The 72,089-nt window shown below is 43.4% G+C and overlaps 1 protein-coding gene across 2 annotated transcripts; it reads right to left on the bottom strand.

The window, feature by feature from the left end:
* Nucleotides 1-14,120: 14,120 nt before the first annotated feature.
* Nucleotides 14,121-64,551, bottom strand: ACTR2 (actin related protein 2). Of its 2 annotated transcripts, XM_058667889.1 has the most exons (10): nt 64,389-64,551; nt 53,307-53,417; nt 50,491-50,505; nt 46,367-46,582; nt 42,696-42,768; nt 34,078-34,214; nt 29,374-29,523; nt 24,183-24,328; nt 18,233-18,365; nt 14,121-14,619 (listed from the first exon to the last, which is right to left on the bottom strand). In XM_058667889.1, the coding sequence occupies exons 1-10, from the start codon at nt 64,434-64,436 to the stop codon at nt 14,449-14,451; spliced, it is 1,200 nt and encodes a 399-aa protein (XP_058523872.1). In that variant the 5' UTR covers nt 64,437-64,551; the 3' UTR covers nt 14,121-14,448. The 2 variants fall into 2 exon arrangements, with proteins under 2 accessions (XP_058523872.1, XP_058523873.1); XM_058667890.1 differs by lacking the exon at nt 50,491-50,505 and having other exon boundaries at nt 64,389-64,549.
* Nucleotides 64,552-72,089: the final 7,538 nt, after the last annotated feature.

Below are 72,089 nucleotides of genomic sequence, written 5' to 3'. Positions count from 1 at the left end.
GTTGGTGGGCCAGAGAGAACAAGGGAGGAACAGGGGGAAGAGTGGGAGGTAGAGAGGACAGAAAAACAGAGCTGCCCTTGCACTGAATGAAGTCAGCTCACTTTCCATCCTGTAGGACTCTGATAAGCCCAAGAGATTTGTGCAGCATTGCTAGTACTCTCTGATGTAAGGCATCTTGCTGAATCCTCCTGGGGCTGTGTTGTGTTAGGCTGTGCTGCCTCCAGGTTGTGTTAGCACCCTGCACAAAGCACATCTTCCGATTTGAAACCCGGCGAATTCATGCAAGTACAAGCGATGGCATGTCACTGGCTTCAGACCCATTTTTGAGGGCCACTTTAAAAACAGTGAGGGAACACTCGGCAGGCTTTTCCAGCTCTCTGGCTAGAGGACAGAATGTGTTGGGAAAACACTTCATTCCTTCACTGCTTGACCATGGAAGTGCAACTTGAGATTCCTAAACAATAGGGCCCCTGATCTTACAGGAAGGCTTTGTGGTCAAGTGCCTGACTAATGCAGGATACCATATGTTATCGGCTGAAGAGAAAGACTGGTTTCCTACAAAATCAATTTAATACAAACAGAATTCTCAAAGTACATTTTGTATGAACTGAAACTAACATTGCCATGAGCTGATTTTCGGTTTTTGTGTCTTCTGTGTTTTGTTCACTGCCAAGTTTAACTTGACAGATCTTCTTCAAACTCATTTAGCACAAATAACTGCACAAAACCTGCAAAAACCTGGCTCCAGTGCAAGTTGGGCCCCCAGCCCCCCACCATTACAGCTGCACCCAACAGCATTTCCACCCCAGGGCATACCATTTGGTTTAGTAATCCCTGGCGCACTTGACCTTGAGGCAGTTTAGCAGCTTATTTAAAATGTCCCCAACACTCCTTCTTTTTTAAAGGTGTTTGTTTGGTTTCATTTAAAAGGCCATTTGATGTTGAAAGCAAAAACCAACCATGTCCATGTTGTGCCAAACCCTGATGGGTCTCCCTGTTTATGCCATGGAAGTTCTGACTGGCGCATGCGCCAAGCATGGCAGCTCATCTCTAACACAGCCTTCTCCAGAAACCCATTTCTGACTTCCTATCTGGGCAGTCACTGCTTTCAAACCAGTTTTTTTTTTTTTTTTTTTTAAAGTGATGAACTGTTTTCAACAAGATCATAAAACCTATTTAATCCTGCCATGGAAAACAAAGGGCATATTGGCAACATGAATGGTCTTATGGTAAAACTTGCTGGATATATTTTTAAACAATTTACTTATAGGGCCTTGGTGAGTCCAAACATCCCAAAACAGAAGATGAATCTGTTTCCAGAACCACTTTAACAATCAAGCCAGGCACCCCAAATCCCACCCCTTGGTTGCTTTTTTCTTCCTATTCCCATCTCATGTGAAAACATTTAATCCAGGTCCTAACCCTCAGCTATCCCATGAGTGTATGAGTTACAGATTCTTGCACATCTGCACGACTTTCTTGCGGCTTCTTGGGGGCTGGTTTTGTTTTGTTTATGCTACACAACTTCCTTCCTTCCTTCCTACCCTTTGCTCCCCAGGGCTTTCAGAGATAGGCTAACCACTAATCATGTCCTCCTGTAGCAGGAGACTAGGCCCAGCGCCCCCATCCCCCTCCACTTCCCGGCCAGAGGAAGACGGAGGCAACAACCCCCATCTTCAGCAACACTGCTAGCCACAGCAAGGCTGTCTGCAATACATCCTTGAATTCGGATGGTGTAATTAGCTGCCGCTGCAAAGAGCAGCAGCGACCTCTGAGTGTGGCCGCCAGGCTTCTGTCTGGGAGGGCACCGTCCGCGTGCACGCCACAGCCTGTGTGGACGAATTTCCTCTGAGTTCACGAGTGCATGTGCCACTGTCAGGGCAAGTTCTTAGGAGAGTCAGGCTGTTCAAGAGCTTCCCTTCCGCAAGTGTTCTCAAGGGCCGTTTGGATTCCATGGGCTCCTGCTAACCTTAATAACTGACATTCTTTCCATTTCTTGCCTTCCTGTTGTGAGTGGAGACTTTGAAAACTCCTCTGACTCATTTGTCAAGTTCTGATCTAAATCCAGGGCTTTGGACTACAGTGAACACCTGCTAGGACCAAACCAAGCCTACTAGGGGAAAAAATGTCCCAACTTGAGAAACCTTAATTGTGACAGATTGCTTTGGAACTAAATGCCTGTAGCTTTCAGGCCATTCACTTGGTCACTCCGTGAGCTTCCACTTGATTTTCCTCATAGGAATGGTTTGCTGTAAACAGAAGAGCCAGCTTTTGCGGGGCACTTCATATCAAAGCACTGTTCGAATGGCACTTGGGACACCAACCACTCTAGGCTGGGGCACTCAACTCTGAGTTACATTAAGGCACATAAAAGACAAGTGCTTTTCCCAAGTCCCTGAGTGAGCAGCAGGGTCGCAGAGCTGATCACAGCTCTGTGGGGCAGGGGCTGGGAGATGGCCTGAAAAGGCCACCATAGAGAGCCGTCCTCCACGGTGAGGGAGCAAGGCTCATGGAGCCAGAGAGAAGTGTGGGGGCAGCGCTGGCTCTAGTTGCCTAACTCTTCAGTCCTGTACCTGTTGCTTTGCCTTTGAAGTCTCAATTTTCTTCTATACAGTAGAAGGTGGCAGGTGTTAGCCCTACTGTTTAAATTGTTATTTGAGATGCCAGATCCCCTACCATAGATTTTAGGATTCAGTCCTAACCTCACTTTTTGTTTTTAAAGATTTGTTTGTTTTTATTTGGGAAGGCAAATTTACAGAGAAAGGGAGATGAAGATCTTCCATCTGCTGATTGGCTCCCCAAGTAGCTACAACAGCTGGAGCTGAGCCGATCCAAAGCCAGGTGCTTCTTCCAAGTCTCCCATGTGGGTGCAGAGTCCCAAGGCGTTAGGCCATTCTCTATTGCTTTCCCAGGCCACAATCGGGGAGCTGGGACAAGCGGCAGATGCAAAGTGAGAATTTAGCCACTGAGCCATCGTGCCAGGTCCACGTAGCTCCATTTCGGAGCTTCCTGTTAATGCACATCTTGGGAATCAGTAGCTGGATGGCTCAAGCGCTTGGATCCTGCCAATACCCATGGGAGACCCAGCTGAGGCTCCTTACCCCTGGCTTTAACACTGGCTATGCCTCAGCTTTGCTGGCATTTAGGAAGTAAATAGTCCCTCTTTTTTTTTTTTTCTTTCCTTCAAAGATTTGATTTATTTGACAGGCAAAATGATAGAGACAGACAGCAGGAAGCAGCCAGAGCGGTCACCGTCCCATTTCCCCTAACAGAAGTTAGGGTTACTTTTCTGGGGAACGGAATGTGAGAGGAGTTAGATTGGGTAGTAGGCAGTTAGGGTATTCTGGGTCCCCAAGTCATGTTTTCTTCCCAAATATAAAAGGGAATTTCCCCACCATGTCTTGGATTCACCAGAGCACGTCTCTCCCCAGACAAGTGCATATCTTAACTTATCAGGAATGCTTCCCAGGAGACAAGGGTGACATTAACATATCTATTCCCCACCTGAAGCTTCAGCCCAGTTCTGTCCCCAGCCATTGCCAAGGGGGAGGCCTTCAGACTGGCCTCTTTATCATTAGAAAGGGACCAAGGAAGTTGGCCAGTGACACCTTTCTGGCCTTTTGTCCCAAGGCCAGGTACCATGGAAACCAGGAATTTTCTTAGTTTATGGAGAAACATCGTTGAGGGGAGTCTTTAAAAGATACTTTCCCCACCTTTAATACGGGTTTTTCTCTCTTGCCTTTCCCCCTGGCACTATGGCAGAGGATCTCGAGGCCCCCTCCCATTACTAGGATGGGAGTCTACTTTCTCAACTTTTTCTAATAAATCTTGCTTTAAAACTAAAAAAAAAAAAAGAGACAGAAAGAAATCTTCCATGCACTGGGTCACTCTCCAAATGGCTACAATAGCCAGGGTTAGTCCAGACTGAAGGCAAGAGCCTGGTTCAAGCCAGGTCTCCTACACACTTGGGCCATCCTCTTGCCCTCCCAGGCATAGTAGCAGGAAGCTGGATGGGAAGTGTAGTAGTCAGGACCTGAACTGGCACTCACTTGGGATGCCAGCTTAACATATACCCTTAACATATGCCCTCTAGCCCTCACTTTCTTCCTTCTGCTTTTCAAATAAGCAAATGAAGTAATTAAAAAAAAGTGGAGGTCACAATTCCTATTTATGTCAAATGAGAATATTGGTAAAATGCTTAAGGTACAGTGCCTGGCACTGAGTGGGCGCTCGATAAATGGTGACCATTGCAGCTTTATATGGTGGCCCCACTGCTGCTACTCTGTCTGGTGTGACTTTTTTTTTTTTTTAAAAGATTTATTTTATTTTTATTACAAAGTCAGATATACTGAGAGGAGGAGAGACAGAGAGGAAGTGGAGCCGCCGGGATTAGAACCAGCGGCCATATGGGATCAAGGCGAGGACCTTAGCCACTAGGCCAAGCTGCCGAGCCTGTGACTTTTAATTAATGTAGAGCCTGAAAGACCTCTTTGTTGTCTCTCAGAAAAATCAAAGAACCTTAACACAGAGGAGCAGAGGCCATATTTGTAAAATATTTTTATTTGAAAGGCAGAGAAAGAGCTTGAGATCTCCCATTCAGTGTTCACTCGCCAAATTCTCTCAAGGACTGGCTGGGCCAGGGTGAAGCCAGGATCCAGGAACTCCAAGCAGGCCTAACCCATGGATGAGAGCAGGCATTCACCTGGGCCTTCACCTGCAGCTTCCCAGCGTGCACATGAGCAGGATGCTGGGATTGGGAGAGCTGCTGGGATTCGAAGCTAGGCATTCTGACGGCACCTTACCTGCTAGGCCAAACACCTGCCCCAGTCAAGGAACTTTCAAAACGTTCAATACATGCTTATTAAGATGCAGTCATGTTCTCCGAAAGGCAGTAAAGTAAATCAAGGCAAGAACGTAACACTTCCTCCAGAAAGCAATCTGAAAAAAGCCCTTTAAAACAGACACCAGTGGCGGTATATTAAGGCACAATCAAGAAGGAAGCTGGGCCCGGCGGTGTGACCTAGCGGCTAAAGTCCTCACCTTGAACGCCCCGGGAGCCCATATAGGCGCCAGTTCTAATCCCGGCAGCTCCACTTCCCATCCAGCTCCCTGCTTGTGGCCTGGGAAAGCAGTGGAGGACGGCCCAATGCATTGGGACCCTGCACCCGTGTGGGAGACCTGGAAGAGGTTCCAGGTTCCTGGCTTCGGATCGGTGCGCACCAGCCGTTACGGCTCACTTGGGGAGTGAATCATCGGACGGAAGATCTTCCTCTCTGTATATCTGACTTTGTAATAAAAATAAAATAATAATAATAATAATAATAATAATAATAATAATAATAATAAAAAAGAAGGAAGCCGACTTTCCAGAGGCACACAGTAGGAGTGGAGTCAAACAGGGAGTCCCAAGGCTGGGGGCTACAACTGAGACAGACAAGCCTCTGCCCTCATTGTAGAAAACCCTAATTAAGTAAAACTGGTGTCCTTTTGTCTGTACCTTCTGCCAGCAGTTCCCTACTTTATTTTGTCTTCGAAGTGTCAAGAACCCCTTTTCAGCATGTACCTTTGGATTTTAAGAGTGCAGCCAGGCATCTGTGCTGTAATCCCCAAGAAATTCTCAGGCACCCCAAAGTTTCAGAATCGCTGTCTGATCACTGCTGCCATCACCAGGACCAGAGGGGCATAGGCACGGGGACGGGGAACAGCACAGACTTGGAATTCTCAGCCTAAGTGGAAATTGTTTACACCGATACTATCACACATCCAGTGTATCTGACCTGAATAGTTTCCTCATTTTTCCTCCATAAATCAGTGTGGATATTCTTGGCCAGCTCTGTTCCTCCGCAGGGTGGGCAGCTGTGAGTCAAGCGAGTTTTATCTCCTCTCCTCCTTGACCTCATCTTCCTGCCTTGTGCACATGCAGTTCTTTCCCTGTCTGCCTCACAGCTAAGTATTTTACCAGACAAGCTCAGAGCCCAAAGAAAATGGTGAGTCCGTGCAAGTAGCAGCTGCCATGAAAGTTGGTGTAAAAGGTCCCTGCTTCTGAACAGTCAGTGGGTGGCCGAGCTGCCATTTGGTTTTGTTTGCCAGCCAGCCAAGTTGTGCCTGCTAGGAGTAGAAGGTGCTCCTGGATGTCACTTTATCCTAACTGGTTGGGGCACTTGGGAATAGCACTGGTTCCTGTGGTCTGGGACATATTCAGAAGTTTGCCCATCACAGCGATTCAGCCATGGGGTTGGGGGGTGGGAGCACCCAAAATCTAAACTTCTTTATATTCTTAAAAGCATTTCATTACAAAACGCTTTCCCCTCACATATTTATTCCCCAAACCCACAAATACAACAAAACACAAAGCTCTTTCACATTGTGCAAGGAAGCCTCTGCCTTGGATGTAAATGCCTGTTGGCTGCCAACGCAAATCTTTTTTTTTTTTTTAAAGATTTATTTATTTTTATTACAAAGCCAGATATATAGAGAGGAGGAGAGACAGAGAGGAAGATCTTCCGTCCGATGATTCACTCCCTAAGTGAGTCGCAACAGCCAGTGCTGCGCCGATCCTGAGCCAGCAGCCAGGAACCTCTTCCAGGTCTCCCATGCGGGTGCAGGGTCCCAAGGCTTTGGGCCGTCCTCCACTGCTTTCCCAGGCCACAAGCAGGGAGCTGGACGGGAAGTGGAGCTGCTGGGATTAGAACTGGCACCCATATGGGATCCCAGCACGTTCAAGGTGAGGACTTTAGCCACTAGGCCATGGCGCCGGGCCTGCCAACTCAAATCTTAGTTTTTTCCCGATGACATGAACACAAGGCAGTTTGAGAGTGTTATGTGTCAGAAAGGGGGATCCAGGGCATTGTCGTTCACTTTGCTTTTTTTCTGCAACTGGTAGGACTGAGCTAAACATGAAAAAGAATGGTAGCTTGAAGTCTGAAGATCATTGTCCTATATATACCTTGTGTATTGGAGAAAAGCAATCTGGAAATCCCAGCACCCCTCAAAGCCGTGTCATGAGCTGCAGTCTACTCCAGAGCCCTTGTCAGTTTTGACGTAGTTAAGAAATGTGCATGCAGAGCTCCTTCAAGTGGGTCAGCAGGAAGCGTCATGCTTCACTGGTGCACAGCTTTCAGAGCAGTGCCCAGAACAGAGGCATCTGAGCATCTGATACTGCAGTTAGACAATGGAAAACTGGAGGGAGGCTTTCACTGTGAAAACGGCAGATACACAGGCAAAGAAATTGCATCCAGTTTCAGCTACTTACTCTGTCTAGACGGCACTCTGAAGCCACTTGGAGGGGCTGCCCAGGCAGGTTGAGGATGCTGTTCTGGCTCACCTCAAGGAACCATTTAACTGCTCTGTAGAAAGGGTGCCCCTGCTGGGAACAGTGGGTCCATTCATGTTCTCACCTGCAGCTGGTTACAGCATTGAAGTACAGATTTACCATTTGTACTCACTGCAGGCGTAACCCTCCTCCACCTCTTCAGATCTCTGGCTAAAAATCATCCTTGCCTAAAAAGCAGGGGTGAGGTTTTTTCCTTCTACCAATTGTCAACTATAACAATTCCACATAACCCCTAATTTTGGAACTGGAATGACTTGAAGGAAGTAACTGTATGGGTAGTGTCCCTAAGCTGCTTCCGACACTCCCTCAGGCAACTGGATGCTTCCCTTTCAGAAGCATTCTGTCAGATGGCAGTTCAGTTTCCTTTGTGGAGGGCAGACCTAGATGCACTGGCAGTACCAGCTGCAGGGCAGGGACTGGGTGGGAGCTCAGCCGGTCACCTCCCAAAGGGAGGCAGAAAACGGCAGCTGGCTTGAGTCTTCCAGTGCTGCCCAGGAGCCAACTCCCTTTCACTCAAGCCCCCAACAAGGCAGGCTTGCTCTAAAAAATGCACCCCCAGGAGTCTGCGCAATGTCTCTAATGCACACCTTAGGCCAAAACCAGTTACAGACCTTCCTATCACTTAAATTACAAAGAGCTGCTAATCTTCCTGAAGTGTCCCTGTGAGTTGCAACATTTCCTTTTAATCCAAATGGTAGAAGCTGTTGGTGTGTTTTGTCTTTGCCAGAATCTACATTCTGAATAAAGGATGTTTGTCATCAACTTGAAGGTTTGTTTTTGGTGAGGTGGGGTGGAGGTTAGCACTTTGGGAACCGGCCACAGGAATAGTACCAGAGCTTCAGTTTCTCTCCTCAGTCTATCTGCCGAAAGTTCCATGTCAATTTACAAGGACCAAGGCAGGAAGGATGCACAGGTGTAGCACCCTGTTTCAGGAGTGGCAGGCTCTGGATAGAGCTGGGATTAGGCAAACAGCTCCATACAGGGAGATCCAGAGTGGGGCCCAAGAACCTGCTTTAAGAGAAAGTCATGGGGCCTGGCACAGTAGCCTAGGGGCTAAAGTCTTTGCCTTGCATGTGCCAGGATCCCATATAGGCACTAATTCTAATACTGGCAGCCCCGCTTCCTAGCCAGCTTCCTTCTTTGGCCTGGGAAAGTAGTCGAGGACAGCCCAAAGCCTTGGGACCTGCACCCATGTGGGAGACTCGGAGGAGGCGCCTGGCTGCTGGCTTCAGATCAGCTCAGCTCCAGCCGTTGTGGCCACTTGGAGTGAATCATTGGACGGAAGATCTTCCTTTCTTTCTCTATTTCCGACTTTCCATCACCACCAACAAAAAGTATACATAACCGCTTTCAAAGAGGTCACGTGATTCTAATAATTTTGAAAACTGAGGGGTAAAGAGTTTTCAAGGTTTAGATAATTATACTCTAGCTACAGCATTTCCCATGAGGTATTATTTCTTATGGGTTATGTTTCCCAGTGTTTGAAACCAGAATTCCCTATTGGATTGCCTAGTCTTGAGGTTCCAGCTCTGCTCCCAACGACTTCAGCTTCTGGGTCTGCTCAGCTGGGTACCTGCCACCCACGTGCAAGGCTGTGCCTGAATTCCCTGTCCCTGGCTTCAGTTTGGTACAGTCCTGACTGGTCACTGGGGGAGTGAACCAGTAGAGGAAAAATATCTACCTGCCTTTAAGTACATTTTTTTAAAAAGATTTATTTATTTCATTACAAAGTCAGATATACAGAGAGGAGGAGAGACAGAGAGGAAGATCTTCTGTCCGATGATTCACTCCCCAAGTGAGCTGCAACGGGCCGATGCGCGCCGATCCGAAGCCGGGAACCTGGAACCTCTTCCGGGTCTCCCATGCGGGTGCAGTGTCCCAAAGCATTGGGCCATCCTCAACTGCTTTCCCAGGCCACAAGCAGGGAGCTGGATGGGAAGCAGGGCTGCCGGGATTAGAACTGGCGCCCATATGGGATCCCTGCGCATGCAAGGCGAGGACTTTAACCGCTAGGCCATTGCGCCAGGCCCTAATTTGAGCATTTAAAGTTCTCTGCTTGTACTACTTGGAATTCTAAAGGGAAGCTTAAAATGAAATCACCTGTTAATACATTCAAGTAAAGTATCCATATTAAATGTAGTTAAAGGTTGGGCCCGGCGGCGTGGCCTAGCAGCTAAAGTCCTCACCTTGAACGCCCTGGGATTCCATATGGGCGCCAGTTCTAATCCCAGCAGCTCTGCTTCCCGTCCAGCTCCCTGCTTGTGGCCTGGGAAAGCAGTGGAGGACAGCCCGAAGCCTTGGGACCCTGCACCCACGTGTGGGAGACCTGGAGGAAGCTCCTGGCTTTGAATTGGCCTATCACTGGCCCTTGTGGTCACTTGGGGAGTGAATCATCACACGGAAGACCTTCCTCTCTGTCTCTCCTCCTCTGTGTATATCTGACTTTGCAATAAAAAAATGTAAAAAAATGCTCAAATTATGCTTAAAACCCACCTAATTGTAATCACCATTGTCAAAAGGTTCTAGAATTGAGGTTCCACTCATTTTTAACAGTTCTCCAGTCACACTGAAGTAGTAACACTGTTTTGGGGTTAGTGAGCTAGCACAGGGACCTCTGTCCTGCAGATGTAATGAAAAGATAGGGGTGGGTGTGGCTGTGTGTGTAGCAAAGTCCTTTAAAGACATAGACCTCAGGTCCAGCGCGAAGACCTAGAGGCTAAATCCTCATCTTGCATCTGCTGGAATCCCAAATGGGTGTCGTCTGTGTCCTGGCTGCTCCACTTCCCATCCAGCTCCCTGCTATTGGTCTGGGAAAGCAGTAGAGCATGGTACAAGGGTTTGGGACCTTTCATCCATACTGGAAACCCGGAAAAAAGCTCCTAGTTTTGGATTGGCTCAGGTCTGCCTGATTAGGGAGTGGCCACTAGGGAGTGAACCAGCAGATGGAAGATTTTTCTCACTCCTCCCTGTAAATCTTCCTTTCCAATAATAAAAAGGAATACAGACCTTGCAATTTCCTTGTGCCTATTTTAAACATACCTGCCAAAAAAAAAAAAAGCCTCTACAAGAACATCAAAGTACTAATTTAACAAAATGATCAAATGAATTCATAGCAGTTGTTCAGAATCCCCAAACTAATTGCGTAAAATGCCAACTTTTATTTGATGTTAATATTTACAATTTCTCACATTCGAGTTAGGGCTCTTTTGCAAATTCCTATTCAAGAAAACGCAGCTCACTAGAGGTTTTTTAAAGACACTTATAATAAGGCAGAATCTTCTGATGATAAGGTAATTCTTTTTTTTTTTTTTTTAAAGATTTTATTTTTTATTACAAAGTCAGATATACAGAGAAGAGGAGAGACAGAGGGGAAGATCCTCCATCCAATGATTCACTCCCTAAGTGAGCCGCAACGGGCCGGTAGGCGCCGATCCGAAGCCGGGAACCAGGAACCTCCTCCAGGTCCCCCACGCGGGTGCAGTGTCCCAATGCCCTGGGCCGTCCCCGACTGCCTTCCCAGGCCACAAGCAGGGAGCCGGACGGGAAGTGGAGCTGCCGGGACCAGAACAGGCGCCCACATGGGACCCCGGGGCGTTCAAGGCGAGGACTTTAGCCGCTAGGCCACGCCACCGGGCCCCCATGATAAGGTAATTCTTGAGAACTGTACTCTTTAAGTTTTAAAGCCACAATTGTGATTACTTTCCACATGTCCCACACCCAAACTTTGTCACTTAAAAAAAATTTTTTATTGTAAAGTCAGAGAGAAGGAGAAACAGAGGAAGATCTTCGTCCAATATAGCTGGATGGGAAGTGGAGCAGTAGGGAAAGAAACTGGTGCCCATATGGGATGCCAGTGCTTGCAAAGGGAAGATTAGATAACTGAGCCACTGGGCTGTGCCCCCAAGCCCTTCAACAGGCCCATGCCACCCTAAGTTAAAATATTCTCCAGTTCTCCTGTGCCCGCTTCAGGTATATGTACTCCTCACTTTTTCCTCTGATGGAGTTATCTGCACATAACACAGACTGACATACGTATGGCAGGTAGAAGCCTTCTGAGATTTTTACTTTAGCTTGCCTTAGTTTCATCTCCCCTTACCTTCTATGATTAAGGTTATTCGCAATAGAGTGATTAAAACATCACTTAAGGCTAGTATAAAAACAACAAAGGGTCAGTAAAATACACTTTCAACCTGGGTGGGTGTGTAACAGTGGTTAGGTTGCCATTTTCCCATTTCCCACATCAGAGTCCTGGCTTCTGACCTTGCTCTTACTAATGCCAACTGGGAGGTGGCTGATGATGGCTCAAAGTGCTTGGATCCCTGTTACCACCTGGGAGGCCTGGTCCACTTCTGAATGTAGTGGGGGAGGAAGCCAGGGGATGCAAGATTGCTCTTTTAAATACAATTTTGTGAATACATATTTGATTATACTTTATTGTGTTGAAAATAAGATGCTTAAAACTCTGCTCCATGAGCTAAAAATTCCCTGAAGAGGTCTATATAGCATCTAATTCAGTCTCTTGGGAAACAAAATACTCTGGTTATAATAAGGATCCTTATAACTGTAATTTGTTATTCTTATTTAAAACCAAACCAGAAATGTTTCATATTTTTTGGTCATTAACAGAACAGGTCAATTAAACTGAACTTGGCCTAACAACTACCATAAAGTTCTCACTCCATCTTGCAATAGCAAGGTAGAAGTATAAGAAATAGAAATTAAACAGAATTATTACAAGCAAAAACAAAGATAACACTAATTTACTTTGAAAAATCATTTATTTTTTGAATCAAAAAGTATATATGTTCCACTTAGAATGTCTAGCTTTCCATTGATCTTTCAAAACCCTTTTCCAGATAATAACAGTGCTCAGAACTATGTAAAGTTCACATCCAATACCACATGTAAGAGAAGGTTTAAATGTAGAACCTATTTCTAAGACATTATTCTAAAAGGTCAAGGCATTGGCAATTCCAATTTAAAGATGAAAGAATTACATTACTGAAAATTTAAATGACAGTGAGTCTCAAGAGCTTAAAGACCATTAAAAAATATGAGGGAAACATGCTGAACAACTTCAACTAAAAATACTCCACCCACCCCAACTCAACTCCCATATTATTAAATGCATTATTTTACCTTAGAACAGGAAAATTATAAAATGGAGTTTCTAAATTACTTTATATAAATACACCATTTTAATTGCCATGTTTGCTAGCAGAATCATAAAATAAAAGTTATACATTCATGGGGCCAATGCTCTGAGTCTATCCCACTCTGCTGTTTCCTGCTCCTGTTTTAAAATCATGACCAAAGGGCAACACTTACCCCAACTGAACAGCCAGCAGGTGGGGGCCTGCTCACAGCAGGTCCTTTAACAAGGCCAGCCCTAGCAGAGAACGATTCTGGAAGCCTTCTGAATTCCACTGTGACTGGGAGGAGGGCTCCACAATCCAGATGTTTCTTAGGGGCTACTCCTCTCAGTAAGCATGGCCAGCATGCAAACCTCGCCAATTCGTTCCAATTGAGGTAAAACAGATCAACAAGATTTACAGAAGCTGCATAATGAAGCTAACCTTTTGCTAATTTCAAATAAAGTGATGTTTAAAGTTTTCTCAAAGTTCTCAAGCCAGGGTTTTCTGTCTTTAGTCACTTCTTTCAAACCCATTGTTGGTAGACAATGTTTTCAAGGAAGGAAATCCTTTTCCTAGAATCAGCATTTCATACTCAGCATAGTCACAGCCTCTCATTATTTTATCTTTCAAATTTATCAAGAACTCACGACTGGGCACTGATTTTTCCCACCCCTAGGTACCAAGCAACACCAATAGGACCCATAAATAGGACTTTTTTGATACAGGCACAAAAGTGTGCTAGTATTTTTACAATATGCTGTACTTTTTTTTTCAAACATGAAAGATGGCTGAGAGTTAGTAGCAGTTGTGATTAATTCCAGTACAAGCACTAATTTAAACCCTGATTCTTTTGGGGGGGGGGCAGCCTCACTTAAAATTAATAGTCAAATTTTACTCCACTTCCAGGTTTCAAATCAAAACAAATGAACACCACCACAAAAAGCCACTCAACTGGCACCAAGTCTCATATTCCAATGTTATTTTTAACCCAACAATCATAACCTACTGCCAGCAATTATTTATATGTATCTCCTTTCTTATTACATAAGGACTGGTCAGTTATACATAAAAATTTCCAGGAATGGTACTTGGCACTGGGTTACCTTAATAATTCTGTAATAAATAGAAGCATTTGGAAAACACCAACTCCTAAGTGTTTCTTTTACATCTGTAGTTAGAATTAATACAAGTATTTTTACGTGTTGTTTTTCCACTAATGCAGTCTAGGAAGGCTAGTCCTAGCTAACACGGTTGTTTTAAACAAATCCCTAAGCCACATGGTGATGGAATACTATACTTGCTTCTTATATCATAGGGTAAACAGTTCCAGGCAGACCAGAGGTAAACTAGCCAAATCAAAGTACTGTAAATAAAGTTCATCTTTTGTACCTCAGCAGAAAACCTCAAATTTCTTAAATCAAGGCAACCCACCCCCCCCCAATGCAAAAACCCACCCCAAACACTTGTGTTTTGAGTTCAACATTCCCTAAGATGTTAACAGGAGAAGCTTGCCGGCACTCAAAGGCTGCAGGAGTCACTGTTGAAAGAACCACACTACAAAGGAAACGCCCTCGAAGGTTCAGGGCTGCCCACCCACCCCTTCCACCCCCACCCCAAGAACAGGGAAAAGCTCCTGGTAAAGTTGCCTCTTATGCTAATAAATGCAGACCACCTAGTGTGCTAAAGACTAAAACAAGCAGCATTAGAGCAGTAAAGGGAAAACAGGAAGCCTACAGGAGATCTAAATGCCTATCTAGAAGAAAAAAAGAGAAAGACAGAACCTTTGCCCTTTCGTTGTGTTTGTACCCACATTAACAAAAATTTAACAAAGCTTTCCCAAGACACCAGAATAAAACTTGACCTTTCTTGTTAAAGGGCAGAGAAGCCTCTTCCATGTCCAGGAGTTAAATGAATTCAAAGATTGGCAATCAAGGAAAAAAAAGAAAGCATTAGGGGTGTGATGGGAACAAGCTGGAGAGTTTATCGCACAGTCACACCGAGTTTCTCTAGCACACGAACACCCTTTTCTTGATACTCTTGTCGGGTCATCCAAAAGTTGTCTTTGTCTTTCATGATATCTGCTAGAACTGCACCACCCAAGAACACCATGTGCTTTCTGCGAGGTGGGTCTTCAATGCGGATCTTGAATTTCTAAAGGAGAAAAAGGATAAATCATCAGGCATGCAGGATACTTTCTGCGTTCTGTGAAAATGACTTGCACATATTCTCTTGTTGGACCTCAGCTGTGCAATGTATGTGAAAGTTGGCAGCTGAGATACATGGATACTGACTGGCCCAGAGTTCACAGGAGACAGCCCAACTAGCCCACTGTGCTTACAGTCCTTTCTACACTTAGCGTCTGGCCTCATTACTAACAGCACTCAATTTTCTCTCTGAAGTGTCCTGTTTTGAACAATATATTTCACATCACTCTGAAAGCCCAAGTAAAGAGGCAGGACTAACTAGGTTTTCCAATCAGCTGGTGGACAACCACAGGTACAGGTCACTTCATTGTCCAATAGAGCCTTGATGAGGGGACTTGGAGGTCTAACAGCATCAGGCTGTGGTCCAGAGCAAAACAGTTCTTTCCTTAAAGCAAATCTGACTTTATTTTGTCTCAAATTCAAATGAAATGTTCTCAAAATAAACAAAACCAAATATGGTCAAAATGGGACCCAGTAACCAAAATTAGAGACACTTGGAAGCTGCTCTCTACTCTGCAGCTCCTCTTAACTGTCTAGAAAGGACACACCCTGATGTGTACGGTCAACCAACATCTGGAAGGAAAACCTTCAAAACTCTATTTACCAGTGTCAGTCACAAAGGCTTCAAAGACGACTCAAAGTACCTCATTTGAAATTGCACTCATTTCATAAGGAGAACTGCAGGGGACAGGTGTTTGATGTGAAGGGGTAGATCCTGCTTGGGGGTCCCCATGTAAGGCAATGGTGACAGCTCAAGTACATGGAGACCAAGTTTTAATTGCTCACTCCTGTTTTGGCCTGGTCCAGCCCAGATTGGGCAGTGATCTGATACAGAAATATATCCATTTACTTACTAATCACATCTGAGATCAACCACTGCTTAAATTAGTAACTTTATTTCTGAATAGGGGGTCAACACTACACCTCCCCCACCCCTTTTGTATGAAGGGTAGACTGTAAGAGTTGGTTTTCCCAATCTTTTTTGGTGAACTACCTTATGGATCCCAAGTACTGCTAAAAAGTAGCCCTATATAGCAATCAGTAACACTATGTAAACAGTTTGGTATGACAAATAAGCTTTTCTTTAAATTTATTTTTATTTGAAAGGTAAAGTTAAAGGAGAGACAATTTTCTACTTGCTGGTTTACTCCCCAGATGTCCACAAAGGCCAGAAAAGAGTTGTTCTGAAGCCAGGAGCCTCCCGAGGTCTCCCATGTAGGTGCAGGACCCAAGGATAGAATCATCCCTCTGCTGCTCTCCCGGCCAGAGGCAGCCAAGATTTGAACGAGCACCCACATGGGACAGTGGTGCCGCAAGTGGAAGCTTGGGCTACTACACCATGGTGCCATTACTTCCCAACAGACTGTTTCAGTCCTAAGAGTGTGGTTGCTCACACCGGCTCAGAGGCTTTGACTCAGTCCTTGAAGGTGCCGCCTCCCCAGTGGCTTTGTCGACTGTTTTCTCAACACCACCTCTCCTAACCCTGGAGACTGTTAAGATTTCTCGCTCTTCATCGCTGTTTCTATCTCCTTTCTCCAGAATACTCCACAGCTCCTCTGGGCCCCCTCCTATCAGGCTCTCCGACCCTCCATTTCTCCTTGGTCAAGTCCTCCACAGGATCCTTGCCCACTCCTGCACATCTCCAGGTTACTTCTCACACCTGCTCAATGTCTGTAAGGTCACGTGTTCACCACCACATCCTGACATCATCTTTAGTGACTCTGGCCTTTTTTCCCTCATTCTCTTGCCATTACTTCAACTCAGGTTATTAACTCTACTTTGTACCTGCTCTAAAGCAGTTGAATAAGAGGAAAGAAACTCAGTATCTTGCTTAACTGATCATTTAGTGCTGGCTGGCAATCCCGTTACATTCCTTCATCCTCTGAAATGATTAACAGTTTACTGTATTCATTAACTGAGAGGCATCCATCTACTAGTTCATTCCTCAAATGCCCATTACAGCCCACAGTTGGGAAGCAGCAAAAACCAGGCGGGGACTCAATCCGTGTGGCAGGCAGGAAGTGAGCTAACTGAGGCAAACTACTGCTGCTTAGGATTTGCAGGTCGGCAGGATCAGGAACACAGCCAGGTATAAACCTAGCACTGCACCAGCCCCTCCTCCATTTCAAACTCTGTTTCTGCATCCTAACTCATGTGTCACACCGGACTTTCTGATCAAGTGACCTCATCATGGAAACCTTGTTCATTAGCGCACACACCACCTTCCTAACCTTAGTCCTCTTCATAGTTCTATTTCTGAGAAAGTAGGGATTTCACTTCTGTTCACCACCTTTTGTTACCAGCACCGAGACCAGTGTTTTTGCACTTAGACGGAGTTCAAGAAATGTCTGCTAAATAAATGATTAGGTAAGACTGACTTTGACATCAACATTGTAATAATGATTAAATGGTTTTGTTTGATGCATAGCATAGAGTATACATCACAGCACAGTGTTTTGGGACCAGCATTATGGCACAGCAGGTAAGCTGCCACGGGGGCTGGCTGGAGTCCTAGCTACTCTGCTTCTTCTTCAGCTCCCCGTTACTACATCTAGGAAACCCTCAGGGGATGGTCCAGGAACTCGTGTCCTTGCCATCATGTGGGAAACCCAGATGGAGTTCTGGCTGGCTTGGGTGTGGCCCAGCCCTTACTGTTGCCAGTCATTTGGGAAATGAACAATAACACGGAAAATTTCTGCCACTTTGCCTTTCCAAGTTTTATTTATTTGAAAGGCAAAGTTAGAGAAGAGAAACAGATCTTCCAGCTGCTGGTTCATTCCCAGTTGGCAGCAATGGCCAGGTGTGCTAGGCCGTAGGCAGGAGCCTGGGGCTTCTTGCAGGTCTCTCTCTTGAGTGCAGGGCCCAGAGTACATAAGTCATCCTTTGCTGAGCTCACGTGCCATTAGCAGGGAGCTGGACTGGAAATGGTGTAGCTGGGGATTAAACAGGTGCCCATAAAGGACACTGGCACTGCAGCAGCAGTTTAGCTCACTGCACCACAACGCTGGTACCATCACTTAGCCTTTCAAATAAAAAACACAAAAAGCAGGCCAAAGAAACATCAACTGCCATATACTAAGTTAAAAATTACTATTTTATACTTTGGCAACCATCAAATCTGCAGGAATAGGTTAACGTTAATGCAGAAGAGTAGGCCTGATGCTTTACAATCTGATCAGAGATAAGAAATACTCAACAAATCACCAGAAAATCTAAAATCAGACCCATGAAACAAGCTAAGAATAGTGCTAAGAAATCCCAAACAGGATTTTTCTTTGTCATATTGCACGTTTTTCTCATGTATTTTCAAGCTCTGATTCGAAGTGGTGGTTATAAACCAGAAAATTTGGCCCCGGGCTTAGCTGCCTCCATCCACTAAACACAGAGGTGACAGGTATGTACTGCCACCTTGAACCAGTTCTTCCTAACTCCTGCAGGCTGTACTTGACTGAAGCAGGCATTTGTTTGGGAAGATTTCCAGCGCCCTCTGGTGGTTGTTGCACCCACAAGCTACTTCACAGGGTTATTTTTTTTCTTAAAGAATGTTAACAGATACTTACAGAAAGCTTTTCCACATCTCCCTTTAAAACTCGTTCCAAGTAAAGTTGTTTCAGTTCTCTTTCCAATCGTGATGGCAGGCCAGGGTACATAGTAGACCCTCCAGAAAGCACGATGTGTTTATAGAATTCAGATCTAGAAAGACAAAATGGAGAATTTGTGCTTACAGATTAGAAAGAGTACTGCAGGGATACTGAAATCAGCCTGAAGGAGCTGCTGGAAGAATTAAATAAAATTGAACATGTAAACTTCATGTAATAATGTTCACTATTGTAACAACCTCTGTCTACACAAAATCTACTAAACTTTAAACATGACCTCTTGACAGAGATGTAATTGAGTCTCTAACGATCCTGGCTGATGCTGTTATCAGGTGCTTCCCTGCAGCTGCAGAAGTCGTTCACTGTTAGCCATATTCGGATTACTGCTTCTCAATTTCTCACCTGCCTTCTGCAGTAGACCCTTTTTTCCTTTGAGGCTACCTGTGTTATTTTTGGGTAGGCTGATACAGTCACTTTTTGTTGTTGCTGAAGATTCATTTTTATTTGAAAGGCAAAAGGAGGCAGCAAGATCTTCCATCTGCTCTAAGGGCTGGTTCAAAACCAGGCACCTGGTGCTTCATCCAGGTCTCCCACATGGTGCAGGGGTCCAAGGACTGTCTTCCCTACTTGCGTAAGTGGAACAGCTGCGTCTTGAACTGGTGCCCATATGGGATGCTGGCACTGCAGACAGCAGTCTAATGTGCAGCACAATAGCACCGGCCCCCTCACATATGCCTTCAATGAGCAGCACACACAAATTAAATTTGTACTGTATCACCCTGATACTAAATCAGACTCCTGTAATGTAGGAATGTTAAACAATTTCAATTTTTGTTGAAAATGTATTCTTTGAAAGGCAAAGAGAATCTTTGCTCTGCTGGTTCATTTATCTTATCCTTTCATTTGTCCACAACAGCCAGCTGTGGGCCAGGTTGGAATCCGTAGCCCAGAATTCACTGTGTCTCCCCCATGGGTGGTAGGGACCCAAACACTAGGGCATGCACAAGTAGGAAGCTGCGACTGGAAGCAGCATCAGAAATTACACCCAAGACCTGGCATGGTAGCCTAGTGGTTAAAAGTCCTCGTCTTGCACACCAAAGATCCCATATGGGCGCCCATTCATACCCCAGATGCGCCACTTCCCTTCTAGCTCCTGGCTCCAAATCCACTCAGCTCCGGCCATTCTGGCTACTTGGATGTGAACAGCAGATGAAGATCCTTTTCTGTCTCTCTTCCTATCTGTAAATCTGACTTTGACATAAATAAATGTTAAAAAAAAAAAAAAAAAAAACTGATCCCAGGCACTCCAATAAGGGCTATTCCATCCCAAGCAGTGCCAGATATTGTTATCGGATATATTTCTTTGGCAGCCAGTACTGTGGCAAAGCAAGCAAAGTCGCTGGCTGCTCCACTTCTGCTCCAGCTCTCTGCAAATGTGCCTGGGAAAGAAGATGGCCCAATTCCTTAAGGCCCCTTCACCCACAAACTGGTTTCAGACCTGCCTATCTCCCACCATTGCAGCCATCTGGGGATAATCTCTGTCTCTCCTTCTCTATCTTTGCTTTTCTAATTTTTTTCTTAAAAGATTTCTTATTTGAAAGGCAAATTTTATGTAGAGAGGAGAGATAGAGAGGTCTTTCATCTGCTGCTACTACCCAAATGGCCACAACAGCCAGAGCTGAGCTAACCAAAGCCAGGAGCCAGGAGCTTCTTCCAGCTCCCACGTGAGTACAGTGACCCGAACAGCCACCCTCCACTGCTTTCCCAGTCCATAAGCACAGAGCTGGTTCAGAAGTGGAACAGTTACGACAAAGTGATACTCGTATGGGATGCTGGCAGCACAAGGCAGAGAATTTGTCTGCCACTGTGCCAGGGTGCCCCCACCCTTCTCCAAGGCAGAGTTAGAGACAGATCTTTCTGCTGGCTCACTCTTTGAGACACTGGCCTCCCCTATGAGCACCTGATCTACTTCCTGATCCAAGTTCCCCCCCATACTGGCATCAAACTGAAAAGGTGCACAGGAAAGCAGACAATCAGTGAAGAGACAACCTATGGAATGGAAGAAAATACCTGTAAACTCTACATGTAACTGAAAAATAATCTCAAATATGTAACTAACAATTCAGCATAAAAACAAGCCGATTAATAAACCAGCAAAGGATCCGAGCAGACATCTCAAATGACAACACAGAAAAGACCAACAGGCATATGAGAAAAATGCAACCGCCTACACCATCATGGAAACGCACATGGAAGTGCTGTTGCCCCATGACATAAGGTAAGTGTTTGTGAGGACCTGGACACAGGGCAGCAGCACACACCCTTGGTGGGCAAGTAAAGTAGTACAGCCACCATGCAAAACACTGGGAACTTGCTTACAAGTTACATAAAGCTACCAAGGGATCCAGCCATCCCACTATGGGGCCACTGTGAATAGTGCTGCAAGGAACCTGGGGGTACAGATCTCTGCTCTCTTCAACCCAGTGCTTTCAAAGCCTTTGCAAAGTGGGCTGACCTTGGAGATGTTGGTCAAAAGATACAAAATGTCATCACAGGAAAAAGTTCAAGAGATGTATAGGATGGTGACTACAGATTTTTAAGGATTTGAGAAATCACCTGTTGTTTCCCAAGGTTTGAATTAGCAGAAAGCTGGAGTAGGAGCTAAAGCTAAAAAATAAATTCAGGTACTCCGAAGCAGGAGCCAGGCATCTTAACTAAAGCCAAATACCTATTCTCTGGTGATTACAATTATATCACAGTATACCTAAAAACTATGAAAATGTTATCATAAAAGGCCTATTGAGAATGCATATTATCTCAATTTAGCCACTTCACATGGCAAATACATTTCAGAACATGTATACCATAATGTTCAATTTTTTTTGTCAAAAAACTTAACCGCGCGATAGCATAGTGTTTGAAGTCCTCGCCTTGCACGCCCGGGATCCCATATGGGTGCTGGTTCTAATCCCAGCAGCCCCACTTCCCATCCAGCTCCCTGCTTGTGGCCTGGGAAAGCAGCTGAGGACGGCCCAAAGCCTTGGGACCCTGGACCCACATGGGAAACCCACAAAAAGCTCCTGGCTCCTGGCTTCGGATTGGCTGAGCTCCAGCTGTTGCAGCTGCTTGGGGAGTGAATCATCAGATGGAAGATCTTCCTCTCTCTCTCTTCCTCTGTATATCCGGCTTTCCAATAAAAATAAATCTTAATTTTTTTTTTTTAGCATGCAGCTTAAGGTGAAAATGCCTGTTTCCCACATTAGAACACGGGCCCACACAGGCTCCTCCTGCAGCTTCATGCAACGCAGTCTGGGAGACAGTGGTGACAGGTAAGTGGCTGGGCTCCAGCCACCCACAAGGACCCAGCCTTGGCCTCCATGTCATTTTGGTATTTGGGTAGTGCTGAACCAGAAGATGAGATCTCATTCTCTTACCTTTGCTCTCCCTCCCAACCAGACATCTAAAATTTCAGAAAACAAATGTATGCATTTATATTGTCCCAGAAATTCCTCACATAGAATACTAACATTACATTACAGTGCCTGCAATGCCAGCATCTCAGTGGACATGGGTTTGAGTCCTGCTTTTTGTTTGTTTGTTTTTTTTTTTGTTGTTTTTGGAAAGGCAGACTTACAGAGAGAAGGAGAAACAGAAAAATCTTCTGTTCACTGGTTCACTCCCCAAGTGGCTCCCAGAGCTGAGTTGATCTGAAGCCAGGAGCTTCTTCCAAGTCTCCCACACGGGTGCAGAGTCTCAAGGCTTTGGGCCGTCCTCTACTGCTTTTCCAGGCCATAAACGGGCACCCTCATGGGGTCCTGGCACATGCAAGGTGAGGACTTAGCTGCTGAGTCACTGTGCCGAGCCTGCTGTTCTACTTTGATCCAGCTTCCTACGAATGTTCTTGGGAACTCCGAGGAGGATGGCCCAAGTGCTTGAACTCCTGTACGCATGTGGGAGACCTGGAAAAAAACCCTGGCTCCTTACTTTGGACCAACCCAGCACTGGCCATTACAGCCATTTTAGGTGTGTACCAGTGGATGGAAGATCTGTCTCTCCTTTCTCTAATTCTCCCTTTCAAATAAATTTTCAAAGACAAAACCTCACATGCATGCAGAATAATTAGTTTTATCAATACAAATACTGTACTGTACCTAAATAACCATAATGAGGGAGATGCTCTGGCAGTGAGTTATGCCACTGTCTGCACCCACTTCTGATTCAGCTCCCTAATTTGCATGGGAAAGCATGAAGTGGCCCAGATGTGGGCCCCTGCACACATTCTGCAGAACTGAGTTCCAGCTCCTGACTTAAGCCTGGCTCAGCCTGTAGCTGCTGCAGCCATTTGCAGAGTGAACCAGAAGATGGAAAATCATCTCTTTCAAATAAACTCAAGGGGTCAGCATGGTGGTGTAACAGCCTAATCCTCTGCCTGTAACTGCCAGCGTCCCATAAGGGTGCCAGTTCAGATCCCAGCTGCTTCACTGTGGATCCAGCTCCAGGCTTATGACCTGGGAAAGCAGTGGAAGATGGCCCAAGTCCATGGGTCCCTGCACCCAGTGGAAGAACTGGAAGATGCTCCAGGCTCCTAAGCATTGGATAGGCCCAGCTCTGGTTATTGCAGCCATTTGGGCAGTGAGCCAGCAGAGAGAAACATTCAGAGATCTAATTCTGACTTTCCAAGTAAAATAAGTAAATCTTTGGGGGAAAAAATCAGTTACAGATTAACTGGGTATATTTACACAATACAATTATGCAACTTCCAAAATGAAGACAATCCCTATGAAATGATACATCATTGTTTAGGAAGTATTTCTTTGTATTTGTTTTGTTGCTTTACTAGTAATTATATGCCTTTTGTAAGAAGTAAACACAGAAAGGATATTCCAGACACTTATGCTTCTCCTCCCCTGGGACCTGGGGGGAAGGTCATGTGAGCACTCCTTTAGCAGGTTTACGGGAAGCCTGGCAACAGTAATTTTCTCTTCCCAGGACAGAACGGAGAATGTGAACATTCCTCTCTCCCCCAACATGCGCAGCCCACTCTACCCCTAAAAATAGCACGTGTTATCTGTGATTTCCTCACCTTTTAAATGACCTTTATAATAAAAGGGAAGGCTAGAATGACTGGGATATGAATCACATAATTTTTTAAAATTTTGTTTGAAAGGTAGATAGACTGAAAGAAACTATGTGCTGGCTCACTCCCCAAATGCATGCAACAGCTGGAGTTGGGACAGGACACCATAGGAACAATAGATAAAAATGAAATTCATATTTCTTTCCCTTTAAATCTGCATTTTCAATAAAAATAAAGCTTAAAAAAACAGAGCCTGGTGTGGTAGCCTACTAGCTAAAGTCCTCTTCTTGTATGCCCCTGTTCTAATCCCAGCAGCCCCGCTTCCAACCCAGCTCTCTGCTTGTGGTCTGGGAAAGCAGTAGACAATAGCCCAGGGCCTTGGGGACCTGCACCTGCGTGGGAGACCAGAAGAAGCTCCTGATCACCTCAGCTCTGGCTGCAACAGCCACTTGGGGAGTGAGTCAGTGGACAGAAGATCTTCTCTGTCTCTCCTCCTCTCTGCATATCTGATTTTCCAATAAAAAATCAGTAAATCTTAAAAAATCAAAAACAAACAGTCTCTTGAACTCCCTAACTGCACTGTGATGCCAAGTGAGTATCTGTTTTTAGGAAACAAACCAGTAAGAATTGATGCATTCAACCTACCTGCAGGTAGTAGAGAGCAGAAATGATAAAGCAAAGGTACAAAATGAAAAATAATCAAACAGCAAATCCAGGTAAAAGATACATGTGAGTCTTTTTAAATTATTCCTGGAAACTTTTCTGTAACAAAATAATATTGATGCTCTTATTTCTATATCTGATAATGACATCAAAATCCTTATTCTAACATACCTGGTATCAATGTCAGCTGCCTGAATTGTGTTAAAAAGCAATTCAGCAACACCAACGCCTTCAACATTGATCAAATGAGGCTGAAATAAAGCTTCTGGGGCTTCAAATCTCTCTCCCCCAACTTTGATAATGCGTCCATCTGGGAGCTAGAAACCAACAACAACCAGGTTCCAGTTAGCATAACATTAAAATCTAGTGTTCTAAGACACCAGGTCTTAGAAACACGTTTAGTCATATATTTTGGGGGTACAAAGGTAAATAGTTCACTCATTCAATCATCACGGTCTATTCTGTTTTTAGAAATGGTGTGCCATGCCCTCCAGTACTGAGAATTTCTTGGAGAAATCAACGCACAGCTGCATGATACCCCATTTGTGTGTGCAAAAAGGAACTAACAGCCAGCTCTACCACCCACTGGACTTCTCATTCCTGCCTATATGTGTTAATATGCTTGTTCCATCATTTCAACACATTTATGATTTCATGGAGATTTCTACCATGCAAATCAAATCAAGCATTTTTTAAAAATGTCTTTCAATTACTATGAACCTATTATATTCTGGCATCAAAATATTTTGTAACATGTCTGCTATTCTATCATTTAACGCAAAAAAACTTTTTTAGAAAGTGTTTTTTTTTCAATTGTAAAGTCAAACTTAGAGAGGAGAGACAGAGAAGAAAGATCTTCTGTCTGCTGATTCATTCCCCAGATGGCCACAACAGTCGGAACTGAGCTGATCCAAAGCCAGGAGCCTCTTCCAGGTGTCCCATGCTGATGTAGCATCCCAAGGCTTTGGGCCATTCTTGATTGCCTTACCAGGCCACAAGCAGGGAGCTGGATGGGAAGTGGAGCAGCCGGGATACAAACCAGTGCCAATATGGGATCCTGACACAAGCAAGGCGAGGACTTTTGCCACTAGGTTACTGTGCAGGCCCGCAGGAAACACTTTATGATCATAAAAGTTTAAGGTCCAGTGCTATGGCATAGTGACTAATATCCTTGCCTTGAAAGTACTGGGATCCTATATGGAAGCCAGTTTGGGTCCTGGTTGCTCACTTCCCATCTCTGCTTGTGGCCTGTGAAAGCAATAGAGAATAGCCAAAAGTCTTGAGACCCTGAACCCATGTGGCTGACTCAGAGGAAGCTCCTGCCTCCCAGCTTCAGATCAGCTCAGCTCTGACCATTGTGGCAACATCAGAAGTGAACCAGCTGACAAAAGATCTTTCTCTCTCTTTCACTCTGTAAATCTAGCTTTCCAATAAAAATAAATCTTAAAGGAAAAAAAAGTTTAAGGAACACGGACCTAGAATACTTTCAGTTAGGCAGTTCTATTGTATGCTACTAAAACCTTGTAAACTGAAAATAACTGATCAATACAACTTTAATTGAAGCAAATAAGACTAGAACAGGTCAAACATAAAACCATGGCCTTTAATAGAAGCTCTTAAATCATGTTGGTATTTAATTAAGTGAACAATGTTAAATAGAAACTCTTGAACCAATTCACTGGATTGATCCAAACAATAAGCATACTCATGTATACTGGCATTTGACATATTTCATCATGAAACATCAGAATTACTTTTATGTTTCTCCCCCTAAACTCTAGGGCCGTATTTTTTATACATTCTATAAAATTATATAAAACAGAATATCAATACAAATGTTCTATTCTTAAAACTACCTCAGGTGAATCTATATTAGATCACCCAAGACGTTTGGAAACACGTCAGAGAGCTGACCCTTGCTAGCACAGCCTCTTCCCATGCGCCTCAAGCCTCCCAGAGGTCTTTCTCCACACTCGGGCTACTGGGTTACATGGCTCCTTAGCGACCTACCTGTAGGAACTCTAACTCAACTGTGGGCAACCCACTGCTTTGCACTAAATCTTAACCCATCATCTGTTATCAATTATTGTCCTTATTCAATTAATTTGCTGGGGTTTTTTCAAAGATTTATTTCTATTGCAAGTCAGATATACAGAGGAGGAGAGACAGAGAGGAAGATCTTCCATCCAATGATTCACTCCCCAAGTGACAACAATGGCTGGTGCTGTGCTGATCCTGAGCCAGGAGCCAGGAACTTCCTCTGGGTCTCCCACATGGGTGCAGGGTCCCAAGGCATTGGGCTGTCCTCAACTGCTTTCCCAGGCCACAAGCAGGGAGCTGGATGGGAAGTGGAGCTGCAGGGATTAGAACGAGTGCCCATATGGGATCCCTGTGCATGCAAGGCAAGGACTTTAGCCACTAGGCCACGGCACCGGGCCCTAATTTGCTGTTTTATACTATATTAACTTACTTTCACAAAAAGGAGGGAAATAAAAAAAACTTGTTTTACATTTCTAGTTTTATCTTTTGCCTTGCGCTACTCTTGTGTTTGTCTGAAAGGCAGAACAACAGAGAATAAGAGTGTGATCTTTGATCTACTGCTTTACTCTTTTTTTTTTTTTTTAAGATTTATTTTATTTTTATTACAAAGTCAGATATACTGAGAGGAGGAGAGATAGAGAGGAAGTGGAGCTGCCGGGATTAGAACCAGCGGACATATGGGATCAAGGCGAGGACCTTAGCCACTAGGCCACGCTGCCGAGCCCCTACTGCTTTACTCTTAAGGCCACAATGGCCAGGGCTGGGCCAGCCTGAAACAAGGAGCCAGAACTCCATTCTGGTTTTCCAAGTGGGTAGTAGGGACACAAGCACTGGGGCCATCTTCTACAATTTCACCATAGCATTAGCCGGGAGCTGGATCAGAAACAGAGTAGCCAAAATTTGAACCAGCACTATGAAATGGGATACCAGCAAAGTCACAAGGGTTGGCTTATCTGTGCAGCCACAACACTGGCCCTGCCTTGTGATGCATTCTTAAAAATAGGTCCAGTAGATGGAACATTAGAAACCCAAAGAACCTTCATGGAAGCATTATTAAAAGCTCTGTGTGCAAATCAAGATGACTGTAAAATGTGTTTTACTGTGTACATGCATCAGGATTAAAAGTCCCAGGGGTGGGCTTTTAGTACAATGGTTAAATTTGTTGCTTTTGAAAACTCACATCCCATATCGAAGTTCTGGGTCAAGTCCCAGGTCCTCTACCAACATGCACCCTGCAAGGCAGCAGAGGACGGCTCCCTGCCTCCCACACAGAGAGACCAAGACTGAGTCCCTGACTCCTGGCATCAGCCTGGCTTAGCCCAGGTTTTCATGGCCATTTGGGGAGTGATCCAGAAGATGGAGGTTAGAGATCATCTCTATGCCTTTCAAGTAAGTGAAAATAAACCAATTCAAAAAATTTTCTGATTACTTTAAAAATGACTACCTTACACTTAATTGTGAGTATGTAGAGGTAATACTGATTGCAATTTAATAATACTTAATTTTATTGTTTATTACTATTTCATTTTAGAAATTAGAAATTCAGGGTATGGCGTGATAGCTCAGTGGCTGAGGTCCTCGCCTTGCAAGTGCCAGGATACTATATGGGTACCAGCTCTGCACCAGTGTGCAAGACCCAGAGGGGTCTCCTGGCTTCTGATCGGCTCAGCTCCAGCCATTGCAGCTGCTTGGGGAGTGAACAACTGTAACAAAGATCTTCCTCTCTGTCTCTCCTCCTTTCTGTATATCTGCCCTTCCAATAAAAATAAATAAATCTAAAAAAAAAAAAAAAAAAAAAAAAAAAAAAAAACCTTCAAAGGTGGTACCCGGCATGGTATGGCTAAAGTTTTACCTTGCAGATGCTGGAATCCCATATGGGTGCTGGTTCATATGCCAGCACCCCGCTTCCCATCCAGCTCCCTGTTTGTGGCCTGGGAAAACAGTCAAGGACGGGCCAAAGCCTTGGGAACCTACATCCATGTGGGAGACCTGCAAGAGGCTCCTGGCTTCAGATCGGCTCAGTTGCGGACACTGCAGAATGGAAGATCTTCCTCTCTGTCTCTCCTCCTCTCTGTATATCTGACTTTCCAATTAAAAATAAAATCTTCAGGAGAAAAAAAAATTCAAAGGTGACAAAATAAGTATTTTATATGAATTCAACTGGCTAAAGAAATTAATTCATGAGCCAGCACTGTAGCCTAGTGGCTATATCCTTGCCTTGCATGTGCTGGTTCGTATCCCAACTGCTCCACTTCCCATCCAGCTCCGTGCTTATGGGTTGGGAAATTAGTCGAGGATGTCCCAAATTCTTGGGATCCTGCACCCACGTGGGAGACCTGCAAGAAGCTTCTGTCTCCTGGTTTTGGATCAGCTCAGTTCTGGCTGTTGAGGCCCCTTGGGGAGTGAAGCAGCAGCCAGGAGATTTTTCTCTCCTCTCTGTAAAATCTTACTTTCCAATAAAAATATTAAAAAAAAAAAAAAAGATGTCAATTCATGAAAAATTCAGAGGTGCTGAAGCTGAAGCTCAGTGGGGACAAGCCACCACATTCTGATGCCTGAAGCACAGGTCTGAGAACCAGCTGCACCTGGGGAAGGAGTGGTAGAACACACAAGTACTTGGGCTTCTGCTACCAAAAGGGAAGCCTAGATCGAGTTCCTGGCTCATGGCTTCAGTCTGGCCTAGGCCAGTTGAGGGGAGTCCATCTCTCTTTTACTGTGCCTTTCAAATAAATGAAAAGAAACCTTTGAAAAATTCTGGGAGAACCATTTCCTTCGCTGTTGTGAAGTACAACTAGGTTCTAACTCTCATCAGCTACAATTAAAGGTTAATGTTCCAAACAACCCATTAGGAGAAATGGCCAGGAAATGCTGCCACCTACTGAATTAATAAAGCAATAATTCCAAAGGACGCTTCTATGACTCCTGGACTCACACCATGCTGGAAAGTTCCAAGGTTCCATAAATCAGAAAACAGGCAAAATATAATCTCATAGTTGTGAACATACTAGCTTATAAAAGGCTTTGAACAGTCAAAACTGTCTCACATACTTGACAATTTCACCACTTTAACATTTTTTAAACATAAATATCTGAGGGAAACATCCATTCTTTAAAACATGCTGCAGAATCCTACTGAATAATAGATTCTTGCCAAGTACACTAAAATAATTGAACAATCTTAATGAAGGAAGATACATTTAAGTTATATCTATGTATGTCATAACTCAAAAATACTGGTTCAAGAAAATCTTAGGTAGACACCAACAATTTTGTCTGCCCTTCTTAAAATCACAAAGATTTATCATGCATTATAAATACTTACTGTGTAAGATTCAACTAATACTGTGGTTTCTAAGGCCAGTTTCTGTTCTTGCTCAATATTATATCCAACATAACACAGTTTTTCTTTAATCATGCGAACTGTTTCAAAATCAGCAGAGTGGTTGAAGGCATATCCTCGCAACAAAAGCAACTGGTACAAAAAAAAAGTTAAGTTCACAACAGATCTGAATTATTTTTACTTTATGAAAGCTATTAACATCCACTAAATAAGTCACATCAATAACAAATACAATAGGTAATGAACTCCTAGCTTCTTCTGAATCTTTCAGAAGCGAGGGTATTACCTGCTACAGGAGGATTCAACACAGAGAAACAAGGAAAAGAGGGGTTGGTGTGGCATGTCCATGGCTTCCTTCCATGGTCTCTGCATTTTTTGCAGTTTCCAACACGCTGTATCAGCCTCTGTGATCCATAGAGACCACTATGGGGAGGGCCCACAAAAGAACTTGCCATCTCAGAAGATGAACAAACAGGTGTTACCTAACAGGGTGACTTTGTACTTTAGATCTAAATTTACTGCACCCTTCTTGATAATATAACCTGCTTAAGAAATAGATTTTTGACTCACTCATTTTAAGAGATCCAGCCTCTTTAAAATTACATAGCATACTGAGTTTATTTGTAAACATGAATGCTTTTTCAAAAAACAAAAAACTGAGTGTGTGTGTGTGTATATATATACATATATCAGTTTCACAAGAGTAACAGAATAACAGTTAATGAATAACAAACAGGTAAAACAAATCAATTTTTAAGAGTATTACTGGGGCCCGGCGGCGTGGCCTAGCGGCTAAAGTCCTTGCCTTGAAAGCCCCAGGATCCCATATGGACGCCGGTTCTAATCCCGGCAGCTCCACTTCCCATCCAGCTCCCTGCTTGTGGCCTGGGAAAGCAGTTGAGGACCGCCCAATGCATTGGGACCCTGCACCCGCGTGGGAGACCCGGAAGAGGTTCCAGGTTCCCGGCATCAGATCGGCGCGTATCGGTCCATTGCGGCTCACTTGGGGAGTGAATCATCGGACGGAAGATCTTCCTCTCTGTCTCTCCTCCTCTGTGTATATCTGGCTGTAATAAAATGAATAAATCTTTAAAAAAAAAAAAAGAGTATTACTGGAGCCAGGATCATGGAGCAGTGAGTTAAACTACCACTGGTAATGCGGGTATCCTACATAAGAGCGTCAACTCAAGCACTGGTTTTCTCCTTCCAACCCAGCTCCCTGCTAATGTGCATGGGAAGCTAGCCGACGATGGCCTAGGTACCATCTCTGCCATCTCTACTAAGTCTCTGCCACCCTTGTGGGAGACCTGGATGAAGTTCTTGGCTTCATGATTTGACCTGCACAAGTCAGGCTCTTGTGGCCATTGGGGGAATGAATTATAGAATGGAAGAGCCCTGTTTTTCCCATTTCCTACTGCTCCGCCTTTCAAATATATAAATAAATTTTAAAATACTGATGTTTAGAAAGTTTTGATAAGTAATCCAAAGTACATTAGTAAGTAAATAGTGTGTTGCTGCTGGTTGGGCTTCTGCAGTTGGCAATCTGCTCACAGAACCCATGTCGTACGTTAATGCTTCAGGTCTTAAATAATTTTCTCTCTCAATCTCTATATCCCCTAGCATGTATTAAGGTAAAAAGCTTTCTTAACAAGTAAATGATAAAGAAAATGACTAAAGTACTTAAAAGAATAATATTCCAGTAGTCTATTTCTTACATGCCAGAAAACGGGAGCGAGCACGGTAACATACCAGGCAATGCTCCTTCTGTGGCACTAGCATACAATACAGGCACTGGCTCACATCCCAACTGCTCCACTTCCGTCTCTAATGGCCTGGGAAAGCAGCAGACAATGGCCTAAGTTCTTGCGCCTCTGCAACCATGTGGGAGACCTAAAGAAGATCCCAACTCCCTTCACATCAGATCAGTTTCGGCTGTTCGGGCTATTTAAGGAGTTAACCGGTGAATGGAAGAACTCTGTCTCCTCTTTGTAAATTTTTTTAGGACCTGATAGTAGCCTAGTGGCTACAGTCCTCACTTTGTATGCACTGGGATCCCATATGGGCACTGATTCATATCCCAGTGGCTCCACTGCCCATCCAGCTCCCTGCTTGTGGCCTGGGAAAGCCTTGGGATCCTGCACCCGTGTGGGAGACCTGGAGGAAGTTCCTGGCTCCTGACCAGCTCAGCTCCGGCCACATAGCTACTTGGGGAGTGAACCAGTGGATAGAGGATCTCTATGTCTCTCCTTCTCTCTTTAAATCTAGCTTCCCAATAAAAATAAATAGATCTTTCAAAAAAAAAAAAAATCAAGCTTGAAATCCCCTAATTTTTGCACTCATGTTCAACAGAAGATCCTTGGAAACTCTGCTAGTTGCCCTCAGAATTCTGGGCTTGCATCAAAGTATTATAATTCTTCTTAACTTAATCTCCCTGTGTGATGAGCATCTTTCTCTTTTGAGGATTTATTTATTTGAAAGGTACAGTTACACAGAGATAGGGAGGGACTAAGACACCTTCCATCCACCAGTTCACTCCGCAAACCTCCACAGCTGGGCCAGGCTGAAGCCAGGAGCCTGGGACTCCATCTACGTCTCCCACATGGATGACAGTGACTGTTATCTTCCTCTACTTGCACAGGCACATTAGCAGGCAGCTGGATCAGAACTGCAACATCAAGACCAAACTTGCACTCATGAGGTGCCAGTGTCATCAACACCGGTTATTGTGCCACAACACTGATCCCCAAAATAACTCTAAATGAGACTGAAGGATCCTAACCTCAAAGAGAAACCTAAGGGACCATCGCTGAATGTACAAGTTTCTCAACAGCAGTACCACTGTCATTCTGGATCACAATTCGTCACTGCAGAGTCCATGCTGTTCACTGTAGGGTGTCCAGCAGCAACATTACCCCTTGACATTGCCTGCATCCCTGAGGTGTGGGGGCACACTGCACTGTCCATAGCTAATAACCACTGACTTTAAAAAGAATTCTAGTATGAACAACAATATGAACTTTCTGGGGGACCAAATGTTGCTAATTTAAAACACTGTATTTCACAATAAGGAATGCCAAGGTGAGATGAGCCGTACCAGATGTGGTTGCAGCGCCCAAACAGCACATGTGATAATCAGGGGGAGGAGGCAAAGCTGACAGAGGAATGTGGGCTCCCCTGCTGGAGAACTAATTCCATTGGAAAGCGTGTGTCGGGATGGGGGCAGATCAGACTAGGCAGGGCTGTTACACCTGTGGGCCGCATGTAGGCTAGATAAGGGAAGGGCCACAGTGGGCTGACTGTTCCAACTGGTGCAAGCAAAAACTAGAGTGGTTGAGGGTTGGTTGGGCTAGCCGCAGTACTAGCTGGCAGAGGCTGGCACTTGGAGCTAATTCTGTCAAGTCAAATGCCAGAACTACCTGGAGAACGCATAATCTGGGAGTGAGTGTGGCCTAGAAGGGAAATAGTGGGCACCTCCTTCGGGGCTACCACTCTCATTGGACAGCACGAACACCAGGACAGGGGCAGGGGTGGCTGTACAGAAGGGCACCTGCCAGTAGGTGTGTGGGCTGGATAGTAGGTTAGTTGGGTTGAGCTGGGCTTCAATGCCCACTGACATGTGCGAGAGTTAAACAGGATGTGGGACAGACTTGACAAGCCTGCGGTGCGTACTGGCAAGCATGGGAACCAGGGTAGGGGGCAGAACAGGTGGGGGTTATGGGGAGTCGCCCCAACTAGGCTGCAGCTCCAACCGGTTTGCGTGAGGACCGAGCATGAAGTGGGCAGGATCGAACTGGACTACAACATCCGTTGGTTCACGAGGAAGACAGGGCTGGAAACAGAACGAACCCAGCAATCCCAACGACCAGCATGAGCATAAGCTGATTGGTGTGACGGACAGTGTCGGACTCTGTACTAGCAAACTCGCGCAAGAATCAGGTTTGGGATCATCTCTGATGAAGTTTCTTTGGAGATCCCTCCAACTGAACTGCTGATCTTACAACCACAACCAGGAAGAAACTGTCAGCCAGTGGATTCTGAATAGGGTTCATTGCGATTGGAACTGAGAGATTGGCAGCAATCCAGAACTGATGAACTATCAAAACTGTATGAGCAGGACCCTCAGAGCGCGCCTCTCATTGGGGATCTGGGATGGGTGGGAGGTAGGGTGGGGCTTTTCCCTTTGTTTTTTTCCCTGACCCCAGATACAGGGTAAAATGATATTGATGTGGAAACAATGGTATTACCCACTTTCACCCTTTAGCCCTTGACCCTTTGTTACCTAATCAACTAAGAAAGATTATTAAAAAAATTATAAAAAAAAAAAAACAAAAAAAAAACACTGTATTTTGTGGGGAAGAATAAGAAAACTCAATCAAGATTATGGCTTAAAAGATGTTCAAAAAGTTTTGCTGTAGAAAACCACTCAAGATGTCCAAGGTCTGAAGGTCTCTTCCATCTTAGAAATTCATGTTTTTACATTCCAGAAATAACAGAATTATATAACGAATCGATGTGTTCTTAGATCAGGTGTGTATATCTCATGTCAGTTTTTACAGGCATACGGAGTAACTAAGTGATTTCTCCAGTGGAGATTTGCCAGAATTATATTGTGGTAAGTTCAATTTTACTTTAAATTAGTAAACAAGCTACAAAACCTAACCTGCATGAAGTTTTCCTTTTGCTTACCTTAATAAGGTATCTGGTAATATCTCTCCCAGCAATATCCAGTCTCCTGGTGAGGTGAGGCAGAGAAAACCCTTCATACACGGGGCAAATGTGAGTCACACCATCTCCAGAGTCCACCACCACACCAGTAAGTAAACCTATAGTTGGGGTTTTAAATATAAAGGTAAGTCAGAAAAATCCAAGTTTCAAAAATGGAACAAGCCAACTAGAAACAGCCAAGTGCCACAGCCTAGAAGTCGATGTATCTTTTTCATTTTGAAGTTTGTTTCTTTTTTTTTAAAAGATTTATTATTTTTATTACAAAGTCAGATATGCAGAGAGGAGAGACAGAGAGGAAGATCTTCCATCTAATGATTCACTCCCCAAGTGAGCCGCAAAGGGCCGGTGCAAGCCGATCCGATGCCGGGAACCAGGAACCTCTTCCAGGTCTCCCACGCGGGTGCAGGGTCCCAAAGCTTTGGGCCGTCCTCAACTGCTTTCCCAGGCCACAGGCAGGGAGCTGGATGGGAAGTGGAGCTGCCGGGATTAGAACCGGCACCCATATGGGATCCTGGGGCTTTCAAGGCGAGGACTTTAGCCGCTAGGCCATTGCGCCAGGCCCTGAAGTTTGTTTCTTAAATAGAGATACTGAAGTATTCTTTCCTGTGTATTTTTTTAAAAAAAAGATTTATTAATTTTTATTACAAAGTCAGATATACAGAGAGGAGGAGAGACAGAGAGGAAGATCTTCCGTCCATGATTCACTCTGCAAGCGGCCTCAACAGATGGAGCCGATCCGAAACCAGGAGCCTGGAGCCTCTTCCCAGTTTCCCACATGGGTGCAGGGTCCTTTGAGCCATCCTCGACTGCTTTTCCAGGCTACAAGCAGGGAACTAGAGGGGAAGCGGGGTTGCCGGGATTAGAATTGGTTGCCCATATGGGATCCCGGAGCATGCAAGGCAAGAACTTTAGCCACTGAGCTACCATGCCAGACCCTCTTTCCTGTATATCTTATGAGACTTTTAGTCTAATCATTTTATGCTGAAGGAGACAGGGACATACCTCAGACTGAAAAATGAACAGGTTCTTACAGCAAAGTACAACCTTTTACTTTTCTTTCTAACAATTCTGATCACTGACTTCCTTTTAAGTGAAATTTTCTAAAGCACCTCAGGTACCTTTGGAAAAGCACTGTGCAGTGACCACGGAAAGTTAAGAAGTGGGGCCCAGCGCAATGGCTCAATGGATAAATCCTCACCTTGCTAAGCCGGGATTCCATGTAAGCACCGTGTTCGTGACAGTTCCTGGCCTGGCTGTTCCATTTCCCTTCCAGCTCCCTGCTTGTGACCTGAGAAAGCAGTAGAGGACAACCCAGAGCCTTGGGAACCTGCACCCACGAGGGAGACCTGGGAGAAGCTCCTGGCTTTGGATCAGCTCAGTTTAGGCTGTTGCGGCCACTTGGTGAATGAACTAGTGGACAGAAGATTTCCTCTCTGTCTCTCCTCACCGTAAATCTGATCTGCCTTTCTGCTAAAAATTATTTAAACCAATATACATACTTATAACATTATTTTCCCATCTCTGACACAACACACTCTCTTCTTTATCTTAAAAAAAAAAAGTTATTTTTATTGGAAAGGAAGATCTACAGAACAGGAGATAGAAAGTTCTTCCGTCTGGTGATTGACTTTCCTAATGACAACAGCCAGAGCTGAGCCGATCTGAAGCCAGGAGCTTCTTCCGGGTCTCCCACGCGGGTGCAGGGTCCCAAAGCTTTGGGCTGTCCTCGACTGCTTTCCCAGGCCACAAGCAGGGAGCTAGAAAAATGGGGTACCTTGGATATGAACTGTCACCAATATGGGATCCTGGCGCATGCAAGGCAAGGACTTTAAGCTACTAAGCTACTGGAGTGGCCCCTCCTTTTCTTTTTCAATACAAATTTGCATGCAGCATAAAATATAAACTGTGATAGCTTTTCTATGATTAATGGCATAAATTTCATGAAGGACATATATTTTCTAATGCAGTAGTCTTACTGAATTTCCACGGCAAAAAGAGAAGGAATTCACATCATCACTAAGTCAAAACATACTTCCAGTAACATCAATTAAAGCAAGGATTTAAATACAGCTTGTTTTCAAAAAGCCTTTTCTCCCAATCTTGCATTATCTTCCACTACTCCTTTTTCTCTATTACCTCGAACACTTATGATTCACATTTGGAGACACATCCTTTTGTTACTGGATTGTCCCTCCTTTCCATTTTAATTCCTATCAATTCCTTCATATTCAAACTCTTTATCTCCTTGTTATCTTTACTGGTAAGCAGAGAGCAAGAGGGAGGAAAAGACAGTTCCCAACTCAATCCAGGTCTCACTTGTACCTGGCAGGAACTCTATTAAATGTTTCCTCCCAGGTGCACATTTGCAGAAAACTGCAGTCAGAAGCAAAGATGAGGCCTGAACGGAGGCACTTTGATATGGGGGATGTAGACATTCCAAGTGGCACTATTAACAGCTGGGTCAAACACCTGCCTTCAAGTTCTTCGTTTACATCATCCCTGACCATTTTGCTCTCCAGCTCGGATTCTGTAATCCTAATTATCCCCCTCAATTTTGTACTACACAAACACACATTGTCAAATCATGCCACTTCATTTATGCAAAAGTCTCCTTGCATTTGTGTTTGAACCAATAACTGTAGCACTCAACTCCATCCTGGGGTGCTAGATGTGCTCTCTGGCTTAGCGTCTGACTCCAGCTTCCTTAAATGCAGACTTTGGGAAGTAGCAACGATGGGTCAAGTAAATGGGTGCTTGCCACCCTTGTAGAGATCTGACTGGAGTTCCTGGTGCCCAGCTTCAGCTAGCTCAGCCCTGACCACTGCATTTGGGAAGAAAATGAGCAGATGGCAGCTACTTCTCTGCCTCTCAAATAACTCCAATAAAATAAATCAAAACCTACAGTGAGACTATTTCATCTTTTGTTGTTGCTACTGTCAGGATCTGATTTAGGAGAATACTACTATGGCCTGAAGTTAATTTTGTTAATATTGGACTACTATTTCTCAAAGGAGTTCACTAGTTAGAAATAGTGAAGTATCAGCAATTAAGAAAACATATTTAGGCCTGGCGTGATAACCTAGTGACTAAAGTCCTCGCCTTGCATGGGATCCCATGGGAACGCTGGATTGTATCCCAGCTACCCTACTTCCCCTCCAGCTCCCTGCCTGTGGCCTGGTAAGGCAGTAGAAGAGAGCTGAAGCCTTGGGACCCTCCATCTGTGTGGGAATCCCAGAAGAAGCTCCTAGCTGCGGATCAGCTCAGCTCTGGCCATTGCTGACACTTGGAGACTGAACCAAGTGTCCTTCTCCTTCTCTCTCCTTCTTTGCTGTAAATCTGACTTTCCAATCAATCAATCAATCAATCAATAAATCTTTTTTTTAAACCAAAAGGAAGAAACACATTCGAGGTTGGATTTAGCATTTACTCAGGTCCACTTCCTATTCAACTCCCTGCTAATTTTCCTAGATAGGCAACAGAGGATGGCCCAAGTACATGTGGGAGACCAAAATGGAGTTCCAGGCTCTTTTTATTTGTTAACTATCTGAAAGTTAACAGGACTGACAGAGATCTCCCATCTGCTGGTTCACTCTCCAAATAGCCACAACGGCCACAGTAGGGTCAGTTTGACGCTAGGAGTTTCAGAGCTTCTTCTGGGTCTCCCACATGAGTGCAGGTGCCCAGGCACTTGTGCCATCTTCTGCTGCTTTACTAAGCGCATTTGCAGGGAGCTGGACTGGAAGTGGAGCAGCCAGGACGTGAAATGGAGACTACAGGAGGCAGCTTACCCCTGCAGTGCCAGGTTCAGTTATGGCCTCCTGCTTCATTCTTGCTCAACCCTGTTGGGAAGTGAACTAGCAGATGGAAGATTGCTCTCCATTTCTTTTCAAATCAATCAATCCATCCTTATAAAGAAAAAGTTCACACAAAATTTTTTTCAAAATGCACAAGGGCCTGGCGCAGTAGCTCAGCAGCTAAAGTCATCACTTTGCATGCGTTGGGATCCCATATGGGCGCTGGTTCTGGTCCCGATGGTCCCACTTCCCATCCAGCTCCCTGTTTGTGGCCTGGGAAAGCAGTCAAGGAGGGCCTAAAGCCTTGGGAACCTGCACCCACGTGGGAGACCTGGAAGAGGCTCCAGGTACTGACTCTGGATCGGCGCAGCACCGGACATTGTGGTCACTTGGGGAGTGAATCATTGGACAGAATATCATCTTCTCTCTCTCCTCCTCTCTGTGTATCTGACTTTGCAATAAAAACAAACAAACCTTTAAAACAATGCACCACGGGCCCGGTGGCATGGCCTAGCAGCTAAAGTCCTCGCCTTGAATGCCCCGGGATCCCACATGGGAGCTGGTCCTAATCCCGGCAGCCCCACTTTCCCTCCAACTCCCTGCTTGTGGCCTGGGAAAGCAGTTGAGGACGGCCCAAAGCTTTGGGACCCTGCACCCGCGTGGGAGACCCAGAAGAGGTTCCTGGTTCCTGGCTTTGGATTGGCACAGCACCGGCCATTGCAGTCACTTGGGGAGTGAATCACTGGACGAAAGATCTTCCTCTCTGTCTCTCCTCTCTGTATACCTGACTTTGAAATAAAATAAATAAATCTTTAAAAAAAAAAAAAAAAAACAATGCACCACAAAAAACTTGTTTTAATTCTATTTGTCCTTAAACTTTCTATCAAATTTTATTTGAAAGGCAAAGATAAAGATTTCCTATGAAGTGATTCACTTCCCAAATACCATCATACAATTAAAAAAAATTTTTTTAAAGATCCATTTATTTTTATTGGAAAGGCAGATCAGATTTATGCAGAGAAGGAGAGACAGAAAGATCTTCTATCCACTGGTTCACTCCCCAAATGGCTGCAATGGCTGGAGCTGAACTGATCTGAAGTCAGAAACCAGGAGCTTCTTCCAGGTCTCCCAAGGCTTTGGGCCATCCTCTATTGCTTTTCCAGGTCATAAGCAGGGAACTGGATGGGAAGCAGGGCAGCCAGGACATGAACCAGCACCCATATGGGATCCTGACAGCTGCAAGGTGAGGATTTAGCCACTGAGCCATTGATTCGTGTCCTACAATTGAAATTCTTTCTAGCAGAAATATCTTACCTTTGCTACCCAAAATTATACTCTTTTTAGCAGGTTTCAAAAGATTCAAGGAAAAAATGTTGCCATACACCTTTCAAAACTGTTTTTAAAAGTTCCTACAAGTTAGGAATAGATGCAAGCACTCTCCATAACTTTCGAATAATTGATTCCTCGTTCAAAGCAAAAATTACAAGTGGAGTGAACTGCTTTAAGTACAAAAAACTATGCCTACCGTACGCCCTGTTACACCTGCTGTTCTAAACAGAGTGCAATGCAAATTTAAGAAACGAGGCTTCTCTGTAGAAATTTAGCTCCTTTAAGTAAATAAATTCTAAGTTTCCACAAGTAGTATCCAATATATTTTAAAACCAATATGAAGCCACCACTTGGGACCAACACATCCTGTATCAGAGTTGCCAGTTCAACTTCTGGCTACTCTGTTCCTGATCCGGCCTCCTGCTGCATCTGGAATGCAGTAGACAGTGAGCCAAGTACAGCGTCAGAGTTCTGGGCTCCTGGCAGGGAAACCAGCGGATGAAGATCTCTTTCCAACACTCTACCTTTCAAATTAGTTAACAAACTTTAAAATAACCTCAATGAATTTTTATGTTTGTTACTAATCCAGATTCGGAATCACATAACCATGATAGTGAATTGTTAAAGTTAACAAGCAATCAATTAAAGCAAAGAACACATTATTTCTAAGTACTATGTACAGATTCAGACTGGAGACTTAGTTCAGATATCACCTCCTCCAAAAAGCTTCTATGACATGCTGAATCAAAACTATGTTGCTGTATTTTTCTTTCCCCTAAGACTAACTGCCTGTTGAGCACGCCCACAGAGGCTCCTGGCATGTATCTGATAGTCCCATTGAGATCTCAGAAGAATTCCTGTTGAGAACTTTTAAGATAACCAAAAGATGATGTTTACTCTCTACTGCATAAGAATTAAAATTGCCTATCTATGATCTTTTTTTTAAATAGGATTTTGAGCTGATATTCCTTTTTTTTTAAAGATTTATTTATTTTTATTGCAAAGTCAGATATATACAGAGAGACAGAGAGAAAGATCTTTTGTCTGACAATTCACTCCCCAAGTGACCACAACAGCTGGTGCTGCGCCGATCCGGAGACAGCAGCCAGGAGCTCTTCCAGGTCTCCCATGTGGGTGCAGGGTCCCAAGGCTTTGGGCCGTCCTTGACTGCTTTCCCAGGCCACAGGCAGGGAGCTGGATGGGAAGCGGGGCTGCCAGGATTAGAACCGGTGCCCACATTGGATCCCGGCGCGTTCAAAACAAGGACTTTAGCTACTAGGTCACCACGCTGGGCCCCCTATCTAGCATCTTTGTAATCACAGAACACTAACTCACCACATGATTGTACTTATGTATTAATCACAATTGCTCAGCTCTTCGAACTGGTGTAGCCTGTAACCTCTGTTTCTGGATGAGCATGGGAGCTATGGCTGTAGGTCAGTATTACATCACTCTGGCTACAGTGACAGGATGATGGTGAGCAAGAGAGCCGATCAGAACCAATCATTCTGACACTACACTGGAAATGTTCAAATAGTCCCTTCTTCCCAGGTCTTTACCCTGGGAAGAAACCAGCCTCAAGATCTGGGATCCACTGTGAAGAGTCAGGTTTCCTGGAAGAAAATCTAATGCAGAATTGAGAGAACTCATCTAGATAACGTCTAGTCAGTGCCATACCAAATTCAGCCATGCCTGAAGTTACTCACTAGTACATTCTAGTAACCAAACTGATACAATACCCATCTAAAAAAACCTTTATGAAATTTATGAGGAAGTTATCTATGGTATGTAAATATATATTGCACAAATTACTGTATTTAAACTATATTAAGGGGCACCTGGTGCAGTAGCCTAGTGGCTGAAGTCCTCGCCTTGCATGCGCCGGGATCCCATATGGGTGCTGGTTTGTATCCCAGCTGCTCCACTTCCCATTCAGCTCCCTGACTGTGACCTGGGAAGGCAGTGGAAGATGGCCCAAGGTCTTGGGACCTGCACCTGTGTGGGAGACCCGGAAGAAGCTTCTGGCTCCTGGCTTTGGATCAGATCAGCTCAGCTCCAGCCACTGCAGTCACCTGGAGAGTGAATCAGTAGATGGAAGATCTGTCTCTCTTCCTCTCTATTAATCTGCATTTATAAACCTTTAAAAAGTAAATTTAGTGCTTTTATTTGTGTATATATATATATAGGATAAGTAACCAGAAGCAAATCTTTTAATTTAATTTTCCTTTTATTTAATGGAGAATGGGTAAAATAAAACATTTTATACTTGCCCAAGATAGAGAACATCCTTTTTTTTCCCTTTAAAAAAAGGATGTCCTTTATTTTTTTTTTAAAGCTTAACTTTTTCACTGCTTAATAAAGCTAATAAAAAAGCATATGCTGAATCCTGGGGTAGGCATTTGATATGGCAGCTAGGACACCACCTGGGACCCCGGCAGCCCGCACCAGAAGACCTGCATTCTATCTCTGGCTCTGCCTCCCATGTCAGTGTCATGCTAGTCTGTACCTTGGGAGGTAGCAGGTGATAGCTTAAGTGATTACCTCCCATGTAGCAGAGACTAAGACTGGATTCTTGGCTCCTGTCCTAACACAGGTTCAGCCATGGCTCTTGAGAGCATTTGGAAAGTGAATCAGCAAATTAAAATACCCTTTCTCTCTGTTCCAAATAAAATGAAAACAAATTTCAAAATATATGAGAAAACTTCACAAATTTTACAAACTGTGAAAGTATTTCATAGTGTGATATATAAATAATGGCTAGTGCAATGACTAGTACAATGGATCAACTGGCTAATAATCCACCTATAAATGCCAGCATCTCACATAAGTACCAGTTCATGTCTTGGCTGCTCTACTCCTACCCAGCTCCCAGCTTAAGGCCTGGGAAAGCAGTAGAGGATGGCCCCAAACCTTGGGACCATATGACCATGTGCCCATGTGGGAGACCTGGAAGAAGCTCCTGGCTCCTGGCTTCACATCGGCTCAGCTCCAGCCACTGCAGCTATCTGGGGAGTGAACCAGCGGATGGAAGATCTTTCTCTATGTCCCCTTCTCTCTATAATCTGCTTTTCTAATGAAAATAAATCTTTAAAAAAAATCAAACTTATAAATTTAACATGTAATTTTATAAATAAGATTCTCCTACCATGGGGGCAGCATTTAGCCACAGCAAGTAAATCTGTTGCCTGCAATGCCAGCATCCTATATGGGAATCTGTTTGTGTCCAACTCCTCCATTTTAATTCCAGCTACCTGCTAATGGCCTGGGGAAAGCAGTGGGCAGCGGAGGAGGGCCCAAGTTTTTGGGCCCCTGCTATTCACACATGGGAGACCAGATAAATTTCTTAGTTCCTGGCTTCTCCTGGCCCTACCTTGACCATTTGGGGAGTGAACCAGCAGAGGAAGATCTCCCTCTAACTCTTTCAAAGAAATTAACACTAAAAAAAAATTCACTTACCTTGAGCATACAAAGTCAGAACTGCCTGGATGGCTACATACACTCCAGAAAACTGGTACGTTTCGAACATTACCTGGAAATGCAGAGAAAGTTATTTAATAAATATGCAATATGCTTTCTTCATGGTCACAGAATATACTAGCTGTCAAAAAGAATGAAAACTCTCCATTCTCATTAGTTCCTATAGCTTCTATAAATTCTCACTGTCACAGAACTTAAATCCTGAGGAGAGTTTTGGATGCAACCCAACTTCCCTAACACTGCATAAGGGCTACAGAGTGAAATTTTTTAAGTTGTTAGTTAATCGTTAATGAATGTGAAAAAAGCATTTTTGCATTCGAACAAGAATTTCTTAATGTTGCTTAAAGGGAGTATCCTTAAATGCCAAAAAAAAAAAAAAAAAAAAAAAAATGTTAACTACTGAGGACTTCTATGTCTCCCCCTCAAGCCAAGAATGTGGCTCTCCCCTCAGCAGCAAGAAAGAAAAACAAGAAAGCGAAGACAAAAATGAATGTCATTTGCTCCCAATTCTGCTTAGCTGCCGAGTCCACAATTCCCTACCACAGCTAAGAGGAAACTGCACCGCACTATGAGCTGACTTCCAGAGAGAAGTTTTTGGGGTCCTTTCTGGTTACACCCAAGGTAATTTTCAGCAGCCTAGGTAAACAGGAACAGGGCATGATTTTGGGGGGTTCATTCTAGTCTTCATTGACTGGTAGGACTAAGTGAATTTTCAGATTAGAAATTTAGAAATTTTATAACTGATAATAGGAATTATCAAAATTAGTATTTTGTAACTCTGAAACATACACATATCCATCTGGTAGGCAACCAGATATTCTGTTGTTACTCTATCCCATCATTCTGTAATTGCACCTCAAGGAGATAAAAATGAAAGAAGTGAACATAGGACCTTGAAAGCCTGTTAGAATCTGGTTTTACTTGTAAGACTACTAAAAACACCACTAACACACTTTTTAGGTGAGATTAAAGGCAGACATTATCAGTCACAGCTAAGTTTGAGATCATAGACAAATAAGAACATTATAAACCATAAAGAATGAAACAACTGTACCTAAAACCAATGATCTTTAATTTTCCAGGCACTTAACAATGCAACTGAGTTTTAATTCAGACTTTCCAAACTGGCAACTGGTGTAGTGGTTCCTGAAGTGCATGAGTTTCACCCTTGGCTTCTTGCTAGCACAAACCCGGGGAGGCAGCAAAGATCAAAGGGTTGGTTCCTGCCACCCAAGTGGGAAACCTGGATAGCTTTTCCAGATCCCAGATGTTTTGCATATCTGAGGTGTAAACAGGCAGATGTAAGAGCCCTTTTTTTGTTGCCTCTCAAATTATAAACAAAAAAACAAATTTCTTCTAAATTCCTTCTAAAATTTCCATCACCTAAATATATTGAGTAAATCAAAATATATTACTAAATATATATATATATATTACTTAAAAACCAGAGTTACCAAAAATTTCTCATTTGTTAGTAACAAAATTAAAGAGAACGCTGAGAAAGCTCTACTATGAGAAATGCAGCCCCTCTTGCTCACTTCTGGGACTATTTACCTCATGAGCTTTCCAATTTCCTCTAGCAACTCTCTGATCCTTGGCTGCTTCACCACTCTCTACTCTCATTTCTTTACCAACTATTCATCTACACCCTGATGACTTCCAGTTTATATCCAGCCCCAAGCTTTTCTCTTGATCTCATATACACATCTATGACATTTCTGCTTGACTCTCTAACAGTGATCTCAAACTTAGTGTCTAAAATTTAATTCCTGATCATGCCTTATCTCAAAACCTGTGGGTTGTTTTCCCACCTTAGTTGATGGTAATTCTATATTCCAGCCATTCAAGTCATCTTAAGTTAACCTGTACTGGAAAATTCCTTGGCACTACCTTCAAAGTAGACCCACAATCTGGTCACTTCTTAGTACTTCTACCATACTAGTTCCACTAGTCCTGATCCTAACCAGCCTTATCTTTTGCCTAAATAATTGAAAGAATTCCCAAATGGGTCTCTATAACCATCTACATCTGAACACTTCCCTTCTTTGCAACCATCCCTCATTTCACACAGAACAGAAGTCCATTTTCCTGTATGAGCATAAAAGGCTCAGCGGTCCAAGGCTTTGGCTCAACAGGTTTTTCCTCCAACATATGGTGCCAGGATCCTGTATGGGTGCTGGTGAAAGTCCTGGCTGTTCTACTTCTGATCCAGCTCCCTGCTAATGTGCTTGGGAAAGTAACAAAAGACGATTCAAGTCTATGGGCCCCTGTAACGATGTGGGAGACCTGGAAGAAGCTCCTGGCTCCTGGTTTTGAACCGGTCAGTTCCAGCTCTGTGGCTATTGGAGAATGAACCAGCGAAAGGAAGATCTCTGTATCTCCTCCTCTCTCTCTATAAACCTGCCTTTAAAATTAAAATTATTTTAAATATTTAACAATTTTAATTATTTTAATTTGAAAGAGAGAATAAGAGAGGGTGAGGGATCTTTCCCCAGTCAGTTCATTCTCAAAATGGCTGTAATGACTGGGGCTGAGCTGGTCGGAAACCAGGCATTTTTTTCCAGGTCTCCCATGTGGGTACAGGGACTCAGCACTTGGTCATTCCCTGCTGCTTTCCCAGGCCATTTGCAGGGAGCTGGATCAAAAGTACAGTAGTCAGAACTAAACTGGTGCCTTATGAGATGCCGGCTCCAGTGGTGGGGAAAGGGGCGAGTTGGAAGCTTTTCTCTAAGCTCTTTGTGAGCAGGATTTTGTTTTGGTGAGCAGGATTTTGTTTTGTTGATGACACATATACTAGCATATATGAACTGAAACATTCTTTGCTCAAAATGCCTGGGACCAGCTGAGTGCAGATTTTGGGTTCCTAACATTTGGAAATACTTGACACTTCACAATTTGAGAATCTTTAATCCATAACCTGAAATGATTAAAAAATCTCAAGCTTTTTGAATGTCAAAATAACACTCAATGACTAGGCACACAAGCATTCAATAAACAAGACCTAGGGAAAAAACAATGATTTGTTTCCTAAGCAGGGGTGGCGAGCATCTGGCCTTAGGCTCTGTAAGTCCTGTGAAGTCATCAGGTCTAATTGAGGCAACTGCAGACTCCAGAAATTCAATCTAGGGCCAGCCAATTGTTCAATTGGCTAATTCTCCCACTGCAAGCTCCAGGATCCCATACTGGTGCCAGTCTGTGTCCCAGCTGCTCCACTTTCCATCCAGCTCCCTGTTTGTGGCATGAGAAAGCAGCAGAGGATGGCCCAAAGACTTGGGATGGATCCTGCATCCAAGTGGGACACTCAGAGGAAGTTCCTAGCTCCTGGTTTCAGTTGGTTTCAACTCTGGCCATTGTGGCCAATTGCAGAGTGACTCAGTGGATGGAAGATCTTTTTTCTGTGTCTTTCCTACTCTCTGTAAATCTGCCTTTCCAATAAAAATAAATAAATCTTAAAAAAATGTTTTCAGTAAATCTGTAGCAGGCTATCTTTTTTAGTCATAACTTGATGTGGCATAAAAATGATGTCATATATATCCTAATGGCCCTTAGCAGCAAAAAAGGACTCTACCTCTCAGACAACAATGGTAAGATAAGACTTTCTAACACATTACATCAGAGAACTCATTTGCATACTCCATATAGAAACTTACCTCTACAATCTTCTCTCTGTTTTTGGTTGGATTCATAGGAGGTTCTGTAAGTAAGATTTTACAGTTTCTGGTATCTATGTTAAGTTTCTCTGGTCCAAATGTATAGTCCCACAGATGTTTCATGTCATCCCAATTCCGTACTATGCCATTTTCCATAGGGTAGTTAACTTCTAACATTGAGCGTAATTCACTTGCCTCATCACCAACCATTAGATCCTAAAAAAAGGACAATTTCAAAGCTTTAGAGCATTCAAATTTTAGCATAGAATAGCTTCAGCAAAGTATATTCCCATGACAGTTCAGAAAACTCTGGAGTAATTAATTTTAATATTTTTGGTACTTTCAGATAGTTTTTAATTCCCAAAAAAATTTTTTTAATTTGTTCCCAAAACAAGAACAAGCTCTTAAGTTTTAACCATGAGTAATAACACATTTTTATGCACAATGTGGTTTAAATCAATAAACTGACCTTACCTTTAACATACATGTTCCCAAAAGAAGAGAATTAGCACAAATAAACCCCACATTTTCACACTCTGAAGGGTTTTATATGAGGTTTCATCTGTTTCTTTTGCTCAAATGTTGAAAAAATAAGGCCTGTGATATGTGAAATAGCACATCAAACCTTGTAGAAAATGCTCAATGCATGCAGTGCATTTCTTTTTCTTAAGATCACAATGAGAAATCTAAGTATTACACAATGCAACAAAAGATGCAAAAGATGACTTTCTCTATGCAGTAATGCACAAACCAGTTAATTTCACAAACTTCTCTCTACACGGGCCTCACCAAGCTGAATGAGAATTTGTAGGGAAATAAAAAATAAACACAAACAAGTTTAAAATTTTCTCACAAGTAACATTTTCAATCTTAAAATGTTATTCTGGAGACAGTGCTATCACACTGGAAGTATAACACTCACAAGCCCTGAATCCCTCCAGTGAGGGCAACTGAAGACAACCCACATTCAGAAGGCCAAACTTGGCATGCATAGGAAGGCTACTGAAGTCTCAGAATCAAGCTAATTTAGAAATCAATTGGTCAAAATATTGATATTAATTTCCATTTGTGCTGATAGGAAATTTATCAGAAATTGAGCTTAATTCCTAGCATCAGAAATGGCTATTTGCTTCAGCCTTTTTAAAGTTCAAATTACAGAAAATGAAGAAAATCAGTTACTATGTGAATATGAGCTATCTTATAATGGAGGTTTGAAATATTTGAGCTTTAAATTTAAAAGATTTTAAAATAAAACAAAAAAGCAGAGGTAAAATTTATAAGGACTCTATTAACAATCCGATTTCTGAAAATTCACTGAAAGCAACATCCCAAAGGAAAACAAAATTAAAACAGGTATTAGAAATGTCTACGAAAGCTTTCTTCTCTAATTTCTCATAAAATCCAGTTACTACAACTTATTATTCAAATTTCTTACATATCATATTTGTAATCTTCTGTGAAGAGCACAAAAACTACAGCTCTGTATTTACTAACTCTAGATAACGACATACACAGGTTGAAGCATTCAGGCAAGGCAACTGACATCTGCAACTCACTTTGAAATACATAAAAAAAAAAGATGAACCTGGTGGACAAAAGAAATAGGACAGATCAGCACAGCACACAATGACGTGAGGGATTAGGTGAAGGGTGTGGGGTTTACCGTAAAACTACTGCACATCCTAAAGACCGCTTAATAAAATGTTGGAGGGGGAAATCCATAACCACAAGTATAAATTCTACTTTTAGACAGTAACAATGTTAACTGAATACCCAATTTTGACACTTGCCTTTTATCTTTTTTGTATTATGCAAGGTAAGCTATTACATAGTTTAAGGAAACAGTATTATTTCAACCAATTTAGGTTAAGTGTGATCTGATAAAAAGAATATTTATTTTTAATTCTATGCAAAACTAGGGGTTTACATATGTCTTTATCAGTGCCACTTCAAAATAAAAGCCTGTGTATCTACCTCGTGGGCCACACACACTGTAAAGGACTGACTGAAAGGACTGTTGTCTGCCATAGAGCCTCCCTGCTTCACTCTGAATAAAGAAGGCAGAGTGGAAGAAAACATTAAATATTTGGGAAGTGCAAAATTTCTTGAGTAGCTAGTTGAACTATCCAATTAAAAATTTTCTGTACTTTAAATTTTAACTTTAAAAAGTTCAATAATCTATAAACCTTTCCCAGAACAATTAATCTCAAAACTTCCCAAAGCAAAAAGTGTGATACTGACTTGCCTTCGTGTCTCAGAACTGAATCATGATCAGGTCTGGTCTCCAGTTTTTATCACCTGCCTCTCTACTGAACTTCAAGTCTAAACCATCATCTGTAACCTTAACAAAAAACAGCCACTCATATACTATTTCAAAGACAATATAGACTATTCGCCCACAGTCATTTTTATGCCACCTTTAATTAGGAAATAGGGCAGGGCCTAGCAGCTAAAGTTCTCACCTTGCACATCCTAGGATCCCATAGGGGCACTGGTTCTAATCCTGGCAGCCCCGCTTCCCATCCAGATTCCCGCTTGCGGCCTGAGAAAGCAGTCTAGGATGGCCCAAAGCCTTAGGATTCTGCATCCATATGGGAGACCTGGAAAAGGCTATAGGCGCCTGGCTTCAGACCATTGCGGCCACTTGGGGAGTGAACCAGTGGACGGAAGATCTTCCTTTCTGTCTCTCCTCCTCTTTGTATATCTGACTTCCCAATAAAAAATAAACAAGTCTTAAAAAAAAAAAACTTAAACCACAATGGTATCCCCTGAAGAAAATTCCATTGAGGGCCCGGTATGGTGGCCTGGCGGCTGAAGTCCTCGCCTTGAACGTGCATGCGCCAGGATCCCATATGGGCACCAGTTCTAATCCCGGCTCCTCCACTTCCTATCCAGCTCCCTGCTTGTGGCCTGGGAAAGCAGTCAAGGACGGCCCAAACCCTTGGGACCCTGCACCCGTGTGGGAGACCCGGAAGAGGCTCCTGGTTCCCGGCTTTGGGTCAGCACAGCACCAGCCGTTGTGCTCACTTGGGGAGTGAATCATCGGAAGGAAGATCTTCCTCTCTGTCTCTCCTCTCTGTATATCTGACTTTGTAATAAAAATAAACAAATCTTTAAAAAAAAAAAAGAAGAAAATTCCATTGAAAGAACTGTGGTAAATTAAGCCTAGACTGTTCTCCTTGTATATGTACAACCTTTTCTTAATCTCCTTAGCCGTTTATGACAAATGCATGTTCTCTTACGTAAGATAAATACAAGTAATTTCCACTTTTAAATGCTTTTGTTTACTCAGAAAGAAACTTCAGTTACTGTTACTAAGTAAAATATATCATTAGAAATGACTAATACTCTTGTCAAAACTTCTTATAAAAATAAACAAAAACTTGAAAATACCTACTATTTAAAATCACTCAGATTATCACTGAAAAAATGTAATGTTAAGAGTTAAGTGTCTGAGATGACACCATCCAGCTTCTGCTTGAAAGCAAGGACACTACATAATGGCTTTTTGGGGGGAGAAAAATCTATCATTCATGGAAAAATCTCTCAAGTGTTTTACCTTTTTGTTATTTATCCTCAGCAAGAATGATAAGGAAATAAATAATTCTTCTATTTTTCTCATCCAAGGTTCATTTGCACATCAAAACTTACTCAGTTGATTAAATTCACACATGATAGCACAAAGAATGCAAATATGTATCTATATATACATACTAGGATAGGTGATGTTTAATTTAGTATTAGTCAGCAAAGTGATTTATCTAAACGCAACTACATCACCCCAATTTTCTGGATCACACATGTCCTACAAATGTCACTTGGTTTCTATTATTATGCACACCACATTCCATTTTAATTATAACATTCATCTCTAAGAAAAACAAGGAAAACAAATCTATGTTAGTAATTAGTTCTTGTTTGGTCCATTGTATGCAATCAGGAAAGCATAGGACTTAATTAGTTGCTACCAAATTGAAGCAATGAAAATGGTTAAAAATCAAAGTACTTAAAATAAAATTATGGAATTACCCCCCTCCCCAAGACTAAAGGGACACAAAACAACAACTACTGTCCCACCAAGCAAAAGTGGAAAACAAACAGAGCATGTGTGTAACCTCACTTACCATCTTTTTGTTATTCTACTTCAACGGGTCAAGAAAGGTGAAGAGAGAGAAGGTAGAAGTAAGAGTCAGAAAAGGCCTAAATAAAATCCTCACTGAAATTTTTAAACATACAAGCAACAGAGACAAATTAGGTTGAGGTCAGATGCAGTACGACTATATTCTATGGAGTTAATAATTAGGGCCAACTTAACATGGACAGTTAATACTCATGAACAGAAATTAACTCATTAATTTAAATTTCCCTTTAAGTTAACCATCATTTTAGCTAACAAGACATAAAAAGTATAAGTCAATCAACTAAGCACAAGAATTCCAAAAAGTCAAGTGTTTTAAATTCATTACTGACTTTAAGAATGTCAAAGAAAATAAATGCAACTAGCAAAAGTCTAGATGAGCAGAATTAGGTAGTTTAGAGTTGTCTTTCCAAGTTCTAGCACTCAACTCAGACTGTCTAGTTCTATTTTCTACTTGAAGAACAATTTAATTTGAAAGGCTTGAAAGACAGAGCAGAGTGAACAATACTGAGTCTGCAGCACAGGTCAAACCACACAAATCAATGCTACAGGGAAATTCAACAAAAATGCTTTCCTAGATTAACAACTGGTTTGATTTCTATCACTTGACTTAAAAAACAATTGGAAGGCTGGCATTGTGGCACAGTGGGTTAAGCTATTACTGGCAACGCTGGTGTCCCATATGAGCACTGGTTCAAATCCCAGCAGTTCCACTTCTAATCCAGTTCCTTGCTGCTAGCAAAGCAGAAGGTAGCCCACCTACACACACTCATGAGGGAGACTCAACCTTGGTTGTTGCGACCAAGTCAGGAGAGAAGCAGCAGATGGAAGATGCCTTTCTCTGCATCTCCCTCACTTCTCTAACTCTGCCTTTCAAAAAAGTTAATAAATCTTAAGGGGGAAAAAAAAAGCAAAGAAGTGGGAATGAAGAGACGTGCATTTGAGCTTTCATACACTGGAGAATAAGAACAGCTAAACATGATTTATCTTTACACCTCACTGTCCATGAAGTTATAAAAAAAAAGTCATTCTCTTGGGCCAGCATTTTGATACAACAGGTTAGACACTGGCATGTTTTCAGGTTGCAGGTTCAAGTCCCAGCTACTCCACTTCCAATCCAGCTCCTTGATAATACACCGGAGATGGGAGTGAAAGACAGCCCAAGTACTTGGGCCCAACCACCCATGCAGGAAACCAGGATGCAGGTCCTAGCTTCTGCACTCAGGCTTGGCCCACATCTGGCTGTTACAGCCACTGCCATGCTTTCAAATAAATAATTCTTAAGGAGGTGGGGGGAGCTGTTCTTTTAAAGCCTGACACTTAATACATAAAAAATATTGTTTTCAACTTTCCATCCTCACCATCACTGATAACTAAATTTCAAGCTAAAGTTCATTTAAGATAGAATTTAACCAGAATGAAAAGATTTCACAAAAAGAGAACAAGAAATCTCATGTTTCGTAAAAGACGTTTAAAAAAAACCCTTATATTGGGTGTCTCATTTTTTGATAGCAATAACAGAGGCCACAATAACTGATCACCTTAAATCTTTTAAATCATTAACACAGTATTAACTTTCAGTGGGTATTGTTCTTCACTAACTCCATTCTCTAGGCTCAACTGCAGAGAGCTACCACATAGTAAATCCTTTACCACCATAGTTACTTCCTTTACCACCTTCCTAGATCTTAGACATCCCAAAGAAGCACACCCTACCTCATATTTCAAATGACTCACAACCTATGAGCTCACTGAACTGTTGGCAGACAGTCTAGACAGGAACAAAAACATCAGCTTATGCACAACTAAGCTGCTACAAGAGCCGCTAAATTCTATTTATATGCTATATAACTTGGTAACTGAAGAACTGAAAGTCAACTGTTACTCATTGTTCTTTTGAATGTTCTTTCTTCTTAAATAATGTAATTTCTGATCTCTTCAGTATGGAGGGAAATGTTACCCTTAATGTAGTCTCTCAATCTATGTACAGTGAGCAGGCAATAACCAGTTTTTATTCTTTCTCTTTACCATAAATAAACAATGTAAAGCCAAATAAAGACTTGCATGGTTTCTCCAGCACATTATGCCACTGTGGCATAGTGGGTAATGCCACTGACTGCAACACCAACATCCCATATGGGCACCAGTTTGACTCTCAGCTGCTCCACTTCTGATCCAGCTCCTTGATAATCAACTGGGAAAGCAGAGGACGACGACCCTGCACCCTTGGTGGGAGATCCAGATAATGCTGTTGCTCCCAGCTTGTGTCTGGCCCAGCCCTGGCCATTGAGGCCACTTGGGAAGTGTACCAACAGATGGAAGATTCTCTTTCTGCTTCTCCCTCTCTAACTCTACCTTTCAAAATAAATAAAGTAATAGTAGTAAGAAGAAACCAGTCATTACATTAGTGAAAAGGAGAATCAATGACTTACATCCTATGTTTTCCTGACTAGTTATAAAAAGTCAGGGGATCAAACCATGAAAGCACAGAAAGAAAAAAATTCAAGATCCCAAAGAGACACTAAGACAAATATACGGCATTAAAGAACAAAAATACCAGCCTGATATCTTTTAAAAATTATATAGTAGGACTTCATGTCACTAATACAGTTCCACATCAATGTAAAAAAAAAATCAACACACATATAAACAAAATTAGATGAAATTAACTTTGATTTTTATGTCTTTGGGAAATTCTGCTTTCCCCTTTGCTTTTCATGGCATCACTTTTAATGCTATCTAATTCAAACAATAGTTCCTGGGTTTTTACAGTCATCTGTCAATAAATAAGTAAAATATTACCTTGATTTCAATGTTTCCCACTTTGGTGGTTGATCTGATAATAGGTCTTCCAACCAAAGCTGGGAAGATGTGTTCTGGAAAATTAGAGCCTGCATATCCACACTTCACAAACTGGAAGGAAACAGTAAAAAAAAAAACCACAAAGTTAGTGTCAAGGTATATACAATACCCATTTAAAACTAGGATCAGAAAAATATTTGTTGCTTATACAACATTATAAACTGTCACCCCCTCTATTCATCACCCCCTTCTACTTACTATTTCTACAGTCCATATTTATTTTTGTTAACTGTTTTAGTGTCTAATCCCCCCTAAATAGGAAAGTCACAAAAGAACAAACTAACCTGAGCTGTTCAGCTGGAATTCAATGACTAGGTCACTAAGCAGTATGTGGGTAAAGGACAAATTCATTCAACAATGCTAAGTATTTTTTAAAAGACAGGGCTGACACGATGGTTATAGCAGGTAAAAAGGCCTCCTGCAATACTAGGATTCCTAATGGGTTGCAGTTCAAGTCCCAGCTGCTCCACTTCCAATTCTGTTCCCTGCTAATGCATCTGGGAAAGAAGCAAAACAAAGCCAAAGTCCTTGGGCCCTTGTATCCACAAAAGAGACTGGGAAGAAGCTTCTGGTTCCAAATGGCCCAAATCCAGATATTACAACCGTTTGGGTAGTGAACCAGTGGGCTGAACATCTCTCTCGTGGTACTATGCTCTCTCTGTAACTCTGCCTTCCAAATAATGAATAAAATTCTGTTAAAATTAAAACAATTTGGGCCCGGCGGCATGGCCTAGCGGCTAAAGTCCTTGCCTTGAAAGCCTCAGGATCCCATATGGGCGCCGGTTCTAATCCCGGCAGCTCCACTTCCCATCCAGCTCCCTGCTTGTGGCCTGGGAAAGCAGTTGAGGACGGCCCAATGCATTGGGACCCTGCACCCGCGTGGGAGACCCAGAAGAGGTTCCAGGTTCCCGGCTTCAGATCGGCGCGCATCGGCCCGTTGCAGCTCACTTGGGGAGTGAATCATCGGATGGAAGATCTTCCTCTCTGTCTCTCCTCCTCTCTGTATATCTGGCTGTAATAAAATGAATAAATCTTAAAAAAAAAAAAACAATTTAATTTAAAAAGGGATATCAGAAAATGAATAGGGCTTTAGTGTCAATTTTAAAGAAGGTTTTCTTTCATGCTGAGCAACTGCACTTAAGCAATCACATGATCCAAAATGGGAAAAACAAATGCCATGTGAACTAGCATTACAGGAAAACTAACATTATTTTAGACTACTTGCTATATAAAATTATTTGCCTTGTTTATTTATTTGACAGGCAGACAGAGCACGCCCCCACGCTGAAATGCTTGCAATGAAATGCCCAGGGTTAGGCCAGGCAAGGCAGGAGTCTCAACCCAGGTCTCCCATATTGGTAGTAGGGATGATTACCTGCAGGCCTTCCCGAAAACATTAGCAGGAAGCTGAATCAAAAGCAGAGGAGGAGCCAGGACTCAAAATGGCACTCTGATGCAGACATACCAAGGGGCAGCTATTTTAAAATTTTATTTATTTATTTTCTTGGAAAGATCATATTTATGGAGAGAAGGTGAGAGAAAAGACAAAGCTTTTCCACCATTGATTCACTCCCCAGTGGCAGCAATGGCTAGAGTGCAGTTGATCCGATCTGAAGCCAGAAGCTTCCTCCTGGTCTCTCATGGGGGTGCAAGACTTTGGACCAACCTCTACTGCTTTCCCAGGCCATAAGCAGGAAATCGGATGAGAAATGGTGCAGCCAGGACACAAACTGGTGCCCATATGGGATCCTGGAGCTCGAATGGAAAGGATTAGCTAATAGAATCTTTGTGCTGGCCCATTAAGATCAAGTATTACATGGAAGAGATGACAGAAAGCTTCACGGTGGGTAGGGGAAGTTGTATGAGAAAATCTGAAAGTCTATCCTTAACAAGTCTTTATCCACCCTTGCAAAAAAGCAGTGGAGGACGGCCCAAGGCCTTGGACCCTATACCCACATGGGAGACCAAGAAGTTCCTAGCTCCTGGCTTCAGATGGTTCAGTTCTAGCTTTTGGAGCCACTTGGGGAATGAACCAGCAGGTGGAAGATCTCTTGTCTCTCCTTTCTCTGTAAATTTGTCTTTCCAATGAAAATAAATAAAATCTTAAAGAAAAAAAAAACACAGGATTTTTTCGCTTACTGATGAATTCCAAGTGCCTAGAACATTGTCTGGTACCCAGGATGTAATAAATAGTGGATAATTATTAAAACATCCAATTATTTTAAAATACAGAGGCAGGAACAGGTGTTTGATGCAGTAATTTACATACACATCCCACACTGGAGTGCCTGGGTTCAAGTCTTGACTCTACTTTGGACTCTTGGCTTCCTGCTGATAAGCACCCTGGGAAGCAGTGGCGATGAATCAAGTAGGTAGGTCCCTGCTACCTGCAAGGAGACCCAATTTGAATTTCTAGCTCCTAGCTTCTGTCTGTCCCAGCCCTTGTTGCTAAGGCATTTTGGGGAATAAATCATTAAATTGAGGAGCTCTCTCTCTGTATTAATCAAACAAAAAAAAAGGAGGGGGCCCAATGCAGTGGCCTAGCGGCTAAAGTACTCGTCTGGCAAGCACTGGGATCCCATATGGGCACCAGTAATAAACCTGGTGGCCCTGCTTCCCATCCAGCTCCCTGCCTGTGGCCTGGAAAAGCAGTAGAGGACACCCAAAACCTTGGGAACCTGCACTCAGATGGGAAGACTGGAGAAAGCTCCTGGCCTCAGATCAGTTCAGCTCTGGCCGTTGCAGCCACTTGGGGAGTGAATCAGCCATTGGAAGATCTTCCTCTCTCTGTTGCTCTACATAAATGACTTTCCAATAAAAATAAAAATGAATAAATAAATCTAAAAAAAAAAAAAAACACTGCAGGCATTTGGCATGGCAATTAGGTGTCACTTGGGATACTTGTAGTTCAGGTCACAGTGCCTAAGTGAGTCCTAGTTCCAGCTATGATCCAGCTCCCTGCTAATACACACCCTGGGAGGTAGCAGACAATGTGTTTAGATCCTTGCCACCCCTGTAGGGGACCTTGCTTGACCTCTCAGCTCCTGGTTTCCTCCTGGTCCAGCTCCAGGCATTTATTCTTTTTCGTTAAAAGAAAGAAAATAAGGAAGGGAGGAAGGATGGAAGGAAGCAAGCAGTAGAGGACGGCCCAAAGCCTTGGGACCCTGATCCTGAGTAGGAGACTCGGAATAAGCTCCTGGCTTCCAATCAGCTCAGTTGTGGCTGTTTTGGCCACTTGGGGAGTGAACCAGAGAACAGAAGATCTGTCTCTCCTCTGACTTTCCAATAAAAATAAATAAATCTTTTTTAAAAAATTAAAAAAAAAAAAAACCCACAATAAGTCCTTTGTTCTCACAGGCTTTACATCCATAGGTGCAACTAACCATGGCTCAAACTATTAGAAAAAAGGGAATTCTGTCTGTACTAAAATATACATATTTTGTCACAATTCCTTAAACAATACACTTCATTTATAATACATTACAAGGTATTATTATAATCTAGGGATGATTTAAAGTATACAGGCCAATATGTGTAGTTTATATGAAATATTACATCATTCCATAAGGAATTTGGGCATTTCAGGTATATGGTATCTGTGAAAATGTGCCTCTAAATGCCCATGGATACATTTAATACTCATTAAAAACCCCAATATTCTACAGCTCCAGGTAGCACCTGTTTTTGGAAGAATTAAGGATCAAAACAATGTATAGATGCAATAAAAGACAAGGGCACAACATATTAACATAGTCCTTGACAGAAAGCTACTATTGTACAGGTATTGTCTTAACAAATCCTTCAAAACATAAAAACTTGGTTATTTTAATATTCAAATATCCCTGCAATCTCACTGAAAATGATGCTGATGAACTACTTATTTTTAATTGAAAAAAATTATGTTAAAGGTGAAGGTTTTCTTTCTGCTGATCCATTTCATCTTTTTTTTTTTTAAAGATTTATTCATTTTATTACAAAGTCAGATATACAGAGAGGAGGAGAGACAGAGAGGAAGATCTTCCGTCCAGTGATTCACTCCCCAAGTGAGCCGCAATGGGCCGGTGCGCGCCGATCCAAAGCCAGGAACCTGGAACCTCTTCCAGGTCTCCCACGCGGGTGCAGTGTCCCAAGGCTTTGGGCCGTCCTTGACTGCTTTCCCAGGCCACAAGCAGGGAGCTGGATGGGAAGTGGAGCTGCCGGGATTAGAACCGGCGCCCATATGGGATTCCAAGGCTTTCAAGGCGAGGACTTTACCCGCTAGGCCATGGCGCCGGGCCCAATCCATTTCATCTTAACTGCTGTACCTAACATCTGCACCAATGAACCACACTGAATTATAAATTACCTAAAACATTCTACCATCCAGAACCTAACCTCATCTTTCATAAACAAAGCTTTTTCAATTATGTTTAAGTAATGATTTAAAAAAATTAAACATTTTCTGAAAAATCTGTCTGAAATGAGGAAGTTTCCTATTCTTAGTGCCATCTGGAATCATATCCTGTCAGTTCAAGTTTACACTGTAGAACCATCATAAAACAGACACTGAGATGTGCCTGTGCCCAAACCCACATCACCCAGAACTAATTCAGCACAGAGCCATCACAGCAAGGGCATTTTTCAGGAGCAGGCTACTCACCTAAGAATGTAATATTGTAGAAACTCTGACTAGCTGATCTTCGAATATGTTAATATGTTATCCTGGTACGTGCACAAACAACCTACTCCTTTGTAGCTACTTCCTCATCTGATGAGAACTAGGATACAGAACCAGAATCTATTTCCCACCCCCAAAGAAATGCTAAAATAAGTTCGGGTGTAGGGACCCAAAGCCTTAGGCCAACCTCCACTGCTTTCCAAAAGCAGGGAACTGGATGGGAAGTGCAGCAGCCAGGACACTAACTGGAACCCATATGGGATCCTGGTGCTTACAAGGGGGAGAATTAGCCAATTGAGCCATTGTACCAGGTACTGTTCTTAGTCTTTTCCCTATCTCCATTCTCCCTCCCTTTGTGCGTATGTGTGTCTGAGATTTTGCCTTTCAAACAGATAAATCAACTTTTTAAAAAAATTACAGAACAGAGAAGATGCAAGTCTATAATGGTCACTTCAGCATACTAAATGTAATATAATTTTCTGAAATGAGCATCCTAAAAGAAGTTGAAATTGGGAGGAGACTGTTAAGACTTTGTCTTGGGGCAGGCACAGTGGTGTAACAAGCTCATCCTCCAGCTGTAGTGCCAGCAGCCCCTACAGGCGTCAGTTCATGTCCCAGTTGCTCCACTTCTGATCAAACTCCATGCCGGGGAAAGCAGTGGAGGATGCCCAAGCCTTTGGGACTCTGCTCATGTGGGAGACACAGACGCAGCTCCCGGCTCGGACGAGCTCAGCTTTGGCTGTTACAGCTATTTAGGCAGTGAACCAATGGGTGGGAGAGTTATCTTTCCTTTCCTCTAACTCTCCCTTTACAATAAAAGTAAAATAATAAAAAGACTGCTGTGCCTGTCATGTTGCCCATAGCTGCACACACTGGAAACACACAGCCAGCAAAGCAGTAAATAATCACATTCCTCAATGTTTTTTAAATACAGTCGTACAGATGGGCAGTTCACTTAAAATTCTTATTTGGCAACTGAACTCCCTGAAACTATAAGCTCACTGTCACTGCTTTACAAAAAAAAAAAAAAAAAAAAAGAAAGAAAATTCTTCAGGCCAGCATTCTGGTACAGCAGGTTTATCCACTGCTTGTGACATCAGAATCCCATATCAGAGTCCAGCACTGCACTTCCCAGCACTCCAGCTCCCTGCTAATTCCTGAGGAAAGCAGCAGAAGATGGCCAAAGCATTTGAGCCCTTGTTACCTATGCTGATGACCCAAATGGAATTCCTAGTTCCTGGCATCAGTCTGACCCAACCCCTGCTTTTGGAAGCATTTAGGAAATAAAATAGTTGACAGAGATCTGTCTCTCCCACTCTCACTCTTAAAATATTTTAAATAGGTAAATCTTAAAAGTGAAAATTGGGCTTTAATTCAAGCTAAATAGATCAAACACTTAAACTTATTCTACCTAAGCAGCTTACTATATGCAGAAGTTGTCAAAGAATTCATTAATAGCATTCCTATAGTGCTCTCAAAACAGCAAAAACCACCTATTTTGCATTATTTCAAATGTAAAAGCAAGGATGATTATAATAAAATATATTCAATTTTCAAGAGTATAGAATAGACCACACATTTCTTGCAAGAAAAAAAAACACAAGTTTTTTTTTTTTTTAATCTACACCATGATGTAACAAATAACAAGGAAAATATTCTAGGTTACGTATCAGGTATTTTATCCTTGAAATTCCTCTCCCATGATAATCATTTTAAAACTCGGTGATTTAGTTCTTCTTGCGTGCAGTAACATTGTGCTTAAGAAATAGATTTTACCATATATAGTTTCCTTTTCATAGCACTGTGGTTTAAACTGGCTCTCTTACTTCCCACTGAGTCATCAAACGCTAAGAACATGAACAACACACTGTTCCTGCAAGCAAAAAGGAAGAGCCTACATACATCTGTTCTTCCAAAGGTAAGTTGGGCTTACTTAAATTTGTATGTTTCTTTTACTGATTTTATCTGATGGCATTGATACATTAACTTAATTGCATAGTAACAATTCAAATCTTTGCGCCTAAAAATCACTAACAGAAGTGAACTATATATGGGAATAGAATTATTCTAGCACTGTAAGCTGCTTTTTAAACTTGACCTTGTTCAGCACTGTGCCCATGAAATACAAAGCACTAGGGAAGTCCTATTGTTGGTTGTGTTTGGCAGCATGGCATACAGCACCAAAGGCCTTGGTCCACCTCTTGAAAGGGACCTAAACTTGGGGCTTCACCAGTCTCCATCTTTTCATCTATGTGGTCACTTCTAATGGCGCTATCTTTCAGGGCAGGTTTAGGCTGTTATGAGGCATAGCCAGTATGATAGGGAGGAAGTGGAGTGGGCCCTACACCTGGCAAGTGAGCATTCAGATTGGCGCTTCCAAGAAGGGTAAACAAACCAACCAACCCTTCTCAAATTGCCTACAATTTTAAACCCTAAAATGTTTAAGGAGCACACAGAAACACTTTAAGGTGACTACTCCTTCCATCGACTTTTAAAAATAAAACTGAAGAGCCCGGCACGGTGGCCTAGTGACTAAAATCCTCGCCTGCATCCCTTGGGATCCCATATGGATGCCGAGTCTAATCCTGCTTCCCATCCAACTCCCATCCGCTTCCCATCCAGCTCCCTGCCTGTGGTCTAGGAAAGCAGTCAAGGACAGCCCAGAGCCTTGGGATCCTGCACCAGCGAGGGAGACCCAGAAGAAGCTCCTGGTTTTGGATCAGCTCAGCTTCAGCTGTCGCAGCCACTTGGGGAGTAAATCATCAGATGGAAGATCTGTCTCTCCTTCACTCTAAAAATCTTTCCAATAAAAGTAAATACATGTTTATACACACACACACACACACACATATATGTATCTTATATGATAGGTTTCTAGTTCTCTAAATTTTCAGAAACACCACAGTATTCTTGCTATAATATTCACTTTTTTTTTTTTTAAGTTTATATACCTGATTCAGAAGGGAAGACTTCCTATCCACAACTTCACTCCCCCAAATCCCACAACTTGTAGGTCTGGACCAGATAAAAGCCAGGAGCTGGGAAATCAATCCAGGTCCCACACGGGTGGAAAGGACCCAATTACTAGAGCCGTGACCCACTGCCTCCCCAGGCACACACCAGCAGAACTGCTATCAGCACAGCCAAGACCTGAACCCAGGCACTAGGATATTAGCCACACAATGGTCTGACCACTGCACCAAATGCCCCCCTTGACTCCCATGTTCTATCAGAACTGCTTAGTTGAAGTCAAACACGTCTACAGGAAAACTGGACAAAAATCTAATCAGAAGTGTAACACCAAACACACACATTTTTGGATTAACTTATTTTATTTATGCCATAGTCACTCATCTTTTGACTTAAACAACCGGTGCCATGGCCTAGCGGCTAAGGTCCTCGCCTTGAACGCACCGGGATCCCATATGGGCGCCGGTTCTAATCCCTCTAATCCCGGCAGCTCCACTTCCCATCCAGCTCCCTACTTGTGGCATGGGAAAGCAGTCAAGGACGGCCCAAAGCCTTGGGACCTTATACTCACATGGGAGACCTGGCAGAGGTTCCAGGTTCCTGGCTTCAGATCGGCACAGTTCCGGCCGTGGCAGCTCACTTGGGGAGTGAATCATTGGACAAAAGATCTTCCTCTCTGTCTCTCCTCCTCTCTGTATATCTGACTTTGTAACAAAATAAATAAATCTTAAAAAAAAATTAAGAACTAGATACAAAACTAATCAATAAAACACAATCAAGTTTTTTTTTCTGGGCCTGGCGCCATGGCCTAGCAGCTAAAGTCCTCGTCTTGAACGCGCAGGTATCCCATATGGGTGCTGGTTCTAATCCCTGCAGCTCCACTTCCCATCCAGCTCCCTGCTTGTGGCCTGGGAAAGCAGCTGAGGACGGCCCAAAGCCTTGGGACCCTGCACCCACATGGGAGACCTGGAAGAGGTTCCTGGTTCCCGGCTTAGATTCGGCGCAGCACTGGCCACTGCAATGGTCACTTGGGGAGTGAATCTTCGGACGGAAGATCTTCCTCTCTGTCTCTCCTCCTCTCTGTATATCTGACTTTGTAATAAAAATAAATAAATCTTTTTAAAAAAGCTTTTTTTTCTAAAGATTTATTTTATTTTTATTAGATTTACAGAAAGGAGGAGAGAAGATCCTTCATCCATTTAATTCACTCCCCAAGCGGATGCAACAGCTGGAGCTCAGCTGATCCGAAGCCAGGAGGAGGGGTCTCCTCCGGGTCTCCCCTGCGGGTGCAGGGTTCCAAAGCTTTAGCTGGAGGGGAAGCAGGGCTGCCGGGATTAGAACCGGCACCCATATGGGATCCTGGCAAGTTCAAGGTGAGGACGTTAGCCGCTAGGCCACTGCGCTGTGCCCTACATTCAGCTTTTAAATGTAACCTAAAAATAGTTGCATAAAAACTAGCTATAGTTATCATTCCTATTCTAACATGGAAAACTGTCATATACTACAAATACATAACAGATTCTGTACCTAGAATCACTCAGGGCAGGAATTCACACAAATGTAACCGATTTGGGTTTCTAAATAAAGTTGACGGTCACAGAGTATTTTAAACCAATTTCTAGTTTTACATTTTCCTAAAATAAAATCAGGCTAATATTTTTCTAAAAGTACCTTTAACTGAGTTTTAACTACAAAACTGACATGTTTGTAGATGACTTAGTTTAAATACAGAATAGCAACACAAGGTCTGTTAAAAATCAAAACATTTTCCCAGTAATTCTGAAAGGTTGTGAAGTCCTCCCTTATTTCACTCCCTCATCCTTGACTCATAAGGACCATTTACAACGGTTCCCACAAAACTTCTACACACCGGCACAAGTTTGTGGACAGATAAGTGTCTTCTGATGAAGAACACACACAGAAGCAGAATCATAAGCCTGTCTGCAAATTAACAGTAAAACTGTCTACAGTACATTTCTATGGCAGTGCACCTGCTCCCTTTGCAAAGTGTCCTCTGGGGACGGAGCAGCGCTGCAGTGGGCGACACTGCTACTGGCATCCCTTAGGGACTCTGGTGGGTGTCCCAGCTCCTCCACTTCCCATCCAGCTCCCTCCTTGTGGCCTGGAAAAGTAGCAGAGGATGGCCCAAACCCTTGGGACCCTGCACCCACAACGGAGACCCGGAAGAAGCTCCTGGCTCTGGGCTGGCTCAGCTCTGGCTGTTGTGAGCATCAGCTGTAGGAAGATATTTCTAACTCTTTCAAATAATGAATCTTTTTAAATAAAAAAATAAAGTGCTCTCTATGGATTTTTACTGTAATATTAAGTCCTGGAGTATTTAGTTCAGATGAAGCCAATATAATTACTGCTTGTTATAAATCTGCTGAGTTCAATCAAGGACAGTGGCAGTTAGGATAATGAACATCAGCTTTTCTTTTTCCCCTCAACAATTTCCAAACTAAAGTTTGAATAAAATCTTTCTTAAGTCCTATGTCACATTTATGGAAGGGAGGGGAGAAAAAAAAAATCACACATACAAAAAAACGTTCCAGCAGGAAAATAGCTCCAGAAATCACTACAGAACTCATAAAAACTGCACTCACACGTTTTCTCTCCTCGTTTGCCGACCTTACCCAAGTTCAAAATGCATTTGTGTTAAATGTTTCTCATTTTTAAATGGTTTCTAAGTCAGTACCTTGCAATATTTGAAGACTATCATTATCTGTATTCTCAACCTAAGGGAGGAAAACGGGGTCGGAGACCACCAACACTGATCAACTTCCCCCTCGGTCAATGGAACTAACATTAGGGCTGGAGGGGTCATCCAATGGAACATGCTGGTCTCTGCAGGGCTGCACCTGGACCAAGCTACCAGCACGGAGAACATACACGCTTCATTCAGCCGCCACCTCTTTCCCAAAAAGAAACAGCAAACCCACCAACGCGGGCCCCCAGCACTGAGGAAGGGCCGTGGCCCCTGGCTTGACAGCGCTTCCCTTTTCTGCTCTCAGCCCATTTCCTGCCTCGCGTTCCGCATCTTCCACCATACAGGAAGAGGAAGGCCTCTAAGGTGTTTCTCCATTCCGCACAGCCGCGACCCTGGGGGCTGCAGCCCCCTCGCTCCGAGCACACGACCCCGGCCTCTCGCCCCCCGGCCCCGTCCTCCAGCCAGGCTGCGGAGCCGGCCCCCCGCGGGCAGCAGGTGGGAGCTCGCCCGCCGCCCCGCCCCGAAGGGCCGCCGGGAGAGCCCAGCGCCCGGTCCGCTCGTTCCCCGCAGCCGCAGTGTCCGTGGCCGGCCGCGAGGGCCCCAGACGTCCAGCGCCAGAGGCCGCGAGACCCCCCGAGCATCGCCGCCCGGGCCTGTGGCCGCCGCGGCCTCCTCGCCTGGCGCTTACCCCGGTGCCGTTGTCGCACACCACCACCTTCCTGCCCTGGCTGTCCATCGTCGGCCTTGGGGACTGCCGCCACCGTCGTGCAACCTACAGCCGCCGCCGCCGCCCAGCTCTCCCTCTTCCTCCTTCGCAGCCCCACCTCCGCCCTAACTTTCTTCCCCCAGCCGGAAGTCGCTGCCGCTCCCCGCCCGTCATTTAGCCGACCGCCTGCGCGGAAGGGGTGGGACAGAACGGAGAAGGCTCGTGACTGGCAGCTGTGAGCGCCACTAATCAACGGAGGAGAGCCGAGGCCCCGCCCGCGGCCCGCGCCGCAGCTGCGCGGTCACGGGTGTGGAGCACGCACGTCTTTCCCAGGCTGCGTGTGCTGGTAGGGGCTTTGGGGCAAGTTAAATGGCGGCGGGAGTGGCGGAAGCCGGGGCCGTCTCCCAGAGGTGCGGCGTGAATCAAGGGCGCTGTCTAACGGTCTCCAAAAGGCGCAGACAGGTGGAAGACGCCGGGTCGGCCACGAGGAGGCGTGGAATGTGCCGGACGGGCCAGCCAGGAGGGTGGGGAGCGAACCCGAGATCTTGGCTCACCGGGTGGTTGTCGCGACGCCCATTCAGGGGCAGGAGCTGGGATGGATGTACGCACGTTGAGGTCGTGCGTCCGCGCCACACCCTTCGCAAGTGGTCCTCGGGTGAGGTGAACGAGCGAGCTGTCACGCTAACCCCTCCGGAAGCCTCTGGTCTCTGCACGTCTCTTCTGTGTATGCACCTGCCCCAAGTCAGAACCTCGGCTTTGAAATCAGGCTAGCTCAGTTTCACATCTGGCCCGGCCATTCGAGAGTGCTGTGCTGTGGACATGTGTGGCCGTAACGTCTGAGGGTTGTGAGGATAGCATTAATCTGTGCAGCCATTCGGCAGTAGCTATTTGGTACTCATCCCCTCCGTTTAAACCGATTGTGTTCCCTAACTGTGGCGTCCCTACCTTTTTTCTTTTTTTCTTTTCTTTTTAGCCATTTGTCAGTCATACCGTAAGACTCAACGAGTCACATTTCTGGATACTTCGCTGCTGACACTCAAGGTGTTCTTTACCTTGGAGTTAAAAAAAACAACACTGTGTTTGTTACACATGGCAAATACTTATTGGGTAGATGATGTTAAAATTATCATAGAAAACATTTCATCATTTTTGAGAGGTGAGAACTAGATTGTGATTTCTGTTACACATATGGTAACTAGAATAAAAATTAGATCATGGGGCCAGTGCTATAACTCTGCCTTTGACAAAATTGCACCGTAACTCCCCCAGTTACTTTAGTATTAGTAGTAGCAGTAGCTGCCAGGAAGTTTTCATTTCTTCTTCTGTTAGAACAGTGGTTTTCAACCATTTCTAAAGACATCAAGTATTTTCTGAAAATTTAGTTTTATCTTAAATCACAATACATAAAAATGATTTAAAAAAAAAACAGAAAACTTCTGTAGTTAGAGAGGTTAGGATGGATAAGGGCCTCTGAGGAACATTCCTTCACCTGCTTTGGCAATCCTTCAGGCTTGAACCCACAGTTCGTAACTATGAGTGTCGTAGGTGGCAGATTAACCTGCTCTACCACTGGCTCCCCAGAGTGCAGTGAGGCATCCATTCGATTAGTCAAAAGTGCCCCAGTGCCTGGCACAGTGCTGTCTTTCTGTGAGTACATTTTTTTTTAATTTTAAGATTTATGTATTTGAAAGAATTGCACAGAGGGTGAGACAGATCTTCCATCCACTGGTTCATTCCCCAGGTAGCCACAGTGGCCAGAGCTGGGCCAGGCCAAAGCCAGAGGTTTTATCTGGCTCCAAACGTTTAGACCATCTTACACTTTTTTTCTTTTTTAGGCCAGAAGTAGGGACTAAATCTGAAGTGGAACTACTGGACATGAACCCAACTCTTGGCTTTGGTCTGGCTCATCCCTGGCTACAATGACCATTTTGGGGAGTGAGCCAGCAAATGGAAGATGTCTTTGTTTCTCCTTCACCCCCTCTCTGTGACATTGCCTTTCACATAGATCAGATACATCTTTTTAAAAAGAAAGAAGGAAACTGGTAACAATAATAACAACCAAAAAACCCACAAATAAACTTACTTCTCAAATTTACGTGTAACATTGCAGAACCAGGATTACACATGAGGGTGCATAATCCCAAAATCTAAACTGCTCGGGAACCCCACAGCTGGCTTGAGAAGCACACATTGCTTTTATTGTTTGTGGCTCTAGTCTCTTACTATAGCATAATCCTCCCTCGTATTTTTCATTGTCCTGATTTTTTTGAAGAGTACAAGACATTTGGTATGTAGAAATAGCCTATGTTTTGGATTTGTCTGATTCTTTCCTCAAGGTAATTGCATCTTAAATCGATACTTAATAGATGATGTTATGTCCTTGATGTCATGGACAATTAGGCTGTATATGAGGACATGGCTCTCTTTTGAGATTGTGTTAATATTGTCTGGCCTCAAAACCAAGTGCAAATCTTAGAATACAGTAAATATGTTGCTGTACTTAGGCTAGGATGAGTACAATTGTGTGATTTGGGCTCTTAGCTTGAGAAAAGGAATAAATATTGTGAAAGTTAAATAAATAAACATTATCCAATTTAAAGACTTTATTTAGCTTCTTGCTTATTTTTGATGCTTTGTTTATATAATTAAATCTCAGGATTGAAGGCAAATAACTGAAGAATTACTGCGTGGTTTTTTTTCCATTTCATTTGAAAGGCGAAGAGGTAGATACCTTCGATCTGCTGGCTCACTTCCCAAATGCCTGTAACAACCTCAGATTAAGCGTTAAGTTTTTTTTTTTTAAATTATTTTATTTTGCTAATCTTTACATAGTTTAGTAGGGCACAAAGGGCCAAGGGCTACAGGAAAGTGGGTAAGACCATTGTTTCCACATTCTTTTTTTTTTTTTCTGTATTTGGGGGAAGGGAGGAGATAAAGGGAGAAGCCCCACCCAGCCTTCTACCCATCCCAGGGTCCCTGATGTGGGGCATGCTCCAAGGGCACCACTCAAGTGGTTTTGATAGTTCAACATTTCTAAATTGCTGCCAGTCTCGCCATTCCAAGCACAATGAAATCTCTCTAGAATCCACTGGCTGACACAGTCCATCTTAAGAGTCTCCGTTTGCCCAAGTATTCACTGCCAACACATGGCTGGGGTAGTTGATCGGTTTGTTCTGTCCTCTGTCCTCTGTTGCGGTACCAGATGAAGCAATAAGTTTTTAGATGTAACACCAAAGGTATGGCCATGAAGGAAGATAATCAAAATGTTCATGTTATAAAAGACACCATCATGACAATTAATGAAAACAACTCAGAGTGGCAGAAACTTTGAATATGCAAGGATTACCAACATATTTTTACACCAAAATACTTTTTCAAGGATAGAGACAGAGAACTCCCATCTTGTGGTTCCTTTCTCAAATGCCTGTGATGGCTGGGGTTGGGCTGGACTGAAACGTGCTGGGATCTCAGTCCAGGTCTTAGCCATCCTGTTAACCTCAGCTGTTTCACTTGTGATTCAGCTTTCTGCTGATGTGCACTGAGAGGCTCAGAAGATGGCTGCAGTCTGGGCCCCAGCTTCCACCTGGGATACTGGGTTGGAGTACCTGGCTCTGGCTTCTGGCTTCTGGCTTCAGCCCGGGCTAGCCCTAAGCCAGAAAATGAAAGGGTTTCTTCTCTCTCTTTTCCTCCCTCTCTCCTTCCCTCTGTGTGTGTGTCTGTATATGAGTGTGTTTCCCTTTCAGATAAATAAATCTTTTTTAAACAAGCAAATATAAACTTAATGGGCAGTTTGCACAGAAATTTGCCCAAAGGATTTACAAAATTGACCAGAAAGCACATGAAAAAAGGCTCAGTGTCATCAGGTAAATTAGCCACCAGGAAAACAAACCACGATGAGATTCCCACTTTGTATCCACTAGGGTGGCTTGCATCAAAAAATAAGTATTGGTGAGGGTGTGGATAGACTGGAGCCTTCATGCATTGCTAGTAGGAATATAAAATGGTGCAACCACTTTGGGAAGCAGTTGAGCAATTTTGCAAAAGGTTAGACATGGAGTTATCACAAAGCCCAGCAATCCCACTCCTAGATCCATATCTGAGGGAAATGAAGGCATGCCTATACAAAACCTTGCACACAAATGTGCATACAGCATTATTTAAGAGAATGAAAAAATTGAAATGACCCAAATATTCCTGATAAATGCATACATATAATATGATATATTCATAAGAACAAGATTCTATGCTTAGCTAATATAGGTAATGGAGTACTTAAAAAATGTCTCTGTGGATAATCTGAATGTATAAAAGAAAGAAGCTGGTCACAGAAGATCACACCCTGAATGGCTCCTTTTGTTGTTGTTTTTTTACTTTCCTTTTGTTTTAAATGTTCAGAACAGGGGTTGACATTGCAGTGCGATGGGTTGAGATGTGCTTGTGACACCAGCATACTGTACTAGAGCGCTAACTGAGTCCTGGCCACTGTGCTTCAATCCAACTTCCTACTAATGTGCCTGGGAAGGCATTGGAAGGGGCCCAAGTGGGAGACCAGGATGGAGTTCCTTGCTTTGGCTTTTGGCTTGGTCCAGCCCTGGCTGTTTTGACTTTTGGGAAGTAAACCAGCAGATGGAAAATTCTATCTCTCTTTCTCTCCTTCTCTCCCTTTCTCCCTCCCTGTTCTTACCTATGTGTTACTCAGACTTTCAAATAAATATATATTTTGAAAATAATGTTTTGAAAGGGTAAATGTACAGAGTTATATTATTGGCTGCAAGGAGGTTTTGGGGGCAGGTGGCGGAAAACTGGTGAAGGACTAATGAAGTTTTGGTATAATAAAGATGTTCTGAAATTGACAGTGATGGTTGCACAACTCTACCATTGAATTATACGGTTTAAATTAGTGAACTGTACAGAATGTGAATTTTATTTCAATGAAGCATTTTCAAGTTTTATTTATCTGAGAGACAGAGTGATAAAGACAGAAAAAGAGAGTTTGTCCAGCCCCCAGGTGGCTGCACAGCCAGGAACTCCTTCTGGGTGTCCCACGTGGGTGGTAGGACCTCAAGTGTTTGCATCATCTTCAATTTTTTCCCCTGCACTTTAGCAGGAAGCTAATTGCAGAACTGTAATTGCAGGCAGTGGCTTAACCTGCAGCATCCACAGTGGCTCCAAGCTGTTATATTTTTAAAAGACATTTCAGAATAGTCTGCTGAAATTTCACTCAGGGACACACTATTCTACCTTTTTTTTTTTTTAGATTTATTTACTTATTTTTATTGAAAAGTTAAATTTACAGAGAAAAAAAGAAACAAAGAGAAAGATCTTCTATCCATTGGTTCACTCAGCAAGTGGCCGCAACAGCAGGAACTAAGCTGACCTGAATTCAGGAGCCTCTTTTGGGTCTCCCACACTGGTGCAGGTCCTGAGGCTTTGGGCTGTCTTCTACTGCTTTCCCAGGCCACACACGCAAGGAGCTGGAAGGGAAGTGGAGCAGCTGGGAAACAAACCAGCATCCATATGGGATCTTGGCGCATGCAGGTTGAAGACTTTAGCCACTAGGTTATCTTGCTGGCCCTGCTTCTCTCTGTAAATCCGCATTTCTATTAAAAATAAATAAATCTTTTTTAAAAATGGGACTTTGAGAACTGGTAGGGACATCTTGTTAAGCGAGACAGATCTTTTCTACTCTCCTTGATTCTAGTAAAATGACAGCTTTAAAATAAATAAATAAAAACCCACAAGAAGACAAAGAGATGTAGAATAGAAATGAAAGATGCATTTCAGCAAATATTTATAAACTACAGAACAGAGGAAGAAATGGTGGATAACTCAGCAAACCTTAGGAAGCTTAGAATGTGATGGCCGCAGCAGAGAGGGAGAAAGAAGTGAGGCAATTCAGGAAGCTGAGTCCCAAGAGGCAGCGGAGCAATGGGTTAGAAATCAACTGGAGGGGGGCTCGGCAGCGTGGCTTAGTGGCTAAGGTCCTCGCCTTGATCCCATGTGGCTGCTGGTTCTAATCCCGGCAGCTCCACTTCCTCTCTATCTCTCCTCCTCTCAGTATATCTGACTTTGTAATAAAAATAAAGCAAAAAAAAAAAAAAAAAAAAAAAAGAAATCAGCTGGAGGGCCCGGCAGCATGGCCTAGCGGCTAAAGTCCTCGCCTTGAAAGCCCCGGGATCCCATATGGGCGTTGGTTCTAATCCCGGCAGCTCCACTTCCCATCCAGCTCCCTGCTTGTGGCCTGGGAAAGCAGTTGAGGACGGTCCAATGCTTTGGGACACTGCACCCGCATGGGAGACCCGGAAGAGGTTCCAGGTTCCAGGCATCGGATCGGCGCGCACCAGCCCGTTGCGGCTCACTTGGGGAGTGAATCATCGGAAGGAAGAGCTTCCTCTCTGTCTCTCCTCCTCTGTATATATCTGGCTGTAATAAAATGAATAAAAATCTTTAAAAAAAAAAGAAAGAAAAAGAAATCAGCTGGACTCCATATATCCTCTCCGGTCCTCACAGCCCATCCTTAGGCCTCTGTGAATGGAGTGGAACAGCTTTACTCTTGGGTTAGTTAAAGAAAAAAGATAATTTGTTCAAACACAGGCACACCTGGGAACCTAAGAGAAAACAAGGAGCTTAGTGAGAAATCTGAAGCCAAAGTTGAGAAGCCCAGTGTCGTAGTACTTTTCTGTTGCTCACATGCAGTCACACAGCCTGCATAACTTAGAACACAGGCTCATTTAGTGCTCTGTTCTGGAAGCTGGGAAAACCAAGAGTGGCACAAGCATCTACTGAGCATCAGATGAAGGCCGTTTCATTGTATCATAATGTGGTAGAGGGCATCACATGGCGAGACAGAAAGCTGCTGGCTCAAGTCTCTGCCCCACTTCTTACAAAAACACTAAAGCTACCATTGGGTGCGACCTTCCTGTCCTCTCTAATCCTACCTGCTCCCCAGAGACATCCCCTCGCCCATCTATAAGGCTGATTCACATGTGATTTTGAGGACTGTTTCCAACACACAAAGTTCAAACCATAGCACCCAGCTCCTGCCTGCTGGGCTGTCAACACAGTAGGTTGGTAACAATGTGTCCTCTCTATCCCAGTCACCTTCCTGTCTTGGGAAACACAACAAATAAAAATACCTGTAGGGAAACAAAATCTATGGATACTGAGACCTGGAGGTTCCCTGCTGTAGCACCCAGCGGTGAGACCCATGAGTCAGCAGGGCTCCCCACCCCACACACACTGCCAGTCAGTTGTTTCTACTCTTAAATAAGATTGGACGTCTAGAATTGTCAGACTGATATCAGAACAGTAAAACTGCCAGAAAGAATGAGCAGAAAACAGGGAGGGCAATTATTTGAGAAAAACATTAAGATTATTTTCAAGAATTATGAAACAATTCTCTTAATGGGCTCCCTTTCTCAGAACGTTACTGAAGGAGGTACTGCTGGAAATGAGGAGACCTCCCAAGTGATGGGAACTAGCAGACCAGGGGGCTGCACAGACAGTAGAAGAATTCCGGGAGGGAGGGGACAAAAATTCCAAGAGGTCAGTTGTGCATCCATTTAAGGTTTGAAGCAAGCAGGACATAATGATTCAGAAAGGAAATGAATCACTATCTCTTGGTCTCTATCTCTTGTTCTCTCTCTCTCTCTCTCTCTCTCACACACACACACACACACACGG

Source organism: Ochotona princeps, chromosome 8, assembly GCF_030435755.1.
Source record: "Ochotona princeps isolate mOchPri1 chromosome 8, mOchPri1.hap1, whole genome shotgun sequence".
NCBI classification, from domain to species: Eukaryota; Metazoa; Chordata; class Mammalia; order Lagomorpha; family Ochotonidae; genus Ochotona; species Ochotona princeps.
Note: the sequence above shows the minus strand (reverse complement) of the source record. Positions and strands in the feature narration are given on the sequence as shown.

Bases quoted from the DNA above. Each gene is read 5' to 3' on its own strand.
- ACTR2 (XM_058667889.1), bottom strand. From the start codon at position 64,436: ATGGACAGCCAGGGCAGGAAGGTGGTGGTGTGCGACAACGGCACCGGG. The intron at 53,418-64,388 runs GTAAGCGCCAGG...GTTTCCTTCCAG, and splicing joins TGTGCGACAACGGCACCGGG to TTTGTGAAGTGTGGATATGC. The intron at 34,215-42,695 runs GTAAGTGAATTT...CCCCAACTATAG, and splicing joins TCTGACTTTGTATGCTCAAG to GTTTACTTACTGGTGTGGTG.